Source organism: Rosa chinensis, chromosome 7 (assembly GCF_002994745.2).
Source record: "Rosa chinensis cultivar Old Blush chromosome 7, RchiOBHm-V2, whole genome shotgun sequence".
NCBI lineage: Eukaryota > Viridiplantae > Streptophyta > Magnoliopsida > Rosales > Rosaceae > Rosa > Rosa chinensis.
In genome coordinates, this window is record NC_037094.1 from 13,814,691 (window position 1) to 13,886,779 (window position 72,089).

Here is a 72,089-nt window from a genome sequence, read left to right on the forward strand (position 1 = left end):
CAACATTTCTGTTTTATCCCCATTAATTGTATTTTCACAGTGGGCATAGGTGGCAATTACGCTGATCCAACTATTTAAGAATTAATATTACGCGCTCTTGAATATTTTCCTAGAAATGCGTCTGGTTCGGATCTTTAATCGAAATGTTTTTTTTACCACAATGCCCTCAAAGATTCAACAAAAACCAGTGGCAAAAACGGAATTTCCCTTCACAGTCCCCCCCAAAAGTCCTATATAAACGAGAGTTTTGGGATATCCGAAACCCACAATTGACGCACGTCACTCTCTCCTTGGTCTTTCCTCTTCTTCCTCTCCCGGTCCAAATCTCTCCAGATTTCTCAGAACACAAACACCTCCATTTCCGTCTCTGCTCTCGATCTTCTTCAAGTTTCAGAGCTAATTACCCACAAAAGTATCTGTCTGTCTTTGTGGACAGAAATGAAGGTAAAATGTGGGTGATGGTCTAGCCAGCTGTACAGACCAAAAAGTCTGATACCAGACACAATTTTCTGAGAGGAGTCACAGGTGAAGGGCAAAAGTGTAAGTAAACATCCCTTCTTGGCTTCTTGTCTTTTTTTTTTTACCAAGTAATTTTTGTGCAATTATTGTTTGTTTTACCTTGTGGGTATTCATTTCAAAGAGAGTTTATAAGAAGGAAATGAATCTGAAAACTGGGGGTTGATTTCAGAGACTGGGGGTTAGGCAGATCAGTTTCTGTAAATGGTAGCGTCAATTTGACAACCTATTCATTTCCATTGATTGCACTGGTGGCAGATTGTGTAAATTTGATGAGAGGCATAAGGACATTATGGTCTCTCTCTAGGAATCCATTAACATGCAGCTTAAGCATAGCTTTCGGTGGTTTTCCTGAAGATTTAAGCCAGTTAAAAGCTTAAGACTTAGGTGTCCAGATATGAAGGCATTTCCTTACATTACGAATTGTTTATTTTCTGTTCCTTTTCAATTATGTCTTAAAAAAAAAAAAAATTCTTTTTGTAGTAAACTCGGAACAATATTTCTGTGAAAGAATAATACAACATACAATATTTTTGGTTATGTTTTCATCATATTGTAAGATTTTGATCGTTTTTCTGACACAGTATACAATATTTCTTTGAAAGAACACAATATATACAATATTTTCAGACCAAAAACAAATAAAACGAAACACACAGACACACAATAGTATATAAAATCGACAAAATACCTGACGTCTTGTAAACTTGTAGGTTCTTTAGTTGTGACCTTTCTCGTATGGGTCGGTCAGGCACGTTTCCCCAGGTATGAATTCCCTGTCAGCTAAAATGATGATAATTTTTGGCCAGAAGCACAGAAAGTTTTTTTTGGAGAAGAAAAAGTTCACTGTGGGTTGCTATGAGCCCATGAAAAAATGGGAAAATAATATAGAAGCTTTGGTGATAGGCCCACTTGAAGCTAGCCTTTTAGGACTACTGACGTAAAGTTTGGAATTTAGTCCTTATTCATTTTAAAAGGTTCTTCAAATCATCTCTCTGTAACTCTGTCATCAGTTACGTTGGTTTTACATGAATTATGAATACATACAAGTCTCTCAAGACTTTTTCCCACCATGTGCCTCCTGAATCTTTAACTATCCAAGATTAAGTAATATATACTCTTGTTCAATGTTAATCTATTAGTTAATTAGTTAAGTGCGATCTTGAACTTCGTTAGCTCGTCATAGATTGTGATTTGGATTTGTATATGGTATTTTTCATTGACTGTAGAAAGTCCTATGTTGAACTGTTTTCATCAAGACTTGATATTATATTTCGATAAAAAATAAAAATAAAATCAAGTCTTATTATGCATGTCCTGCTATGTAGCCCAGGAAAGGTTTCTTGTACGAGGAAGAGTCCGGTCTTATGAAAACTCTGACCCGTAAATTTAAAAACTAGGTCTTTTTTTTTTTTTTTGGGTGGCTGAGTGAAGTACAATTATATAGTGTCTAGACCTTATGACAAGTTATTTGTTTGATATTTTCTAACCAAAAAAAAAAAGTTATTTGTTAGATATTTTTAGCTGCACATTCTAGGGCCTTTCATCTTGTAGGACATTTTGTTGGCATATGATTGTGACTTATAGCATTTTGTTTTTGTCAATAAGGTTATGATTTGCACACATGATTCATGGTTACTGTAAGTGACTGTGCCGTGACAAAAAATTACAAACCATAGGCACTTTCTGTCATTCTTTACCTTTTTTCCCCTTCCTTTTTAGTGTGGTATTGAGTATGGAACCCATAGTTTTAACTTTTAACTATGCTGAATTGCTGATTATATGTGTGTCACATTTTGCAGGATTGGATTGAGAATTTTTAGTTCCTTCTCTTGTACCGGTTCAAAATGGCGAACAATACCACAGTAACATGTCCATCTCCTATGAAAGCAACATCCAATGGAGTCTTCCAGGGTGATAATCCTCTGGATTTTGCGCTCCCTCTTGCCATCTTGCAAATATGTCTTGTGGTTGCACTTACGCGCATTCTTGCTTATTTTCTTCGGCCACTAAGACAGCCTCGTGTGATTGCAGAGATTGTTGTAAGTATGTAGTATACATGCATTGTTTTTGTTTGCTTTGCATACTCTGGTGGCCCTAAAATGGTAGTCAGATTATGCTTTCATGCCATAAACAATTTTATGGTCTATTTCTGTAGTGACTTTGTGCGGTGAAATTTCCCTTTTAATTGGTTGAGCATTTATTGGCAAATCAATCAGTTTAGCTGAATATGCAAATGATCCTATCAGAATCAGAGTAATGCATTTCCAAGATTGTGTGGAAGTGTTCGTTTTCTCTTGGACTCCTTGATATTGGAGCTTAATATTATGCATTTCTTGATCTGTTTCTCAATATGCATTATGTCTCTTGTAGTTGCATAGGTTTATCTGCAATCTGGACATGGTTTATTCCTTTCTATTATTTCCTAGAAACTTCCAATTATGAATAAAAATTGGATTGGATAATAATTTTGCAATCAATTAAAAAAGAAAGAAATCCCCAGTAGCAATTTCTATTGTCTGAAAGACTGGTGTTTTTGTAGGCGTTTTAATTAAACAATATATGCCATTTGAACAACAATTGCTCCCTTATATGTGGTAAGTGGAAAATTAGGTCCAATGCATATTTACAGGAAAGAGTTTTACTTTAAATTGCTTTTTCTCCAGGGAGGTATCTTACTTGGCCCTTCAGCTCTTGGTCACAACAAAAAGTATATCAATGCAATTTTCCCAGCAAAAAGTCTTACAGTGCTTGATACTTTAGCAAATCTTGGTCTTCTCTTCTTTCTGTTCCTAGTGGGTTTGGAGTTAGATCCGAAGTCCCTCCGCCGGACTGGAAAGAAAGCTCTCAGCATTGCTCTTGCAGGAATTACTTTACCATTTGTATTAGGAATTGGAACATCATTTGCCCTAAAAGGAACTATTTCTAAAGGTGTAGATGGACCCCCATTTCTTGTCTTCATGGGAGTGGCTCTTTCTATAACTGCCTTCCCTGTTTTGGCTCGTATTTTGGCTGAGCTCAAGCTCTTAACCACTGATATTGGCCGAATGGCCATGTCAGCAGCAGCTGTTAATGATGTGGCTGCATGGATTCTTCTTGCCCTTGCCATTTCCCTCTCTGGTAGTGGCCGCTCTCCCCTGGTTTCACTCTGGGTTCTCTTGTCTGGATGTGCTTTTGTTCTTGTATGTATATTTGCTGTTCGACCTGTCTTTAAATGGATGGTGCAGCGTTGTCCTGAGGGTGAACCAGTAGAAGAATTGTATGTATGCGCTACCTTGGCTTCAGTTTTGGCAGCTGGGTTTGTCACTGAAACTATTGGAATTCATGCTCTATTTGGTGCATTCGTGCTTGGAATTATTGTTCCAAAGGAAGGCCCATTTGCAGGCGCCCTTGTAGAAAAAGTTGAGGATCTTGTATCTGGTCTATTCCTCCCATTATACTTTGTCTCAAGTGGATTGAAGACTGATATAACAACAATTCGCGGCGCTCAGTCATGGGGTCTCTTAGTCTTGGTCATTTCAACAGCCTGTTTCGGAAAGGTCATTGGCACTATAGCTGTTTCCCTCTTCTGCAAAGTACCCTTTCAGGAGGCTCTAGCTCTGGGGTTCCTCATGAATACTAAAGGGTTGGTGGAGCTCATTGTCCTTAACATTGGTAAAGACAGAAAGGTAAATAACTGTATATATTATTGATAGGACTTTGAAGGTTTAATGTAGGATTTATGTGTCATATAAGTTAATGTCCTGCTCTTGGAATATGCAGGTTTTGAATGATCAAACATTTGCTATCATGGTTCTCATGGCTGTCTTCACAACCTTCATTACAACACCTATAGTTATGGCAGTATATAAGCCGGCTAAAAGGTTGAGTAAAGATTACAAGTACAAAACTATTGAGAGGAAAGACCCAAATAGTCAGCTCCGACTCTTGACCTGTTTCCATGGTACAAGGAACCTACCCACGATGATTAATCTCATCGAGGCTTCCCGTGGGACTGAAAAGAGGGAACGGCTTTGTGTCTATGCAATGCACCTTATGGAGCTTAATGAAAGGCCTTCTGCAATATTGATGGTTCACAAGGCAAGAAACAATGGTCTACCCTTTTGGAATAAAGGGCAGCAGTCAGCTAATAACAATCAAGTTGTTGTGGCTTTTGAGACCTTTGAGCAGCTGAGTCGAGTGGCTATCCGTCCAATGACAGCAATCTCTTCTATAACTAGCATGCACGAGGACATCTGCACAAGTGCTGATAGTGAAAGAGCAGCAATGATAATCCTCCCATTCCACAAGCACCAGAGGTTGGATGGTACCTTTGAGACGACTCGAAGTGAGTACAGATTGATCAACCAACAGGTTCTTCAGAATGCACCATGTTCAGTGGGGATCATAGTGGACCGTGGTCTAGGTGGAAGCAGCCATGTATCTGCCAGCAATGTTGATTCAGTCTTCACTGTTCTGTTCTTTGGGGGTAGTGATGATCGTGAGGCTCTTGCTTATGGGATTCGAATGGCTGAGCATCCGGGTATCAACTTAAATATCATTCACTTCTTACCGAGCCCTGAGCTTCAAGGGGAGATAGTTAGAGTTGATGTAAACGATGGCTCAAACCCTTCAGCAGGACCAGAGGAGGACAAGTTCATTGCTGAATTGAAGCAGAAGATTTCGAATTACAGCTCGATCAAATATGAGGAGAGAGTAGTGGGAAACGCTGCAGAAACTACTGAATCTATCCGTGAGTTTAGCCAATGTAACTTGATTTTGGTTGGTCGAAGGCCTCAGGGTCAAATCGCTGCTGCATTGAATGTCAAGAGTGACTGCCCTGAATTGGGGCCTGTTGGGTGCTTGTTGACTTCTCCGGACTTCAGTACCACCGCATCAGTCTTAGTAGTACAGCAACATCATGGCCTTACATTATCAAACTCATCAGTTAGTTTGTCGAAGGTAGTCGTGTTGCCTGAGGAAGATTCAGAAACCAGCTGATGGGCAGCTCCCTTCAGCTGTTTGGATTCATTGTACAGCCAGATGATGGTTAAAATTTACTTGGAATGTCCATCTTTAAATTCATTAAACATTGTTGTATCCAAAAAGTCACATGAGTTGTAAAACGTTACCAATACATTTTACATCTTATAATGTCGTAAATATTTAATAAAATCGTATCTCCACAACAATTACAAATCTGCGTATCCTTTTAATATTTTCACTTTTCTCCTTAATGTTAATGAGTCGTTGGTATTCCCTTCTTCTTTTTTCGTCTTTTCTTTTCTTGTAATTGATAGGAGCATGATTATGCGATATTAATAACGTTAATCTCTATACTTTCTTTGTTAGTTTAGTGTATTTTCTCATTATTTACATTGTTTACTTGTTTTATAGGTATTTTGAGCAAAGAAGGAGAAAAGAAGTAAAAGATGGATTGAAAGCCAAAATCGACAAATCTGCCTGTGCAGATCAATCAACTTCGACGGATCACTGAGACCAGCTCACAATGATCCAGAGGGTGATCTTTATATTGATGGAAAGCCTTGGATGTCTAGTTTCCGAATCTTTTTACGGCTCGTTAATATCATTTTTCTACAAGAAGTTATGGTCGATTTAGTACAGCAAGGTCGGGCAGTCCGGAAATCTGACACTTTGACGGAAATCCATGATTTGAGGCGCGAATTCCTTTTAGAAGCCCACCGACGAGTATTAACTGAATATCTCTATTTATTAGAGATATATGACATATTTTTATGGGTGAAAATTATTAGAAATCTTAGAGGAGAAGCTACTTGAATCCAAAAAGGAAAAGAAGTGAAAATCTCTTAACCTGAGCAATAAAGAAGGGAGACGTTCAGTTGAGTAGGAGGTTCTGCCGCACAAGGGAGAAGGGAGAACGACATCTTCTGCCATCAACTAGCCGCCATCTCTTCCTTTTCCTTTCTTCTAGTTTTTGTTTTGTTCATGACTATGTCTAGCTAAATACTTTTGTAGCTAGGGGCAATTTCAAAGCCCCAAACATGTTCAATTCATATTGATGACAATTCAGTTTTTGGTTTTCTATATTATCAATTGAGTGTTTGTGTTTCACCGTGTCTACAAGATGAATTTTTACTTGTTTGTTTAGGTGCGCAACTAAATGAAGAGGTTAGGGTTCTAATGCTAGGAGTAACACTAGATTCGTATATGTCGTGTGTTGATTCTAATTGAGTAGCAAAATGTCTTCTTGAATAACATGTGACTCAAACCCTAGGTTTAGCAAGACTACTAACGTACTTGTGACCCTAGATTTATCCAAACCTTTTTAGTGCTTAATGATTTTGATATGTTAAACTTAGCGAGCTTGTGTCTAGGTTGCATAATTGGAAATAGATTAAGTGGTGAGCTTGTATTCACTTAACGAGGAACTAAGAAGGGGTAATGGGTTAATTCGAGCTTGTGAGTTAACTTCGGGTAAATTCAATTGAGATTTAGGATTCCATAACTGAGCTTTGATATGATTGAGTGTGTTTGGTGGTGGAGAATGAGTCCTTAGCTTTGTTTCTATCAATAGTTTAAAGTTATAAAATCTGTTTCTGCTTTGTTATATTTCTGTGTTCAGTTTTTCGTGAATTATTTAATATAGAAAATCAACTCCGATTGTTTTGAAATTTTGTATACGTGTTATTCAATGTGTATTTAGTGTCATGTAAAATTTTCAGAAAATTCCATCGAGTCTAGGTTAGTTAAATAATTTATTTTTGTTAACTGTTCAGTAGCATAGTTTAGAGTAGTTTGTGACATTTGATTAGCAGTTTAGGAACAATCTTCAGCGGGTAATGACCCTTGCTTGATCACTATATTACCAACGATGATATTTGAGTGCAAGGTTTAAGTTGTGCATCTTTTAGACGTATCAGTAATCTAGTGACGCCTAGGGTCTTCAGTGAGGGCAATGATTGTTTGGGCTCTAAGTCACCCATATCTCTCTGTTATGTGTCAACTCTTTAAAAAAATATTGGAATGCCAATAGTTGGCTTAATCTGCAACCTCACGATAAAAGCTTGTTTCTTTACGAAGTTACAAATTCGATTTATATTAAGTACCATATATAAGAGGTCAGGAGTTCGAGCCTCATCAAGGGTGGGAATGGGGTGGGGTTTTTAAAAAAATTAAAAAAAAAAAAAAAAAAAAGTACCCAATTATTTTGTGCTAATAATATCAAGCATGTTGAGGGAAGGAGTACCCATCATTAAGTGATCACATGCAAGTTGTCTGAAGCAAATTTTATTAGTGGTGGTTTGTATGCCACTGTTGTTTAAATAATAGAAACTGTGGTTAGGATTAGATTTCCATGGCTAAAAAATGAACTAGTCTACTTATTAGTTTGATCTTCCACTCCAAATAAAAGTCAACTGCGGTTATGAAAAAACTTAGCTGAATAACTGGCCGGCCTAATGCTGTAGATCGGTCAACTTTGTTGCTAATGAGTCATGACCTATCTCCTTCGTCTCTTTTTATTTTTTCCGTTTTGATCAAAAGAAAGGAAAGAGTCGAACTTAAAACATTTTTCTCAATACTACTATTAGATTACAAGATAATTGATATCCTGCGTTTATTTTGTTAGCGAATGAGCTGTAAACCAGAGAATTAAAATGACTTGTTTGTTGAAGAATGGCACCCAGATTGGAAGGCTTCCTATTTTGATGCTGTACATTATTAGCATCCTACATTTTCATTGCATTAATTTTGAGATTTGGCTAAATTCCAAGGATCATAAATTAGGACCAATATTTGATAGGATCATTTCATCACTATCAAACAACTGTTCGTTGATTTCGTGTGTGGTGGGCTAACAGCCCACGTGTCAGATTTAATATGCAAAGTCAAAGATAGAAAATCTTGTAGCACACCATAGAGTCACAGGATGCTCAGTGGTAGGCCTGGCAACTGGGCGGTCACAGGCGGGTTGGCGGTCTTAGCGGGTTAAACCCGTTATAACCCGTTATCTTAATGGGTTATAACGGATTGAGCCCGATGGGTTCACGGGTTACCCACTAGAACCCATTAAGACAGCTAAAGTTTTTTTTTAATTTTTTAATTTTAATTTAAAAAAAATTTCTAATCAATTACCCACTAAAACCGTTAACAATAAATTGACCATTAAAACCCGTTAAGACCCCTAACATAAAAATTGATTTTTTTTTTTTTTTTTTTTTTTGCATTTTTAAATTCTTTTCACATCCATTATCTATTAAAACTCTTCTAAAAAATAATAATAAATGTTTTTATTTTTTATTTTTTAAACCCTTTTCCAACCCATTACCCATTAAAACTCTTTTTCATTGTTGCTTTGAAAATCAACAAATTCAAAGAAAATCATTAAATCGAACTATCAAAAGTTAATACATATTAAGGTCACAATCCTCATAATAGGTTAAATCTAATTTTATTAAAAGTTATTCTTCCTTTTGTGATTTCACCTTTTCAAAGTGCTTTTGTTCCTGGACGTTTGATCACGGATAATATTCTATTTGCTAATGAAATTGCCCATTTTGTACACAATAAGAGGGAGGGGGCTGATGGCTTTATGGCTCTAAAGCTGGATTTAAGTAAGGCATATGATCGAATGGAATGGAGTTTCCTAAGGATGGTAATGGTTCGTTTTGGCTTTGCTCAGAATTGGATCAACATGGTGATGCAGTGTGTGTCTTCGGTGAGATATTCATTTTTGATCAGGGGGAAACCTCGGGAATATGTTACACCGAGTAGGGGACTTCGTCAAGGTGATCCGTTATCTCCCTACCTTTTTCTGATTGGGGCTGAAGGCTTTTCTGCTCTCTTGCAACAGAAACAAGCTTTGGGCCTATTATCCGAAATAGAGGTGTGTGATAATGCTCCTCCTATTAATCATTTATTATTCGCTGATGATAGCATGATTTATGCTCATGCTTCTTTAGAGAATTGCTATGAGCTTCAGGATGTCATAGAGACATATGGACGGGCATCAGGGCAACTTGTTAATTTTGACAAAAGCTCTGTGGCTTTTAGCAAGAACGTCTCAATTGAGATGAGGGAGGAGTTGGCTAGTCATATGGGGATGCAAATAGTTGATGTCCATGATAAATACCTGGGGCTACCCACTTACGTGGGGCGCAAGAAATCTGCTACTTTCCAGTATATTAAGGATAAATTGGCGAAGAAACTATCTGACTGGCAGGGGAAGCTGTTAAGCGGGGCTGGCAAAGATATTCTTATTCGTGTTGTGGCTTCGGCTCTACCTACTTATGCTATGAGTGTATTCCAATTAACAAAAAAATTTTGTGAGATTTGGAACAAATGTGTACTAGGTTTTGGTGGGGGAGCACGCTAGATAAACGGAAGATACATTGGAAGACTTGGGGTGCTTTGTGTAATCCGAAGGAAGAAGGAGGATTAGGCTTCCGCAGTTTGTCTATTTTTAATATGGCTATGTTAGCAAAGCAGGCATGGCGCATACTTACCAATCCTTCATCTCTTGTTGCTCGATTGTATAAGGCAAAGTATTATCCTGAAAGTTCATTCTGGGAGGCGACTACTCATGCCTCTTTTTCGTACTCATGGCGGAGTATTTTTTCTACTCGGGACTTGCTCAGAGAGTATTGTTGGTGGCAGGTTGGTGATGGTAGAGATATTGGTGTATTCTCGGATAATTGGGTGTTGGGACTAACTACTGGGAAACCTACTTTTTCAGTTTTTGCCCAATCTGAGGTTAGTAGAGTCAGTGACTTAATAGGGGACACAGGGGAGTGGAATGTGACTCTCCTACAACGGCTATTTCCGGTATCGAAAGTGGAGTTGATCACATCTATGCCACTGAGTAGGAGGGTGGTAGCAGATAGGCTGGTGTGGAAGTTGACGACGGATGGTAAGTATTCAGTTAAGTCAGCGTATCATTTTTTTCTTTCCTTTTCCACTAATTATAGTCCTCTAGCTCTTCCTGTGGGGAGTGTGCTTTGGAAGAAACTGTGGAAAGCAAATGTGCCAAGCAAAGCTAAAATTTATTTTTGGAGAATTTGTTTGGATATATTGCCTTCCCTGGCTAATCTGGAATCGCGGAGAGTGCAATTGGACTTGACTGTGTGTGTGCTGTGTGAGGAGTGCAATGAGTCTACTTTACATTTGTGCAGGGATTGTAAGTTCACTCAGTCGGTTCTTCAATCCAATGCTGTTTTGAAACAAGTGTGCTATGGACCCCAGATTATAAGTAGTAGTCTGTTTTTATGGTTGACCTCATGTGCACAGGAGTTGTCTCTGTTTAACTTTGGAACTCTTATCTTCTTGCTCTATGGTGTGTGGAAGGAGCGGAATGATAGGGTTTGGAGCCAGAAGAGGGGGACAGTTAGTGATGTGATCATTGGGTCTATGTCGAGGTTACAAGAGTTTCAATTCCATAACTCGAAAGAAGTAGGTGTTGGGGAACGACGAAGTCGAGTGGTGCGCTGGTCTGCTCCACCAGTGGGATGTTTGAAAATAAATGTTGATGGATCTTTCAATCATGTGACTCGTAGTGGTGGTATTGGGTTTGTCGTTCGTGATGGTTTTGGGGTTATGCTGGCAGGTGGTGCTTGTCCATTCACTGGTATGCTATCACCGGAACACGGGGAGCTTTTGGCGTGCAAAACAGCAATTGAGTTTGCCTTGGAGCACGGCTATCTTCCGGAAATTTTGGAGACTGATGCCTTGAATGTCCAGCGACAATTGAGTGCGTCTACTACTAGCAATACATCTGTCCTCGGAAGATTATATGATGATTTGGTTCTGTTGCTGGAATCCCCTTCGTTTGTGAAGGTGGTTCACATTGGTAGAATGGGTAATATGGTTGCTCATCAGCTAGCAACTCATGCTTGTTCTGTATCTTAAGATTGTTTTTACTTTTCTACTCCTTCTTTTCTCTCAGCTGCAGTAGCAGCTGATGTTGGTAGTCTGTAATCTTTTTCAGTTTAATAAAGGGCTGACATCTTCCATTAAAAAAAAAAGATATTACAAATTCAAACACCAAGAAGTCTTCTTTCGCTTCCTAACTGAAACACCTCTAGCCTGATCATTTCTTCTTCTACTCGTTCCATGTCTGCTTTCTGCCATAGCTTCTCCTCTTTCTTACATTAGTGTATTAATTGTCTGAACACAATCACAAAAAAAAATCAGAAAGCAAGGAGGAGAAAGTAGGAAGCAGATTGATATACATATGACTATTAATAATAATGCCACTTTTTGTTCACAACCGACTTTTTATCTATAACAACGAGAAGTTCAAAAGCAATGTATCAATTACTAGCAGCTAGACAGAATAATGAATAAGTGAATTAGTAAAGACAGTCGTTGTGATCCTCTCAATTCTAACTTATCACAATCTTCGCCTCAGAAAGTAGATTAGGACTAAACCCATTTCATATAATTAGCATTTGTTACAATAATGCAGAATGCCTGATAACCAACAAACTAATCACATTCATATACATTCCACACTGACAATTTAACATTCCAACTTCCTCTAATTCCATTAAACAGATAGCAGTGAGGCACCATTAACCAAAACAGAGAGAATAAAGCTCTTTCAAACATTTCATCAGCAACTAACAAAGCATTAAACAAAAATTTACAAGAAAAATCTGGGCATACATATAGCAAGCGGAAACACGAAGCATACATATAACCCACAAAAGCATTATACAAGAAACCAAGATGAATAACCCAAAGTCCCAAATACACCGATTCCTAATCCTCCTCCCTACTATCCACATCCATCAAGAATTCGAAGTCTTGCGGTAGGAGAAGAATGGTACCTGAGAGATATGAGAGAGGCTGAGATCGGAAAGATGAAAAGGCCGGAGCAGTAGGCCGGCGAAGGTGCCGGAGAGTTAGAGCGATGAGTTTAGTTCTTTGTAATCAGGACTGAGCGATGCAAGAGAACTAGAGGAGTGTGGTTGTGAGTTATGTTGTGTGAGCGAGGTTTTTTTCCTTTCTAACAGGGCTTGATGGGTTCCGTTGGGCAGCACGTTTCCACCAGTTAATTAACGGGTTGTTAACGAGTTGGCAGCCCATTAACACATTAAGTTATCGGGCGGAAATAGATGGGTTTTTAGCAGACGGTTAACAAGTGATTAACAGGTCATGGGCTGAATTGCCAGGCCTACTCAGTGGTCCAAAATTGGCAAATACATGCACACACGCTCAACGTTTGTTTTAGAATGTTGCATTCATCATTTTCATTCCCTACATTTTCTCCATTTCACACTTCACACTTGCCATTCATTTGTTTACAATAATAATCATTTTCGTTTTATACTTTTTTTAAGAAATTATGTCACAAACCACCACAGGTGGTCGGTTTGGTAAGAGCCTCCAGGTGTGGAATCCCCACACCCGGGTTCGAATCCCGCCGACGCTTGTTGGAGTTAAATCCCAATATATTCTTGGTGGACAGGGGGGATGAAGCGTTCTGATAAGATCCCCCAAATCTCTGGGCCTAGGAAGATTTTGAGGACACCGTGTGATTGCCAAACCAAATAATAAAAAAATTATGTCATAGACTGAAAAATTATTATGTTATCGTGTTTGTGGTATGGAACAAACTTATTGATATATTTTGATTTAATTTATGTTTTTGCCTCTTGTATGCAAATAAGTATTATTTACTTTGCCTATAAACTATGTATTGGCATAGTTATAGGCTCGCTTTAGATAAGTGAGCGATAAGTTCGAATATAGTTGGTCTATCATATGTATCATTGTGGTTAACCACGTAGTCTTGTCCTGTCTATTGTGAGGCAGTGGGTGGGTATGTATAGCAAGTTCACCGGGTCACCTACTATTCACTACTTTTTAGTGTATTTTCATTATCTAGGTCATGAAATACACTATGCCCGTGACCCAGGGCAGGAAATACACTGTACATGGTGACCCAGGGCACAAAATACACTGTGCTTGTGACCCAAAAGGTGAAATTAACACTAAAAAGCAGTGAATAGTGGGTGACCTGGTGACCCAACGGGTGAACTTGCTCTTTAATGGTTTTCCTGACATAAGTTTTATCAATGAAATTACCATTCATTCATTCAAAAAAAAAAAAAACTAACATAGTAGTCAAACTCATAAATATGCGGTACTCTGAACCTTATCAAATTAATCATTTTGTATGGACTCTAAACCTTATCATATATGCTTTTGGTAATGTCTATAACCCTAAATTCCCTATCATACTACCTATCTTCATCTGATATATAATAATTGTTCAAGGAAAACCTAATTTGTGTTTAGCCCAAACTCTAGGTTACTTGACCTAGTGGTAATAAGATTTAATTAGAAGGATCTAGAATCCTATTCAATGTAGAATTACTTTCCTTGTATGATTGAGATTCTATGCATTGTAATCCTCTATATAAAGAGGCCCATATTATCAATGAGAACACACAGCAAATTCCTCTCAAATTCAGTTTCTCTAAAACACGTTATCAGCACGAAGCACTAACCCTGAAGCCCTAAATTCGTAGCTTTCAAATCCCAGAAACCACCGCCGTCCACCTTGAAGATCTCAACCCCAGCAGTCCAGAACCGGCGGCCCCACCCCCAGAACCGGCCGGCAAACCACCGAACCGGCCACCGGAAGAAGCAAAAGTTCCCGTTTTTGAAGTTTTTTTTTTCAATTTCTTCTTCTTTTCTCGGGGACTTCCAACATCCCTTCTTCTACCCCCCTTTCTTCTTCATAGGGGAGACCAATAGCCGAACTGTGGGGGTTCATGCTCACTCCAAGCTTGGAGCTTGTAGAGTCCTCCAAACTTAGAGTTTGTTGAGAAGAAAACGATCGACCACATACATCGTCGTTTCGATCTAATCCAAAACCCCTCTTGGAATCGGATTTTCTTGGAAGCGACTACGCTCAGAAAAATCCCTAATCTCTTGGAAGCGACTACGCTCAGAAATTTAATAGTTTTTCGTGGTAGCCTTCTTCGCTCCGAAACTAACTCTATTTTCTTGTTGTTTTTCAGGATGAGTAACCTGAACAAGTTGAGCTTCGCTCCACTAGAGACAAAAGGCGCAGGATACCATAAGTGGGTCCGTGATGTGCGCCAGCATCTTAAGGCTGATGGGATCCTAAGTACGATCCAAGAGCCAAGTCAGGACGTACGTACTCCTCAACAAGCTGCTGCTTTTGAAGCAAATAGAGCCACGAGAGAGGCGAATGAAGCTAAAGCCATCATTCTCATGACAAGGCACATGAATGACGCGCTCCAAAATGAGTACCTCAATGAGGAAGACCCAAGAAAACTATGGGTGGAACTCGAGCAACGTTTTGGCAACGTCCGTGATTCCCTGCTTCCAGACTTAGAAGTGAGATGGCATAGCCTCCGCTTCTGTGATTTCAAGTCTGTACTTGACTACATTCAGAAGCACTTCGTATCAAGTCTATGATGGAATTCTGTGGACAGAACATCACTGATACGATGTTGATCGAGAAGACTCTCTCCACCTTCCCCGTCTCTGCATTGATATAGCCAAAAACTATCGGATTTATGTCAATGCTAGACGCATCACAAGATTTCATGAGCTAATTGGTGCCATGAACGTAGCTGAAAAGCACGACAACATACTTGTGAAGAACTATAACTCTAGACCTGTGGGAACCAAGTCAATTCCGGAGTCTAATTATAGTCGCGCCCCCAAGGGAGGACGCAAGAAGCGAAACCCTAAGAGTAGGGATAATTCTGGACGTTCTGGTCCATATTCTCGCCCTAAAGAGGAAGGAAATCGCCAAGATAGGCGTACACGGAACCGTGGAGGTAAACGTGTGAAGAGAGAGAGAGGCCAAGCCTTCGGTTATGGTGGTAACGCCACCAAAGGCAATAACCGTCTACAAAACGCCCCCAGAGCGCCTCGATTAAGGGAATCTGACCATAATGATGCTTGTCTCAGATGTGGATTAAGTGGACATTGGGCAAAGAAGTGTACTGCATCCCAGAATGTTGTAAACGCATACAAGATGTATTGTGAAGCAAGGGAGGCAAATTACATGGAACAAGAAGATCAAGATGGGAATCTCAATTTAAGGGTGGAAGACTACAAGGATCAAGACCCAGAAACTGGTGATTTTGATTAAGTCTTTTTATTTTCCAAGAGATGTAGGCAATTGCCATATTACTTTTGTAGTAGATGCCAATGATATTTGTCTTCCTTCAAAGTAGGCGTACTCGATGTAAAAGTGATGTCTAGAAAGGTTTTGAGATAAGTGGTACTTAAGCGAGCTTTGCTCTACCGACATCTCTCTACTTACCTGGTCACATTTACATTGGACTTACCGAAAGGAGTTAGACGACTACCATTGTTTTGCATTAACTAGTTTATTCGATTAGATTTTCTTTGGTTAAGAGAAACGATGATGTAATTCCATTTGGCTTATTAATAAAAGTTGAGTTCTTTTCTTTATGACTCCTTTTTAATTACGAGCTCTTTCTTTTAGGAATGGATGAACTTCAATGTCTTGCGGATAGTGCGACTACGCACACCATTCTACGACATAGGCAATTATTCTTAGAGATGTTACCTACATATTCATCTGTGACTACGATGGCTAGGCCATCAAGTTTAGTTCAAGGACATGGAATGGCCCAATTCCTTTTGCCTAATGGCACCTTGATTCAAGTCACTGAAGCTCTCTACGCTCCTAAGGCGAATAGAACCTTATTGAGCTTTAAAGATATTAGAGCCAACGGATTGCATGCGGAAACGCATAGTGAGAACGGAATAGAATTCATTTGCATTACCTCTAATGATTGTGGAAGAAAGCGCATCTTAGAGAAGCTTATGTGTCAATCTAGTGGACTTTACGTCACTACCATTCGACCCATTGAATCCAATAATATCATAAGAGAAGATCTCTTGGATTCAGACACATATTGGCTTTGGCATGACCGACTAGGACATCCTGGTCGTGATATGATGCTCCGTATACTAAAGACTTCACACGGACATCCATTCTTCAGAGTGAGAAGAAGCAAGAATCGAAAATTGATTCCAGGACTTAGCAAGACTGCAACAATTGTAGCATCTGGAGCTGCAACCGTCTTGGGGCTCCACAAGGCCGCCCACGTCCCATGTGATAACGCCATTAATGGCGCCAACCATGAGCATGACGCCATGGTTGTTCCTCCTAGTGGCCATGACGCCACACACACCACTTTCCATGGCTCCAACTCCATAATGGGAGATGTAGTCACACATTTTGCTTCTAATAGTGGTACGGACACTCAGGCCCAACCAAAATCCTCATTGGTTGCTTTTAAGGCCCCTCGCTCTTTCTGCAAAGCATGTTCCTTCGGGAAATTAAGACCGAGGAAATTAGGACCGAGACCGTCCTACGCAAAGGATCCCAAAATACTTATTCCGTTCTTACAAAGAATCCAAGGGGATATCTGTGGACCAATTCAACCATCATGAGGACCTTTTAAATACTTTATGGTATTGGTTGATGCGTCGACACGCTGGTCACATGTCGCGTTATTGTCCACTCGGAATGCTACTTATGCTAAACTCCTTGCCCAGATTATCCGTCTACGGGCTCACTACCCTGACCACCCTATTAAGTCGATTCGACTTGATAATGCTGGGGAGTTTACATCGAAAACATTCGATGACTATTGCATGTCACTGGGGATTGATGTAGAGCATCCAGTTCCCCATGTTCATACTCAAAATGGTCTCGCAGAAGCCGCTATCAAACGACTATAGATGATAGCACGGACATTGGTTATGCGCACCAATCTCCCTGTTTCTGCTTGGGGATATGCAATATTGCATGCAGCGACGCTAATTCGTCTACAACCTACTGCCACTCAATCTTACTCTGCGTTACAACTAGTGACTGGGTACGAGCCTGATATCTCACACTTACGCATTTTTTGGTGTGCCATTTATGTGCCTATTACGCTGCCACATCGTACTAAGATGGGTCCACAATGACGAATGGGCATTTATGTTGGATATGAATCTCCAACGATCGTCCGCTACCTTGAACCCTTGACAGGCGATCTCTTTACCGCTAGACTTGCGGATTGTCACTTTGATGAGACAGTCTTCCTATCGTTAGGGGGAGATAAGAACACAGATGTTCAACAGGAACGACAGGAATTGTCGTGGTCTGTCCCCACTATGTCTCATCTCGATCCCCGTACCGCACATTCCGAACTTGGAGTGCGAAGAATAATCGAGCTCCAGAACGTAGCAGACACTCTGCCTGATGAGTTTTCTGATGTTGCCAAAGTGACGAGATCACACATACATGCTGCAAATGTGCCTGCAATGATCGATGTCCCAAATACTGGACATCACGCCACTCCTGTGACATCAGGGGATGGCGCCATTGCCCAACATGACAATGATGTGGTATCTATGGCCGCAGGTCCCGCAAGGAAGCGCGGTAGACCAATTGGTTCGAATGACACTCGTCCTAGAAAGAAGGCGAATGAGGCACAGATAAATCCTTTGATCATCGATACTCAAAATCCGTCCCATGAGAATATTCCGGATTATGGTTATGTCTATGAGACTTCATTGGGGGACGCCTCAATGTCAGAACCTATCCCTGAGAACGTAGAGATCTCTGTTAATTACACTAGTGTACATGGGACGTGGGAAAGAAACTCCATCATCATTGATGATGTATTTGCGTATTCAGTGACGCGTGAGATTATTGAGACCGATGACATTGAACCACGCTCCGTTGATGAATGCCAACGTAGAGCCGATTGGCCAAAGTGCAAAAATGCGATCCAGGCAGAACTTGATTCTCTAGCGAAAAGAAAGGTATTCGGACCAGTTGTGCAAATACCGCCCAACACCAAACCAGTTGGTCACAAATGGGTATTCGTTAGAAAGCGTAATGAGAAAAACGAGATTGTAAGGTACAAAGCTCGCCTTGTGGCGCAAGGATTCTCACAACGCCCTGGAATCGACTACGAGGAGACTTATTCTCCCGTAATGGACGTCATTACGTTCCGCTATCTTGTCAGTTTGGTAGTTTCCGAAAAACTGAATATGCAGCTTATGGATGTGGTTACTGCGTATCTATATGGGGATCTAGATACAGATATATATATATATATATATATATATATGAAGATTCCAGACGGAATTCAATTACCCAAATCAAGTGGCTCTAAACCACGGAGCGCGTTTGCGATTAGATTGAAATGCTCACTATATGGATTGAAACAATCCGGACGGATATAGTATAACCGTCTAAATGACTACTTGATTGGAAAGGGATATGTCAACAATGAACTATGCCCATGTGTGTTCATAAAAAGGACAAGTTCCGGATTTGCAATAGTAGCGGTTTATGTTGATGACATGAACATAATTGGCAACCTTAAAGAGTTAAGGGAAACCGCTGAACACTTGAAATCCGAGTTTGAGATGAAAAATCTTGGGAAAACACAGTTTTGCCTCGGTTTAGAACTCGAGCACCGTAGAGATGGTATCCTGATTCATCAATAAGATTATACCCAAAAGATGCTTAGGCGTTTCAACACTGATAAGATTAAGCCTTCAGCACCCCAATGGTCGTCCGTAGTCTTGATCCAAAGAAGGATCAATTTCATCCAAAAGATGACGATGAAGATGTGCTAGAGGCGGAAGTGCCCTACCTAAGTGCAATAGGCGCATTATTGTACTTGGCACAATGCACAAGACCGGATATCTCATTCGCTGTGAACTTGCTAGCTAGATATAGCTCTGCGCCTACACGACGCCATTGGACTGGTGTTAAAGATATCTTTCGATACCTAAGTGGTATGATCGATATGGGCTTGTTCTATCCCTATAGAGAGATGATGGATTCGGACCCATCAAGTGCTAGGGACGCTACACATGGTGGATTGCGTTCCCTATCCCCAACCCAAAACGATATAAGTGTTTTGGAAGGTTTTGCTGATGCTGGGTACCTCTCTGACCCACACAAAGGTCGCTCCCAAACTGGCTATGTTTTCACCATGGGAAATACCGCGATATCTTGGAGGTCTACAAAGCAAACCTTAGTCGCTACCTCTTCGAATCATGCAGAGATTATTGCTCTTCACGAAGCAGTCCGTGAATGTATATGGCTTCGATCCATAGTTACGCATGTTCGAAGCAATTGTGGTTTGAAGTCTACCATAGATGAGCCAACGAGCATTTATGAGGATAATGCTGCTTGCATTGAACAAATGAAGCAAGGCTACATCAAAGGCGACAATACCAAGCATATATCGTCTAAATTCTTCTACAATCAGCAACAACAGAAGCTCCTCAAGATTTAAGTGAACCAGGTCCGATCTGAGGACAATGTGGCAGACTTGTTTACTAAGTCATTGCCCAAATCCACGTTCGAGAAACATGTGGCAAGAATTGGCTTGCGGAAATTATCTAAACTCCCATGATCGTTGTCATCAGGGGGAGGCGCAGACATCAGGGGGAGATGTCTACATGTTCGTCTCGAATCGTGAAGGGTGTGTTGTGCTCTTTTTCCCCTTCGACCGAGGTTATTTTTGTCTCACTGGGTTTTTGTTACTCGGCAAGGTTTTTAATGAGGCAACGAGAGAAGCACCGCGTTTGGGCAACACAAGGGGGAGTGTTCAAGGAAAACCTAATTTGTGTTTAGCCCAAACTCTAGGTTATTTGACCCAGTGGTAATAGGATTTAATTAGAAGGATCTAGAATCCTATTCAGTGTAGAATTACTTTCCTTGTATGATTGAGATTCTATGTATTGTAATCCTCTATATAAAGAGGCCCCTATTATCAATGAGAACACACAGTAAATTCCTCCCAAATTCAGTTTCTCTAAAACAATAATAACATTTTCGGGTAAAATTCTTATTTGATAATAATTTAGATATCATGTGTAAATTTTATCCTGATATTCTTTCATAATGACCCGTGTAATTTTTAATATTTATTATACATGCTGTCATACTTTGATTTCAATTTTTTTCCCCTTTTTGTTTTTGGGGCTATATGGACGCAAAGGATAAAAAAATGCACTCACTCAAGTGACAAAACAGGGAACACCAATCCAAGAACATGTATTGAATAAGAGACAAAAGCGACAAATCAAAATTTTCTGACTTATAACTTATGCCTTCATCATTACCATATAACTTATGCCTTCATCATTACCATAGCGGATTCTAGAACTGCAACCAAAACTGTAGAAAGCACCAAACCGGTGTCATCATATCGATATCGATCTCCATTCCAAGGTGGGTGCTATATATCATGTCTGTCAATATAAAACAGGTAATGTAGTGTGTAAAGTCATACAAAGGTTTAGACTTTAGAGATATATACCTTTGTGACAAAAAGTCGTTGCCTGTTTTTGCTTTGCTTCCTAAATTTGCTATCCCCCACATGAGACAGCTCAACTCTGAACCTGTGAGTCTCTGTATATTTAAGCACAAACAATAGCTATAGACCATCCAAACGAAAAGTAGAACAGAGTCACCAAAATCTTGTTAACCCCACCTGTCCTCGTCTCTGTTTCTCAACCGTCATTTGTTTCTCCGGTCAGTCTGGTGTCACAGTTTGAGCCATTCCTAATTGCTCTGGTTCAGCCAAAGGCCACGGTGATTCATATTTGATCCATGCAAATCTCCTGACCCAATAACCAGGTTAAGTCAATCTCCATCTTATTTTTGTTAAATAATCGTTGGTGCATGTTTGGATTTACAAGATTGATGGTGGTTTTGTGTAAAGATGAATTCTTTGTGAAGAAATCTCACATGGGTGTAAAGTCATTAATTCAAAGACTTGTTTTTTTAATTCAGCAATGTCTACTTTATGATAGAGAAGCAGTAGAATGTTTATTGGTGATGTTCTATGGTTCTTGAAATTCCAGTTTGGTTGACTTTGATTAGAATTAGGATTCTCAATCTCAATTCTCTTGCGGAAAATGGAGTTTCTTGATTGGATTTGAGGTTGGACTTGTTTCTCTGGTTTCAGTTTTCAATTTGAGTTTGACTAAATTTAGGATTCTTTACTTCACCAAGCAATGAGCTATGGCTAAGCTGGCAATTGGTTTACTAAAGGGCCGAAGAAAAAAACGAAAAAAAAAACAAAAAGACTTTTACTTTTTAAATCTGAGCTACTAGATCAACAGTGACCTTAGCGAATCACTGTAGGTTATTTTGAGATTAATTAGGTACTCTGTTTGTTCTCATTCTAAGCACAATGGAATTTTGCATAGATGGTTCACTTGTTTTGGCGCATAGTATAGTGCCCTACTTTTATTTCATTATTTGTATATTTTATTATGTTTATTGGAAGGATTAGTGAGTGTTCTTTCGTGGTCCTGTTCTGTATAAATTGGTCCTTCTGGAATTGGAAGTCTGATAAGAGCTTGTTTTGGAACTAAAGTTGAATCTGCAGTTCTTGAAGGTGGACTTCTTTTTTTTCTGGTGTTATGGCTTCAAATGGTTCAGCAGGACATACATGTCCGCCTCCGATGAAGGCGACATCAAATGGTGTATTCCAGGGTGATGATCCCCTTCATTTTGCACTGCCTCTTGCTATTTTGCAGATATGTATAGTAGTTGCTGTCACTCGCGGTTTTGCCTATCTTCTGAGGCCACTAAGACAGCCGCGAGTCGTTGCTGAGATTATTGTAAGTTAATTTCTCTTTCACAATAAGCGTAAATTTAATCAAAGTGCAGCTAGTTTTAGCCATTGTATTTCTGTACTTACACTCACTGTTACCAATTCTAAAGTGGAGAACTTTTATGAACCTTCATTGTTGAATTGTTTTTCATTTGAAGCTGGTAGCTTTGCACTTTCTTTGCTGTGTAATCTGGTGTTGTTTGATATTGGAATTGAAATAATTTAGTTTTCCCTGTGTATATGAGTTTTTCAAGCCCTTCTGTTATCAAAATTTACTTCACAGACAGGAGTCTATTGCTTGATATTTTCATCAAATTTACTTTTTTGTGCATTTTTTAACTGAACGGAAAAAGAAAAAGGAACACCATGCTAATTGTAGTTCATCTGAGTTTGAATACATTTCTGGTTTGGCAGGGAGGAGTACTACTTGGTCCATCAGCTCTAGGACGAAACAAAACTTATCTCCAGGCAATATTTCCACCAAAGAGTATCACGGTGTTAGACACCTTAGCAAACCTTGGTCTCCTGTTCTTTCTATTCTTGGCTGGCCTAGAAATAGATCCTAAAGCCATTCGCCAGACTGGAAAAAAAGCCCTTGCCATTGCCACAGTAGGAATCAGTCTCCCATTTGCATTAGGAATCGGTTCATCTTTTGTCCTCCGAGCAACCATATCCAAAGGGGTAGATTTTACTGCCTTTCTTGTGTTCATGGGTGTGGCCCTTTCTATAACTGCTTTCCCTGTTTTAGCACGTATTCTGGCCGAGCTGAAACTTTTGACCACTGAAATTGGAAGATTGGCTATGTCGGCTGCAGCAGTTAATGATGTGGCAGCCTGGGTTCTGCTTGCTCTTGCCATTGCCCTATCTGGCAATAACCAATCTCCCCTTGTTTCATTGTGGGTCTTATTGTCTGGATTTGTCTTTGTCATTTGTGCTGTTATAGTTGTACCCCCAATCTTCAAATGGATGGCTCAACGGTGTCATGAAGGTGAACCCATTGATGAGATCTACGTGTGCGCTACACTTACTGCTGTTCTGGCAGCTGGGTTTATAACTGATACAATTGGAATTCACGCCATGTTTGGTGCTTTTGTGATTGGAGTTATTGTTCCGAAGGAGGGGCCATTTGCAGGTAGTCTTGTGGAAAAAGTAGAAGATCTTGTGTCTGGTCTCTTTCTTCCATTGTACTTTGTCTCAAGTGGACTGAAGACCAATGTAGCCACAATTCAGGGAGTTCAGTCTTGGGGTCTATTAGTTTTGGTCATATTTACTGCCTGTTTTGGGAAGATTTTCGGGACCGTTATGGTGTCTCTTTTATGCAAGGTGCCTGTCCGGGAGGCTTTAGCTCTTGGGTTCCTAATGAACACTAAGGGGTTGGTGGAACTCATTGTCCTCAACATTGGCAAAGATAGAAAGGTAAATAAGATGTCAGTGATACAATTCTTGTCTTGATCTTTTAACCAGGGCTGCTATTTTTATCAGACAGGTGCTTATGCATATGGTTTTTCCCATTTTCCAGGTTTTGAATGACCAGACTTTTGCCATTATGGTTCTAATGGCTCTGTTTACTACTTTCATCACCACACCTCTTGTCACTGCTGTGTATAAGCCAGCAAAAAGAGCCAGAATGGCTGATTACAAGTATAAAACAATTGAAAGGAAGAATACAAACTCCCAGTTAAGGATCTTGTCCTGTTTTCATAGTGCCAGAAACATTCCATCTATTATAAATCTGCTTGAGGCCTCACGAGGCACAAAGAAGCGGGAAGGCCTTTGTGTTTATGCAATGCACCTGAAGGAGCTCTCTGAGAGGTCATCGGCTATACTAATGGTACACAAGGCAAGAAGGAATGGGTTACCCTTCTGGAATAAGGGACAGCGATCAAATTCTGACAATGTTGTTGTGGCATTCGAGGCATACCAACAATTAAGCCGGGTGTCCATCAGGCCAATGACTGAAATCTCTTCAGTTTCTAACATGCACGAGGACATTTGTGCCACTGCTGAGAGCAAAAGAGCTGCAATCATAATTCTTCCATTCCATAAGCACCAGAGGCTAGATGGTACATTAGAGACTACCCGAAATGACTTCCGCGGGGTTAACAAGAGAGTTCTTGAGCATGCACCATGCTCAGTTGGAATTCTAGTCGACCGCGGGCTGGGTGGAGCTACGCATATTGCTGCAAGTAATGTTTCTTATTTCATTACAGTTCTTTACTTTGGGGGCCGTGATGACCGTGAAGCCCTTGCCTATGGGACTCGCATGGCCGAGCACCCTGGTATCCGTTTAGTGGTCATTCGCTTCTTAGTGGAACCTGAGATTGTTGGGGAGATATCCACAATTAATATTGATCACAATTCTGGCAGCAAAGTGGGGTCAGTAGATGAGGAGTTCCTCGCTGAATTCAAGCATACAATTGCCAAGGATAACTCAATCACATACGAAGAGAAGGTAGTCAGAAATGAGGCACAAACCGTTGGTGTAATTCGTGAGATAGGCCGATGCAATCTGTTTCTGGTCGGGCGAAGTCCTGGTGGTGAAGTAGCCTTGGCCCTAAATAGGAGGAGTGAGTGCCCGGAATTGGGGCCTGTGGGAAGCTTGTTGATTTCACCAGATTTCTCTACACAAGCATCAGTGTTGGTAGTGCAACAGTACAACGGTCAGGTACCGTTGAATTTGGCCTCGGAGATGGAGGAAGTGTCACCTGATGACGATACAGAATTGACCTAGTTTGGTTTGGATATGACTTGCTTAAGAATCTATTATTTTGGCTGTAGCAACTTAGTCATGTAGTCACTTACAATTTCATCTGTTTTGAAAGAATAAAGTTCATATACCTCGATTGGATCTTTTCGTTGTTGATGAACAATAATGCAAAGGCATTCCCAACCTCAGTAGCTAAAGCAAGACCTGTGTAAACATTGAATTGATTCAAGATAAAAAATGATTCAGCCAGACTTCAAAGCATTATAAAATGATTCAAATCAGAGAATACGAGTTAAGGCATATAAACCAAAATTCATATTGATGGTGAATGAAAGAGAAACTGACAGTGACTTACAAATTGAAATGTAATATCGATAGTGAATGGAATAGAGACTGACAGTGAATTACAATTTCACATGTATTATTAGTCTGCGAGATTTATTTGCTACTGAAGTACTGATGAAATGTAGTAAAATTGCGTCGGGCTTCGTAGTAGATATTAGTGAAGTACTGATGGGATGCATCATGATATATGATTTTCCAAATTTCGGATCAATAAAACGAAAATAAAGTGAAGTGACTTCTACTATAGTAACTACATCAAACAAATGGATGGGGTGCTGCGGACTGGGCGGTTGTTGTTAGTAGTCCATTCACTTCCCAAAATAGACAAAAAGTGACACTTCAGGTTTTATAGGAATCAAAATGTAAACGGCAGGACAGAGAGATTACTCATTTGATCCATTTATGATTCTTGGACGGCCAAAAAGCTTAAAAACAAGCACTCTCAGGTCCTTTGCAAAACAAATCAGTCTGTTTTTGGACCATGTCTATTCATATATTTTGGCACTTACAGGGCACTATGGTGAATATAATTTCTACTTGGAGAAAGAACAACGTAAACTACAAGACCGAGTGTTCAAATTTTTGTACTATAACTCGTCAAAAAAGAAAAAAAATTTGTACCATAAACTAAACTCATAACACATTTTAGGTATGCCTCAATGCATGCAGTTAGAAACATTTTGGTCACGAAAAATCGCAAACAATCATTGAAACCCAAAAATCTTAGTAGAGCTATATTAATGTATATCAAACTAACATCTTAACTTATACTCGTACAACTATAGAGAAACATATATATAGTTGCGATCTCACTCTACACCTTGCAAAAGAATTAGGACAAGCTCACTTGGTCAGTAACTGATCAAAAAATTTATGCTCAACCACTATTGGATGTAAATTCAAGAGTTAAAAAAATAAAGTTTTGTTTTCCATCATTAGATTTATATCCAAGGGTGATTGAGATTACTGATCGGGTGAACACCACTGCGAACTAGGAAGTGAAGAACAATCGAATTTAACTGCTTCACCAAAGCTCTACATGATAAAAGTTTAGATAATCAATGAATTTCAAAAGCTTAAATATTTTCTAATAAACGAACAATCACGTACGAGTGCTTTTTCTTGAAAAAATCCAAACTATAGGAGCTAGCATAAAGACAGACGGAATGCTTCGAAGGGCGCTAGTATAAACAGCACCAACTAGATAGATCTATCCACTTAACACAAACATTGTTCCCATCAGCCAAGAGCGACCATGTCAACTATAGTAGCAAAAAGTTCCATTCTTTTGGTCCTCAACTTCATGTTGGTGTTCCCATCTGTTCTGGCAACCAAATATCCATTCGAAGAGTCGAAACCATGCAAGAGGCTTGTGCTCTATTACCACGACACCCTATTTAACGGCACGGATGCGACCAATGCGACATCTGCTACTGTAGCCAATATGACAGGGCTTGACAGGGAGCACAAGTTTGGTATGCTGGTTGTCTTCAACGATCCTCTGACCAAAGACCACCATCTTCTGTCTCCTGCCGTCGGAAGAGCTCAAGGCTTCTATTTCTATGACATGAAGGACGACTACACTGCTTGGTTTGCCTACACTTTGGTGTTTAACTCGAGCGAGCACAAGGGTACACTCAATATCATGGGGGCGGATTTGATGTATGAAAAGACTAGGGATCTTTCGGTTGTCGGAGGGACGGGAGATTTCTTCATGGCTAGAGGGATTTGCACATTTCAAACTGATACTTTTCAGGGTGACTACTATTTTCGCCTCAAGATGGATATCAAGTTGTATGAATGTTATTAGACTTTAGTGATGATGATGTTCCATGATACTGGTCGAAAACTCTTCCGAGTGTATTTCATAAAAACCACTAATCACTATGAGTAATGTGATTACTTATTGTGATCGAGAAGAAAGTTGTATACACCCCTGGTATGTAGAATCTCTCTTAATACGATTTCAAGGAGTTTCATTGATGGAAATTCGTATTTACTTTCTCAATGGAGGCCGGCATGCATTTACTGAGACAGTGAGCTATAACATTGTTTTTTTTTTTTCCGATTTAGATCACACGGTATCTTTAAAGGTTTCCTAAGTCCAAAGACTAATCCGTGCGCAGGTGGTCATATCAAAACGCTTTCTCCCCCCTGGCCACCAAGAATAGTTTGAGATTTAAACTCCAATCAGCGTCGACGGAATTCGAAACCGGGTATAGGGTTTCACACCTAGAGGCTCTTACCAACTCGACCACCTGTAGTGGTTACAGTGAGGTATAACATGATTGATGCCCTATTAAGAGCGTCACAAATATAATTAATTAGGTCGAACTACCAAACAGCTAGAAAAGGAGAATCATTACAACCAACTATTCTGTAATGCCAAGCAAAGCATAGTTATATAATTTATATTTGTTCTACAGGTATATTTGTGCTAGTTAATTACTTGGAATTTGCTAGTGATCGACTTGATGAGTCCTTCTCTTGTTTTTTCAGCTGTCGGTTCTACTATATTGTTAGCTTGTCACCTTAGCAAAATAAACAAAGTAATCGATATGAAGTTATACCAGATACTCTTGAGCTGCTCACAGCAGCGGCTATATCAGCATCTTACCTAATCAATCAGCATAAGAAATAAGAATCAAGATGTATGGGGTAGATCGGAGCAGATAGGACATAACTCTATTTTGGAAACTTACTTGAGGAAGTACAATTGTACAACGCAAGAGTTAAACCTTCGATCTATTAACAAATAACACGTACTGCCGCCTTTAATTGGGGCTACCGTCCTATTTGGATGCCAAATCAAAGAGATATGCTCAAAGTATACATCTGAAAGGTCTCGGCCGGTCACAAACCATAAGACTCGATCAGTACTATAACAACTGCATATCATATCAGAAATTTCAGTTTGTTGTAGTGCCAAGCAAAGCATAGTTATATAATTTATATTTGTTCTACAGGTATATTTGTGCTAGTTAATTACTTGGAATTTGCTAGTGATCGACTTGATGAGTCCTTCTCTTGTTTTTTCAGCTGTCGGTTCTACTATATTGTTAGCTTGTCACCTTAGCAAAATAAACAAAGTAATCGATATGAAGTTATACCAGATACTCGATCTTGAGCTGCTCACAGCAGCGGCTATATCAGCATCTTACCTAATCAATCAGCATAAGAAATAAGAATCAAGATGTATGGGGGTAGATCGGAGCAGATAGGACATAACTCTATTTTGGAAACTTACTTGAGGAAGTACAATTGTACAACGCAAGAGTTAAACCTTCGATCTATTAACAAATAACACGTACTGCCGCCTTTAATTGGGGCTACCGTCCTATTTGGATGCCAAATCAAAGAGATATGCTCAAAGTATACATCTGAAAGGTCTCGGCCGGTCACAAACCATAAGACTCGATCAGTACTATAACAACTGCATATCATATCAGAAATTTCAGTTTGTTGTAGTTATTCAGGTTGTCGACCTTCTCTAGCAGAAAAAGCATTTCATGCACTACCAGCAAAAAGAGCAACACACACAGATTTTAAACACACCGACTCACACTGATAAAAAGTCTGTGGTTTTAACTTGTAGATACAGACATCCGTGAGAATTGAATGAATGGGTCCCACATAAGAAAATGCTTACACATTTACTCACTGAAATCAGTGTGTTTAGATTTTCTCACAGATATATGTATGTACTAAATATTTTGTCTATACTGATATATGTGTAAAGCATTTATACACATATATCCGTAAAGAATAGCAAAATTATAATTCATAGAGATATCTGTTACAACGACTTCCACACTGTCATCCGTGTGAATGTGAAATAGCCACTGATATTTGTATGAAGCTTTCACAGTTATCTGTAGCAATTGCTACTTTCCCACGTATATCTGTGTGAATATTTGATTGACATATATAGACGTGACATGTTTGCATCTCACACAGATATTAGTCTGTTTTATTGTTGTTAATACACATGGATATCAGTGTGTATTGAGGAATGTGAAAAATGAACTTATATTAATTTATTTAGAAATCAACAACAATTTCAGTACACATCAAAAATTAATTTATTTAGAAATCATTATTTTTTATGTTAAATGAATTATAGGAACAGTTTTCTATGGCTAAAACTACTTCATAGAGATATGTGTGTGAACTGAGAATTACACATAAATCTGTGTAAAAATTAGAAAAGGAGATCCGTGTGAACAAAGAACATACATACAGAATTTCGTGTAAATACTTGAAATTGATTTCACAATAATCTTTGAGGTATCCATACATATGGATACCGGTGAGAGTGTAAATCAATCTCACACGGATATTGGTTTGAGTTTTTTTTTTTTTTTTTAATCGAAGGAGGTCAGTTAGATTTATAATTCAGCAAGCAGTACCAGAAACGAGACACACCAGAAAGGCCGACAGAAAGAGCCGTCTTTTAGGACATACAAAGAATCTATTCTACGAAAAATAGAACCTCGCACTCCCGAGTACACCTACCTTTTAAGGACAAATAAACACCTTTATTTGAACAAAATCTAGAAATTCAAAAGCAAAGTAAATAAATGTAGCAACCGAGCAACTAGATTTTGCGACCTTTGAAAATTTGAGGATGAAGCACTAGCATCCCCAACAATTCCCATCACCTGCATGCAGCTCCTCCATTTGTTCAGGATCCCTACCTGTTTCCTTTTCCCCCGGAGCTTGACCATCACGATCACTATCATAAAGTTTACACTTCTTAAAACTCCTACCCTGTAGTTCTTTCTCAAGTACTTTAGCACACTTAGGCCTATTGTTTCTTCCCTTAGGTCTTCCCAATTTCTTTTTCCTTGGCGAAACAATCAGCTGTCCATTCTTGTGTTGCAAGACAAGTTGCATCCCATCATCAACTTGAACCAAAGGTTCAGAGTTAGACACATACCTCTTACCTATCCGTCCCAACACCTCCATAGCCTTACGCTTAGCCCCAAGCACCAAATTGGGGCCAAGAGATTATTCCACCACCATTGTATCATTCCCACCATCTAGGTTTGAAGGTTGAGCAATGGCCAGCCGGAGTTCACTCCCCAACTTCACCGACCCAGTAGGTCTACTAGCCTAAATCGTCCAATTCTCCAAGAAAGCATATAAGTTAAAACTTGCAAACAAAGAGGCAGTATGCATGGAACCTCCAAGCATCGAAGATTGATTCTATGGATCAACTTCCACTGTCAGAGGCCCACCGACAGGACCAGACGGACTGGATTCATCCAACATCACCATGCCCATCTCATCCTGTTGTCCTTCTGTTATGAAGCAGAGAATTGACTTCCTGGTTAACTTGGATAAGTTAGTCTAATTCCTTTAATTATGTAATTATGCTGTACGCACCGTTTTACTTTCATTGTAGAGGAATCTATGAGCTGTTAGGCTATATCGGAATTACCAGTGTCCTAGGGACACGTGTCCTACATGTTATCGTCTAGCTATATAGGTTGATGAGTCTGTACGATCTAATCAATCAATTGAGAATACATTTCCCTTTTCTTACATTTCGTCTTCTGCAATTTATCTGTACCTCTCTCTGATCTGGAAGATAGGGCCAGTACCCTATCAATCTGGTATCAGAGCCAGGTTTCGATCCTGGGACCTGTGGGTTATGGGCCCACCACGCTTCCGCTGCGGAGCCTGAGCTAACAGTGTACTCATATCCTCTAAGATCTGGTGGCGTAATGATGCGACTGATTCCTGTATATCTGTCACCGTTCCTTGAACTGCTGCTACAGATTCCTGCATAGCAATAATTTTGGCAGCTGTCTCATCCTTGTGAACTTGCAGGTCAAATTCCATACTAGAAAGTTCACCGGAGATGTGTGGTTGAGCTCCGGCGCCTCCAGCTCCCTTGAGCTTCACCATCGCCCCAGAGGAAGGGCTCTGATACCAGATTGATAGGGTACTGGCCCTATCTTCCAGATCAGAGAGAGGTACAGATAAATTGCAGAAGACGAAATGTAAGAAAAGGGAAATGTATTTACAATTGATTGATTAGATCGTACAGACTCATCAACCTATATAGCTAGACGATAACATGTAGGACACGTGTCCCTAGGACACTGGTAATTCCGATATAGCCTAACAGCTCATAGATTCCTCTACAATGAAAGTAAAACGGTGCGTACAGCATAATTACATAATTAAAGGAATTAGACTAACTTATCCAAGTTAACCAGGAAGTCAATTCTCTGCTTCATAACACCTTCCCCCACAGAGCAAGAACCACGTGTCCCGTCCTTCAGAGATAGCCCAGCCATGGTTGTAGCTTGTAACTGTGCCTGAATCTCATCTTTCTCTGTTGTCAGCAAAGCATCACAGCCTGTCTCCCCATGTTCAAAATATCCACAACTGCGACAGAAGCCTCTGACCTTCTCGTAAGTGAAAGAGAACTCCAGATCCACTACCGGTGAAAATTCGAAGAGCTTCCAAACCCTAACCCGCCGCTGAACATCAAAAACTAACCAAATCCTCAGTTCTTCCTCCTTTCAATGCAGAGCGATTTGTCGAAACGGATTACCCGTCCTAGAGTCGAGCCAACCAGATTCAATGCTGCCTTATTTAGGAGCCCCACCAGAAGTCCTCCGACAGCGATCTATGTTTCCACGAGATTCAAGGGAACCTTAGACACCGGACCAATTCCATCGTACCTACCAAGCACCAACATGGTGTTTCTGTAGAACTAGGGTCCTCCATGCAAGATCTTGTTTCGATCAGCCTCATGCTCAAATTGAAATACAAAACGCTCTCCCATATCTTGAATCGTCAGCCCAGATTTGATGCGCCAAATCGTAGAGATGGTGCCTTTGAAACCCAGGAATTTGTTCTTAGGTCCAAGAAGTCTGCCCACCATATACCACCGATCGGCTTGCAGCGCCGCAAGCCTCGCCAGACCCAAAGAAACCCGCGTCGAGTCGGCCAAATGAAGGCCAGCTGCCAGAGTGCTCTCCTCTATATGAGCCACAGCGCCGGGAAGCTTTGAAAAATTTTGGATATCTGTTTGAGTTTTGCAAAACAAATCCCAAGAAAAATTGACTAAAGAAAAATCCTTTATCAATTCCTTCATCCGGTGCTCCCAATCCATCCCATCTTTGATGCCGTCATCTGGAAAAGCTAAAGAAAAATTACTACACGAAGACATTTCTCCTTCTCCAATTTCTCTCCTCCCTTATTGATCAAAGAAACGAATTTGTCTCTCCCTAGCCTCATATTTTTAAAAACCCCTTTCTTAACTCTTCTTCTCCTCTCTCTCTCTCTCTCTCTCTTTGCTACTACTGGCTCAGGCTCTTTCCTTCGATATCTTTTCTCTACTGCGATTCCTCGATAAATTTGGTTGATCTAGCACAATGGTGACGAAAGAGTTGCGGAGGTACTGTCTTACACCATTTTGATTTTGTTTTGTCATTTGATTTCATATATATACTTACTTTTCTATTTATATTTTATAGTTTTGCTTGTTTGACATCATTTTCAACCTAGAAGGCTCCGATCTACCAAAGGCCCCAACTTCCTAATGTTGCAATCTCTCAATTTGTGATCTTTTTGTGGGTTTTTGCTAATTTTCATTTTGGGTTGTTTCAATGAGATTTCTCTCTAATCTTGACTATAGATTTCTCTTTAAATAAATTCTGCATTATGAGTTTTGTTGCACAAAGCTGAGATTGATGAAGGTTGCCGGAAGCCCAAGAAAAGGGAGAGAGACGAGATTGAGATCTAGATCGGCACTATGTGTCGTCGTTGATTTAGTTTCTATAGCTTCTATAGCATTGTCGGAAAATGAGGATATTATCATATGAGATGTGACTCATAAAATTATTAACACTAAATGTGATTATATTAATTAATCTTTAATACTGTATCATGCAAATTTTAAATTAAAAAAAAAAAACAAAAATACTAAAATTATACTCTTAAATACAAATTGTGAAATGATTTTTTTTAATGTTTTAAATCTCATATGTTCACACTGATGTTAAATATCAAATATTTTTAATGGTATATTGGTGTAGAGCTGGGTCCCACTAAAAGACTCGCATTGATTTTTCTATCAGTAGAGAGAGACCAAAGACCACTCCCCCACCCCCAAATAGAATAGACGTAACATCTGTGAATGTAGGGTAGCCATTGGGCTTCCCACACAAATTTCAGTAGCTATTAGAGCAAATGCACCCATGAACCAAGGGCAATTGCTGATTTGCTAACCAAATTGGTACTACCAATCCACTATTCATCTCAAATTGTCAATTGCCTTCAGCTTATACAATGCACCAATGATAGGTAATTTGCCTGCCAATCCACTATTCACACTTCAAATTTGAATAATTCATTAAACTTATAATTTAATTAACTAAACAATTAACAATTAGAATAATCATACAATGTTAATTTAATAAAAAATCAATGCATATGTTAATTAAGTAGTCATGTAACTGGTCACGTAACTGACCATGTAACTGACCATGTCACTGACCAAGTAACTGTAACTGGTCATGTAACTGGTCACGTAACTGACCATGTAACTGACCATGTCACTGACCAAGAAACTGTAACTGGTCACGTAACTGACCATGTAACTGACCATGTCACTGACCAAGTAACTGTAACTGGTCATGTAACTGGTCACGTAACTGACCATGTAACTGACCATGTCACTGACCAAGAAACTGTAACTGGTCACGTAACTGACCATGTAACTGGTCACGTAACTGACCATGTAACTGACCATGTCACTGACCAAGTAACTGTAACTGGTCACGTAACTGACCATGTCACGTAACTGACCATGTCACTGACCAATCCATTATTCACACTTCAAATTTGAATAATTTATTAATTCTCAATAATGTTAAACTTATAATTTGATTAATTGAATAATTAATAATGAGATTAATCATACAATATTACTATAAAAAATTAATGAATAAATCTTTTTTAACAAATTAAATTTTATATCAAGAACATATATCGTTCACAATAAAAAAAATATACATATAGTTATCATCAGGAAAAAAAATTCTATGACCATTACGAAATAGAATGAGTACTTACAGAATTTTTTGAAATACATTTGAGATTTTTTTTTAAAACTTTTGAATTAATTTTTAGGTGAAAAAAAGAAAGATTACCATTGATATTTAATTACAGCCATCGGATTGAGATCCAACGACTGTGAATAAATAACCATTTCCCAAATTTGTGTCTACAAGCTATGACATTTGTGCAAGATGTGGAGCCCGCCCCAATCAGTCGGGCAAAATCAGTCGGGCAAACGGTTGGGCAAGAATTGGTCATCCAATTGCCTGGGCAGCTGGTCCCCACGTGGGCCCCAGCAATTAGTCAGACAATTTTTCATCGGTGCATTGTCCATTTGCTAACAATTGCCCAATTAGTCACCCAATCAATACATGGGTGCATCTGCTCTTAGGATTTATACTTATTGATTTCAATCAACCAACATAAATGAATGGTTAGATTGCATTAATTACACTTTTTGTTTATTAAAAATAAAGTTGATAATAAATATCAAGGGTTGAGATTATTTTATAAGAGTTGGGTCACTTACACCGTCGGTGCATAGAATAATTTCCATTCAATTAGTGTGTATAGCTCTTTTTGATAATAGTGTAATTGTACACTTTTACTTATTTAATTAATAATTAAGGAAGAATTTCGATCAAAAATCCTTAAAGAAAAACGCCATGTGGAGATCTACACTAATTAGGAAAACAAAAGAAATGGTTGACTCATGGTTTAGGACTTAAGGTCATGGACTCATGATTAGTGCATACAAACCACGTTTTTAGGCCACTCCGTGAACCAAATCTCCAATACAGGTGTGAGAACTGTATGATAATTAAATTCCATGCCCCTTCTATCATTGATATGATCTATCGATCACAGATTCACAGTTACTGGACATTCTTTTTGGTCTGAAAGATATAGTACACATTTCAATACGACAACTGTACCTCGTAGGTATGGATTGCCACTTGATACTAAGCTAGCTACATCCAAAGAGCTATAGACAGCAAATTAACTCTATTGGGGCATCTTCTTCATATAAATCCTAAGAGCATGGAGACAGACTACCAAACCTTAAAACATCAATATAAATACCAGACGTGGGGTGCCAATTAAGCAACACAATTGTCGATCAGATCAGCCAATACCAAACCATATATATGGCAACTTTTGTAGAAAAAATTTGTTTCATCATTTTGATCCTCATCGCATTCCAATCTGTTTCGGCAATGAAACATTCAATCATAGAGTCGAAACCATGCAAGAGGCTCGTGCTCTATTACCACGACATCCTTTTCAATGGCACTGATGTGGCAAATGCTACATCTGCTAGGGCAGCAAATGGGACGGGCCTCGGCAACTACCAGTTTGGTATGCTGGTTGTCTTCAATGATCCTCTGACCAAAGACCACCATCTTCTGTCTCCTGCCGTCGGAAGAGCTCAAGGCTTCTTTTTCTATGACATGAAGGACGACTACACTGCCTGGTTTGCCTACACTTTGGTGTTCAACTCGAGCGAGCACAAGGGTACACTCAATATCATGGGGGCGGATTTGATGTATGCCGAGACTAGGGATATTTCGGTGGTTGGAGGAACGGGAGATTTCTTCATGGCTAGAGGGATTTGCACATTCAAGACTGATACTTTTCAGGGTGCCAACTATTTTCGTCTCCAAATGGACATCAAGTTGTATGAATGTTAGTAACTAGTCTACTATATGATAGCATGCTACATATATAGCTCGCTTATGGCTGATATACAACAAGCACTCCTTCTCATAACAAACAGTATTCTTGATTATATGAACGTGCTCAACTATTGTACGAAGGATTGTCGTTAGTTGTATGCAAGGGTTTCTTGAAAAAGATGTCCCCAGTGTTTTAGTAATATTTTGATAGAAATTTCTAATATGTTTTCTCTATGAGGCCATGTATTTCTACTGTAACCTCATAAATAAATAGAGAAAGGATGATTGAGGCCTTGAGGGATATATGTTCAAGTGTGGTATGATTTCTTCTCATGATCTTTACCTAATGTTTTAGGTCGTGACACTTGTAGTTTGTATGTGTACGTCGGATTCACTAATGAGTTTCCAAAGAAATTGTTTTGTTACCCGAAAAATTGTCGGTAATGTGCGTCTTTTTTCATTTTTTCCGGGAGCTTTTGCCGGTGAAGTTTCGTTAGAAGGAGAATCTATCCAATGAAAAGTTTTTGTCCTCAAAGTGCCCTTTTTTTTTTTTTGTAGTAGGTTTTTCCTAACGATCTTTTGTCGGTAAAAGTGTGTCCTTAATTTTTTTTGTTACATTTTGAGAACAAACCCTTAAACTTTTAGCAAAATTTATCTTCTCAATCTAGCTATTTCTCATTTGGGATCCCAGAGAAATTATTTTTGTTGAGATACTTTCTTTATAAGTGGTTTTTGCTAGTAAAGAGTTGACTAGCTTAGCTTACATATTTTGAGAAATAGCCAGAATTTTTGTTGAGATACTTTCTTTATAAGTGGTTTTTTTACACCAAATCAAAGTATTTTTTGGAGTACCACAATTGAGTGCATTAATTGATGAAGGGAGATTCAAACTATTTTATTGGTGTGGAATGATTTTAGTCATGTAGACTCTAGAAATAATTGAGTTTCAATGTAGTAATATACTAGTGGATAGTGATTATACGCATTTATATGCGTATAATTATATCTAAAACACTATAAATAAGCAAATCCTCATTTCAATTAATATGTAATTAATTCATTTTAATTTATTGTGTAGGAAATAAGCGGAATTGGGAAAATGATGTAAAATTGGAGCTAGTTGGAGTTTCCGAGAAAGAGTCGAAATAGTCAATGCGGGTCAACCGTAGTCATCACTATCAGAGGAGCGGATTCCAATTACCTCCGATAATATATGCGGAAATGCATTGAGAAGAGAGAAGAAGAATGAGAAAAGAAAAAAAAATAATAAAATAAAAGAAGCAAAAAAATGTTAATTAAACAAAAATGGTGGGCACTTGAGGAAGCAAAGAGAATCAACAGCATGATGATTAATTAAACCATAAATTAATCAATGGTTTGATTAATCATGATTGAGCCTAGTCCATTCTACCTCACAGACCACCACGTGCCATTTAATTCTTCTCCTTGTTTTTGAACAGCCACGATTCCGTTTCTTTTCCCTCTGGCAATCATCCATCCATCCATTTACTCACACTACTCTCTGTCCTTTACGAAGGCCCAGACAGCCACCACATATATATATATATATATATATATATATATATATATATATATCCTCATATCTCATCTTTGGAAAAAAAAAAACCAAGAGACCTACAGCGCCGCAACAGAAAACCAAAAAAACAGAGGCAGCTCCTTTGGGCTGCTCTCTTTTCTCATTCTCTTCTCCTCTCCTCTCCTCCTTCTCCTCCATTTTTCATAATAGTTTTAGTTTTTTTTTTGGTATTCATAGAATTTCTCACACAAGCTTCAAGGATTCATCAAGAGTTACAAGATTCAAGCTTTAGGTATTTGTGGGAGTTGTAATTCAAGGGAAGTCATATTAGCTTCCTAGCTAATTGTGGCTACCTTTGTGTTCTCCTACACTTCTATAATCTTTTCTCTTTGAATTTTGTATCTTTGATGTTCATAGTTATGGGTTGTGAGTAATTTCTTTGTTGGGAGTTAGGGTTGTGAAGCCCTAACTCATCTTGTATAAATATTGATGCTTTAATTTTAATAAATGCAATTTCCATTGTGTATGCTTTAAATCCGAATGTATTGGTCCTTAGAAGCATGTTTCTAGGCTTTGTCAACCTTTGGAATTATGTTGTGGGTAATTGTGATGAATAGATTGATAAATTGACAACTTATTGGTCTTGTTGCATCTAGGATTTAAGTGTGGTGACCATTAGCTAGCTTAATTGTAGCTAAGCTTGCTTGGGTCTCTATTATCTTGCTCTCTAGGCCTCTAATTTTGGATATTGCGGCCTTAACTGGCGTAATGCCCAAATTAGAGAGTTGATTGTGGCCTTAACCGGCATAATCGATACACCGAAAGGATAATTGGTTTAGTAGCCTTAACCGGTACTAAATACGGGACTCAACACATATAGGAAATGCATGCATTTGTGAAATTGGCTTCGATATTTGCAAAGGGGTTAGTGTGAATCACCCGACACTCCCATGTTCCCATTAATTTGAAAACCCAAATTTAATTTTCTAGTTCGTTAATTAGTTGTTTAGTTTACTTTTCGGTTGCGTTTAATTTAGTTAATTCACAATTCAAAACCCGCTATAAATTTCGACTCATTTGTGCATATCCACCACTAGGCTCTTAGTTTTGATTAGGCTTTGGTGAAAACCAAAGCCGACCATTACTAAGGCTTGGTGCCTTAGATTAGCCTTTTTATTCACTTTATTTTTATTTTGTTTGCTTAGTGACTTTAGTTCCGACCACCCAAGGATTGTGGGTTAGCCACTAATCCCCGTGGTACGATAATCTTTGGGCTCAATATTTCCCTTACTTGACAACGATACGTACGCTTGCGTAAATGTGTATTCAAGTCAGATAGTTCTTACTTTTTCCCTTACTTGTTTGGCCACTGTTTTAACCATTTAGGGTACAAATGCATACAGATTTACTGTGAGTGTTATTTTGGCCTTGAGACTAATGAAATCTCTATTTCGATGTTCAACAAAATCTAGCTATTTCTCAAAATATGCTTCTAAAGTCCGAACATGGAAAGTAAATATAAGGATTAGAGACATAATCCAAAATAAATATATAATGCATGATCAAGCTAGTCTAGCTCATGTAATTTTTCTTAAAAAATAATAATAAATAAATAAAACCCTACTAGGGGTTGGGAGCAACGCCACTCTCGGGGTCAACATCTCCTGTATCTTCTCCTTGTTCAGGGATATATTGTTAGTGACAGGACCCGCCCCGGATTTCACCCTGAAATCCGAAGAGGCCCTGCGGGGCCCACTTTAGAAGAAATTCTACCAAAAATTTGACAGAACTTCCCCTAAAAATGGACAACCCAAAACCTGTAGAAAAACATCCACACTTCTAAATCATCCATCCTTATTCTCCTGGAGCCACCCTGCTCCCTATAACACAACATCTCACATCTCTCATTTCATAAACAATTCTGAATTTAAGAATATTAATCTCATAGGTTATCAGAGCAATCTAATGTACAGGCGTACAAGAGAAAAGAAAACAAGATGAACGACCAGTACTTTTATAATGCGGAAGCTATGACAGCTATGCCTCAACCCCAAGTACGCTCGACCTCAAGCTAAACTGGCCTGCAAACTGGGCATTTAAAACCGAAGGGCCCAGGGGAAAACATTCAAAATCCGTTAGAGTGAGTGGACAAAAAAATAAGTAATTTCAAATGAATAAGTAAAACTTAATGCTTTCCCAAGTTATTCTCTAAAACCTCGCATGCAGTAACAATCTTGAAAACACTCTTAATCATCCTCTTTACTGAAATCTCAATCACGTAACAAGAACATCTTGAAACCTCTTAAAATCTCATCTTCAATCCTTATAAAAACATCCTTTTCATGAGGCTCGTTTGATGACTAGAAAGGACTGCTGTCTAGTCATCTCATGCCATCTAGGAGGGATTGCCACCCAGATGACGCATCGGAAGGGACTGCCAACCGGGATAGGAGGCGGTGGATAGATGGGACTGCCAACTAGCCACATGTAGTAGACGGGACTGCCGACTAACCACAGGTAGTAGACGGGACTGCCGACTAGCTACCTCATGTCATCTGGAAGGGACTGCCAACCAGGTGACGCATCGGATGGGACTGCCAACCGAGCTGTAGTCTGGAAGGGACTGCCAACCAGACTATTACCTAGAAGGGACTGCCAACTAGGTAAGATACGCATGCGCCAAAACTGGCCTCCTTAATAAACTGAATAGTCTCCTCAAGAACTGAACATAACCTCTTTCAACCACTTGCTTTCGGAAAGAAACTCGATATTACCTCAATAAATCAATAATAATTCACCGAAAGCATAACTCAGTAATAACTCACTAACTCAATCCTCGATATCTCAATAAATCCTCGAAAGCATAATCACACACTCTATAATTCAATAATTGCTTTCGGAAAGAAAGCTCCATCTAACCCAAGTCTGATTGATAAGTGCGGAATTCAAAACCCAATAAATCTCGATAAATCAATCATGCTCAAATATTTGCTAAATCCCTCGCACTCGTATATCTTCATAAAAACTGATATTCGTAAACAATAATTCTCATAATATTTTTCCGAATCAGTCACTTCCCGAAAATCATTTCCCAACTCAATAACTCATGAATGACTATCTCAAAAATCTACTAAAAGCCCTCGGGAAGGAATTTCAATACTAATCTCGTAATCCATAAAGAAATCTCGATAAACTAAATCTCAAATATTCAAAACATAATTAAATCTTAATTGGAAGAAAATAATAATAATAATACTGCATGCGGAATTAATTTAAAAACAAATGTCCACTCACAGTACTATTTAAGCGACCATGTATACGAGTTCCTTCGTCGAGCAATAGCTCGGTACATCGCCCTGTACACAATTATATTTCGTGAATAGTTATTCAACAAATTAATACGATTCCTAAAATCAATTCCTCATAATTACATCTCCACTTCTCCTCGGAAGCAACCCAAATTATACCACTAATACCATTTCGTTAATTTAAAGGTTCCAAAGCAGAACCAAGAGATATCCGACGGCCGGATTCTCGTAATTCGATAATCGAAACCCTAAACTTCAAAAATTCATAATTAAATCCAAGCTTCTCCAAAATTCACCAAATTTCATATACAAGCTCTATGATAATTATAGAATTTAACTAGCTAAAAATTGAAATTTATAAACTACCCTAGCCGCCGCTACCGCCGCCCACAGTGGCGGCGCCGCCGCCACCATCTCCGATGGCCACCAAAATTTGGCAGTAGCACCTTCTCAACACACTGATTCAACTTCTCAACTACAACATTCCCAAATAACAATTAAAAACGGCCGAAATCGATCAATGAACAAAAACCCAGAAATCCTCAAGAACCCTAGAATTTCAATTCGTCGATTCGGCATCTACACACTAAATCGTGATACAAGGCCATAGGGGAAATGATCAGTGATGAAAACCGAACCTTCGATGGCGAAATGGGGACCGGAGGTGGCCGGAATCGCCGGAAATCGATGAAACCTCCGTTCGGCTACAGTGACCGTCCTCTTCTTCTCATTGCTGCACCTTCCACAGTTCATATTAGGCTACCAAACGAACCCAGAAATCAAGAGAATGAAGAGAGCTTTCCAACGACACCTTACACGTCAAAATCCGTCGCCGGATGGAGGAGATATGGCCGGAAGAAGGTGACGAGGTCGGAGAGGAAGAGAGAATCGGGGAGAGAGAAAGGAGAGGGCTCGGTAAGTTTCCGAAAATGGAAACTTACCACATTAACTCGTCCTATTTATAGAAACTTATCATAAACAGTAACTTTACCATTTCGCTTATAACTTTTGCATACGAACTCCGATTTTTACGTACCACATATGCACACGCTCGGTTTAACGTCCTCTACAACTTTCATGAAGGAAATTTTCTCAAATTTTGACCCGAACAAAAAGTCAACTTTTAGGGGCCCCTAAAAGCATTGAAACGACAGTAAATGTGAAAGTAAAAGTTGTTTACCGTCCAAATGATTAGTAAACCGGTGAATTCGGGTTCGAGACGTCACAGTTAGACTTCAGCCTACTGTTCATTTGTGGAGGCATTCTGACCTGGGTTTACAGCGAGGCTGTGGAACTGTGCGTGGGAGTTCCTCAGGTTTCAAAAAACTAGGTTGGTTTCAGTGGTGCGGGTTCGGAATTTCTCTCTTGTGAGGGTGTGTTGCACCTCACTTTGGAGGAGCAGTGGCTTGGCCTAGGGATGGAAAAAATCCCCAGCGGGGCGGAGCTCCATTGGATACCCGCCCCTAATGGGGGGAGAATTCAGGGACAAATGGGGAATGGGGCGGGGATGATATTATGATCTCTATCCCCACACCCGCCCCAATGATATATATTTAATTTATATATATATATATTATAATATAAATCACAAATATATACATTTATTACTTTACTTTAATGACTACATTTTTACTTTAATGGTGTTTGACTTTTGCACTCACTGAATTATGATTTATGAATTTAATCATGTTTTAATTTTACTTGTTGTAGATTTTGATTTTAAAAAAGGCAATATGAGAAAAAATTTATTCTATTTTCTAAATTCTTATAGGGGATTTGAGGCGGGTTTGGAGGCTTCATCCCTAGTGGGGATGGGGACGGGGACGGGGAATCCCCAATATATTTTTATTGGGGATGGGAGTGGAGAATTACCCTGGGTATGGGGATGATATTGTGATCTCTATACCCAACCCGCCCCATTGTCATCCCTAGCTTGGCCATTTGGGTTGTAGGTAGGAAGATCTAGATCCGGGTGTGATCATCATTGAGGTCGGACGCTAGCCCCTGGCTTTAGGTGGGACGACGCCAGTGCTAGGTCGGTGGGATGGGAATGATATTGTGATCCCTATACCCAACCCGCCTCATTGCCATCCCTAGCTTGGCCATTTGGGTTGTAGGTAGGAAGATCTAGATCCGGGTGTGATCATCATTGAGGTCGGACGCTAGTCCCTGACTTTAGGTGGGACGACGCCGGTGCTAGGTCGGTGGTGGATTGCCGGAGGAGGGAAGTTTAACATTGGGTTCGAGGTGAGGCTTTCTCCTATGATCTTGATCTTGGACCATTTCTGGTCTTGAGGATTGGTGGATTTGAAGCGGGAGGTGGTGGCATCATCGCTGATGGTGACATCAACATTGGTGGCGGCGGCTGCGACTGCGACGTGGGTGGCAGTTGCATCGACGCTGGTGGCGGCGACAGTGCAGTGGCTGCGGTGGCCAATCTAACAGTTTTAGATTGGTCTGGGCCTGTAGTTGAGCCTGGGCTTCAAGTTTTGCTAGGGTTTGAGTTTTAAATTCTGCTAGGTTTGGGATCTAGGCTTGGGCTTTCTGTTAGGGTCTAACCTTGGGTTTGCATTTTTCTATTTTATTTTAGTTTCTTTTAGTTGGTATTGGGTGATCGGCCTTGGGTATTGGGCGGCCTTAGTCTCAATAGTAATTTATAGAGTATTACCGTAAAGGATTACTCATTTAATTTTGGTAGGATTTTCCTTTCACACTGGAGGACAACAGGAACTTTCTTGTATTATTTCTTTTCTTTTGAGAAACCTTCCTATATTAATTAATTAATTTTCTTTTTCAAGTAAATAAATCCGTAAAGCAGCATATATTTCTTGATTCATGCAAGGATTCATTAATTGGCTACGAAGTTATTGAGACCTAGAAATAGGGACGTTGAGCATCAAAACAAAACAGTGTGTTACAAACTTACAACCTTGTGGACAAAAATTTATCAGAGGTAAACCGAGTTTTAGATAATTGTAAAAATTATATGTATGTTTTTCAATCAGTTAGAATTTGATATATCTATCGTGAAAGCAGATGGTGCAGCTGATAGACTTACTCACCTTGCTAGTTTATTTATTATTGATAATTTTTTGCTAGATTAGACTCCTGTTATTATTCAGCATGTTCTCTACGATGATTATTGTAACTGTGATTCTGTAGTTCAGGGTTATGGTTTAATGTCTCCCCTGAGGCAAAATTTTATTTCAACAAATAGAACCGAACATGGGACTGAGCTTCCCCTAAGCTGAGTTCTAAACCCCTTTAAAATAAATAAATAAATAAACCTACAATCATGAGAAAACTTGCATTGTAGGAAGGCTTCGCCTAGGGATATCTCGCTTGTCTTGCTTGCACATTTTGCAGTTGACCCTCATGCCACTTGTACCAAGGCCCAATGGACGTTGTGGAAGGCTCCTATAGCCCACATGCTCATGTTGGTCGCGACTTTTATTGCTTAATTAGATAGAGCATCTTGTCCTCATGCTCTTTCTACGAGTAGGATTTATCCGACGTAATTAGATAATTTAAAATTTGCAGTGTAATCAAAATATTCCACCAAAAAGAGATTGGGTAGGTATTAAAGGCTAGTCTTTGACCGAATTAACCAAGTACACGGGTCATGGAGAAGTAGTTTACGTGATACTTTCACATCCGGTTCATCAATTATATGCAAACAACTGGCATGGACCTCTATGTATGTGATTGAGAAGTCGCATATATCATGTCATGTCATGTGACACATCAAATCTATCAAAAACTAAAAACTTGTTGTGACATATTCTTTGAAAAAAAATGTCCGGCAACTTGAATAATAATTTTATCTTACTAACTAAAGAAGAAAAAATTAATTAGTCCGTATTATCTTCATTCATTGGAAATGAAAATAATTGGACTAACAACTTTTTCTATCAGGATAAGATAGGGACTATAAGTCAATTTCCCCCATAAACTGACTATAATATTGTGTATAAGTATAAGACTGTCAATTTGCCCCAGAGACTGACTACAATATTGTATATAAGACCAAGTCAATTTGCCCCTTGGAATATTGGTGCAACGCCCTCCATATATTAATTTGAAGAGAATTAATTGTAAATTATGTTAGATTTCTCAAGAAATTCAATATATTCTTCTTCTTTTTTTCCTATGATTAACAAAATATTATCAAACAAATTAATCTAGAGCCAGACTTTTTTATTTATTTATTTTTTTAATTTGAAATCCAGCTTAACTGGGAGGCTCAGCGCCTCAGTCTCACGCCCGGTTCTATTTATTATATTAAAAGTAATATTACTTGAAATGATTACGATGGGTTCAATATTTGAGTCAAGAGCGTGTGTACATATCTGCATGTCTCAACCCACATATTAACTATAATACGAGTATACAACTTATATATATATATATATATATATATATATATGTGTGTGTGTGTGTGTGTGTGTGTAGTCCAAAATCTTCTAATATGTTTAAGGATATCTCTATTTGTGTTTGATCAAAACTCTAGGTTACTTGACCTAGTAGTAATAGAGTTTAATTAGAAGAATCTAGAGATTATCTTTCCTTGTATGATTCTAACTCTATGCATTGTAATCCTCTATATAAAGAGGCCCCTATTATCAATGAGAATACACAGCGATTATCTCTAAATTTCTGATTCCCTAAAACACGTTATCAGCACGAAGTTCTAACCCTGAAACAAATAGCCAAACCCTGATTCAAGAAGCTAAAAACCTTGAATTCGAATACAAATAGTTGAATCCTTTTTTGCCTCCACCTCACATCTTGAAGAACTCGATCCCAGGAGTCCAGAACCGGCGGCCCCACCCCAAGAACCTGCTGGAAACTTACCGAACCGGCCACCGGAAGCTCCATACAACTCAAAGCAAATATTCCACCGGTTCACCATCTTCCGGACCTCCAAATTTCACCAAATTTTGGTAGCAGAAGCCCATTGATCTGACATTTCAGGATCCGGAAGAAAAATTACAAAAACCGGCCTAAAAAGGCGTGAACCGGCCACCTGAGCTGCTGCATCTTGAACCGGCAGAAAAGAGAAGAAAAGAAAAGAAAAAAAAAAGAGAAAGCAAAAGAAGCCCAGAAGCCCAAGCCCACTGACGCAGACCCTACTGCCACGTCAGCCCCAGGCCCACTGCCACGTCAGCACAGGGACCCACTGCCACGTCAGCATAGGTCAACGGTCAACTCCTTGTAAACGCCGGTCAACATTTTTCCAGCGACTTTTTCCGGTCATCTACAGTACTTCCGGCGGCTACAGTTACTTTCCGGCGACTTCCCGGTCATCTACAGTACTTTTCCGGCCATTTTTAAGTTCCCGTTTTTGAAGTTTTTTTTTTAATTTCTTCTTCTTTTCTCAGGACTTCAACATCCCTTCTTCTACCCCCCTTTCTCTACATAGGGGAGACCAAAAGCCGAACTGTAGGGGTTCGTGCTCACTCCAAGCTTGGAGCTTGTAGAGTCCTCCAAACTTAGAGTTTATTGAGAAAAAAACGATCGACCACATACATCGTTGTTTCGATCTAATCCAAAACCCCTCTTGGAATCGGATTTTCTTAGAAGCGACTACACTCAGAAATTTAGTTTTTCGTGGTAGCCTTTTTTTTCGCTCCGAAACTAACCATAATCTTGTGTTGTTTTTCAGGATGAGTTACCTGAACAAGTTGAACTTTGTTCCACTAGAGACAACTGGCGCAGGATACCATAGGTAGGTCCAAGATGTGCGCTAACATCTTAAGGCTGATGGACTTCTGGAAGCCATCCAAGGGCCTAGTCAGAACGTGCTCTCCATTGAGCAAGCTACTGCTTTTGAAGCAAAACGAGCTAAAGCCATAATTCTCATGACAAGGCACATGAATGACGCGCTCCAAAATGAATACCTCAATGAGGAAGACCCAAGAAACTTATGGGTAGAACTTGAGCAGCGATTTGGCAACGTTCATGACTCCCTGCTTCCTGATTTAGAAGTGCGATGGCATAGCCTCCGATTTTGTGATTTCAAGTATGTGCTTGATTATAACTTGGAAGCTCTTCGTATCAAGTCTCTGATGGAGCTTTGTGGCCAAGCCATAACTGATACAATGTTGATCGAGAAGACTCTCTCTACCTTCCTCGTCTCTGCACTGATGATTTCAAAGAATTATCGGATTGATGTAAATGCAGGACGTATCATAAGGTTTCATGAGCTCATTGGCGCCATGAACGTAGCTGAAAAGCACGACAATATTCTTGTGAAGAACTATAATACTAGACCTGTGGAAACTAAGCCTATTCCGGAGTCTAACTATAGTCGCGCCCCCAATGGAGCATGCAAGGAGCGAAACCCTAAGAGTAGGGACATTTCTGGACATTCTGGTCCATATGTTTGCCTTAAAGAGGAAGGAAATCGCCGAGAGAGGCGTGCACGGAAATGTGGAGGTGAACATGTGAAGAGAGAGAGAGAGGCGGAGCCTCCGACCATAGTGGTAATGCCACCAAGAGCATAGGTCGTCCAAATCGCGCCATTGGGGCGCCTCGATCAAGGGAGCCTGACCATAATGATGTTTGTTTTCGATGTGGATCAACTGAACATTGGGCCAAAACATGTACAGCACCCCAGAATGTTGCAAACGCATACAAGACGTATCGTGAAGCAAGGGAAGCAAATTACATGGAACAAGAAGATCAAGATGGCGATCTAGATCTAAGGGTAGAAGACTATAAGGATCAAGACCCAGAAACTGGCGATTTTGATTAAGTCTTTTTATTTTCCAAGAGATGTAGGCGATTGCCATATTACCTTTTATTGGATTAGATTTTATTTGATCAAAGAAACAATGATGTACTCTGTTGGCTTGTGAATAAAATCTCGAGTTCTTTTCATTAAGGACATGGAATAGCCCAAGTTCCACTTGCCAAATGGCACCTTGATTACAGTTGTCACAGAAACTCTCTACGCTCTTAGGGCAAATCGTACCCTATGAATAACCAATGAATTCCATGCGAACATGCATGTAGAGAACGGAAATGAGTTCCTTTGCATTACCTCTAATAATTGCGAACATAGACGCATTTTAGAGAAGTTTATGTGTCTCTCTAGTGGATTCTATGTCACTATTCGAGCTATTAATCCAATAAAGTTATGAGAGAAGATCTCTTGGATTTAGACACATATTGGCTTTGTCATAACAGGATAGATGATCCTAGTCATGATATGATGATCCGTCTACAAAAGACTTCACATGGACATCATTTCTTTCGAGTGAAATGAAGCATGAATCAAAAGTTGATTCCTAGACTAAGTGTGACCGACGCCGTTTGCCTAGGGCACCGCCTCCGTCCACCATCAGCCTAGAGCTGGCGTAGTCCATATCCATCACGCCATGGATAGCGTCCATCATGGTGATGGCGCCCCAGGTGATGTTGCAATCACCAACTTGCTTCAAATAGCATTTTAGACGCTCAGGCCTAACCGAAATACTCAATGGTTGCTTCTAAGGCCTCTCGCTCATTTTACAAAGCCCGTTCCTTAGGGAAACTAGGACTGAGACCGTCCTATGCAAAGGATATGACAATACTCATTCTGTACTTACAAAGAATCCGTAGGGATTTTGTGGATTAATTCAACCAACTTGCGGACGCTTAAATATTTTATGATGTTGGTTGACACGCAAACACGCCGGTCACGTGTTGTGCCATTGTCCACCTATAAATGCTGCTTATGCTACACTCCTAGCACATATCATATGACAACGGGCTCACTCCCCGAATCATCATATTCAGTCAATTGGATTTGACTATGCTAGAGAGTTTACATCGAAAGACTTTCGATGGATATTGCAATGGGCTTGATGTTGGACATCACATTCCCATGTACACACCCAATTGGTCTCACATAAATGACTACGATGGTAGTCCGAACATTGGTAATGCGCACCAATCTTCTTACATCTGCTTGGGGTGATGCAATATCGCATGCAGCTATGCTAATTCGTCTACGACCTACCGCCACTCAATGTACCTATGCGTTACAGCTTGTGACTGGGTACACGTATTTTGTACTTACGTACATTTGAGTAAGACATTTATGTGCCGATTGTGCCTCCACAGCGCTCTATGATGGGTCCTTACAGACGAATGGGCAACTAAATTAGATTTGAGACTCCACCAACATCCGCCCCTTAATGCCCTTGCAAGGCGATCTCATTACCGCTAGATTTGAGGGTTGTCACTTTGATGAGACAGTCTTCCCATCGTTCGGGGGAAATAAGAACACATATGTTCAACAGGAACGACAGGATTTGTCGTGGTCTGTCCCCACTATGTCTCATCTTGATCCCTATTAAAGTGACGAGATCACACAAATATGCTGCAAACATGCCTGCAAGGAAGGACGTCCCTATGAGAGGACGTAGCGCCACCCTACACGGAGATAGGCATGGCGCCAATGCCAAAGAGAGTGGCACTCTGGCGTTACAGGCCATGGCCCCAGCTAGGATGCGTGGGAGGCCCGTGGGTTCGAATGATACTTTGGCACATTCCAATCCTTTGATCATCAAGACTCAAAATCCGTCTCATGAGTATCTTCCGGATTATGGTTATCGTTGGGGGACGCTTCAACGTCATAACCTATTCCTGAGAATATAGAGCTCTATGAAACTTACACTAGTGTACATGAGACGTGGGATAGAAACTCTATCATAATTGATGATGTAGCTGCGTATTTCATTGCGCATGAGTTTGTTGAGTCCAATGATATCGAACCACGCTCCGTTGATGAATGAATGCCAACGTAGAGAGTTTTTGGCCTAAATGGAAAGATGCGATCCAGGTTCAGATGGATTCTCTAACGAAGAGGAAGGTTTTCGAGCTAGAGATGCCAACACCTCCTAACATAAACCCTGTTGACTAATGGGTCTTCGTTAGAAAGCGTGATGAGAAAAAGAGATGGCAATCTCGCCTTATGGCGTAAGGCTTCTCACAAAACGCCCTGGAATCAACTACGATGAGACATATTCTCTCGTAATGGATGTCATTGCACTCCACTACTCTGTCAGTTTGGTAGTTTCCGAATAACTGAACATGCAGCTTACAAATGTGGTCACTACGTATCTCTATAGGGATCTAGATACGGAATATACATGAAGATTCATTGTGAACTTCATTTACCCAAGTCAAGTGGCTCTAGACCATGGAGCGCATTTACAAAGAGGTTGAAACGCTCACTAAAGTGACTACTTGATTAGGAATGAATATGCCCACGCGTTTCTATGACAAGTTTTGGATTCTATCGCAGTTCATGTTGGACATGATGTTCATTAGAAGCCCTTACAGAGTTAAGGGAAACCGCTGAACACTTGAAATCCGAGTTTGAGATGAAGGATTTTGGGAGAACAGGATTATGTCTCGGTTTGGAACTTGAGCATCGTGTCGATAGATGCTTAGGCATTTTGACAAGGCCAAGCCTTCAAGCACCCCTATGATCGTCCGTAGTCTTGATCCTGAAAAGGATCCTCTTCGTCGAAAGGATGATGACGAAGATGTGCTAGAGGCAGAAGTGCCTTACTTAGTACAATAGGCGCATTATTGTACTTATCCCAATGCATAAGACCGGACATCTCATATGTTGTGAACTTGTTAGCTAGATATAGCTTTGCGCCAACGCGACGCCATTGGATTGGTGTAAAAGATATCTTTCGATACTTGAGATGTATGAGTGATATGGGCTTTTTCTATCCATACGAAGAGATGATGGATTCAGACCCATCACACACCAGGTACGCCGCCAACACTGGCCTGCGTCCACTATCCCTATCCCAAAACGACATGTGTTTTGGAAGGTTTTGCTGATGTTGGGTATCTCTCTGACCCACACAATGGTCATTCCCAATCCGGTTAAGTGTTCACCATGGGAAAAGACCATGACATCTTGGAGGTCTACAGAATAGACCATGGTCGCTATATCTTTGAACAATGCAGAGATCATTACTCTTCATAAAGTGGTTCGTGAATGAATATGGATTGGATTCATAATTACGCATGTTCGAACAATTGTGGTTTGAAGTCTACCACAGATGAGCCTACGAGCATTTAGGATAACGCTACTTGTTTTGAACAAATGAGGCAAGGCTACATCAAAAGCGACAACATCAAGCATAATCAGCAACAACAGACTCTCCTCGAGATCAAAGTGAACTAGATTCAATCTAAGGATAGTGAGGCAGACTTGTTTACTAAGTCATTGCCCAAATCCACATTCGAGAAACATGTAGCAAGAATTGGCTTGCGGAAATTATCTGAACTCCCATGATCGTAGTCATCAGGGAGAGGCGCAGACATCAGGGGGAGATGTCTACATATTAACCTCGAAACGTGAAGGGTGTGTTGTGCTCTTTTTCCCCTTCGACCGAGGTTATTTTTGTCCCACTGGGTTTTTGTTACTCGGCAAGGTTTTTAACGAGGCAACGAGAGAAGCACCGCGTTTGGACAACACAAGGGGGAGTGTTTAAGGATATCTCTATTTGTGTTTGGCCCAAACTCTAGGTTATTTGACCTAGTGGTAATAGGGTTTAATTAGAAGAATCTAGAGATTATCTTTCCTTATATGATTCTAACTCTATGCATTGTAATCTTCTATATAAAGAGGCCCCTATTATCAATGAGATTACACAGCGATTATCTCTCAATTTCTGATTCCCTAAAACATAATACTAATTTTTGTTAAAAAAATGGTTACCACTTATTAATGGTCTACCCTTAGAATTTTTTAATAATCCCTCAACCCTCTCTTGGCCGGCGGAGCAAGCAAGTTAACAACCTAATAATTCAATCTTTTGAGTTTTGAATTTTGAAAGTTAACCTGCAGCCCGTCCTAGCTCTTTGTTCTATACTTTTGATTCTGATGCCGACTCAAGCATAGACTAAGAGTTCACCTACCATTTCTAATTTTCTATATTGAATCTAGTCACATTTCATTTGGCCCAGCTGCCCCAGCAGCACTAAAATCTATATCAACACCTACCTCCACCAATCTCCCACCAGAATAGAACGCCAAGAAAAAGTGCAGAAAATTCTCAGGGACCCCAATCAGTGTACTACTAGTAATTAACAACTTCATAGTTCATACATATAAACAAATTACTGCTTTATCGATATTGTTTCTAGCGATAATGTGCCAGCTAATTAAGCATTTTTGGTGTCTGATCCAGGATAGAATCGCTAGATGAGGGATCGTGGAGAAAAAAGAATATTATAAATCATTGACTTATATATATTCTCCTTTCTTCACATGGTGAACCAACTTGAGGTGATGAACTTAATTATGACCGATAATTAAAGACCTGTAATCGAATACAAGAATATTGGAGCGTCTTAACTATCTTTTTAATTCAGAAGGTTTTGTACAAATCTCTACAGTTTATGTTTGAAAAATATCATGTACGTATGTACTTATATAATCATAGCAGAAGTTGGCGACATTGAAATATACTCTAATGACTTAACATGTCAGTCTCACAAGCGACAGAAAAATTACTCCTCCTTTGATTTTTAGAAACCATAAAAGTACTCTAATTAGCTTGACTATAAGTTGTGACTTATCTTCGTCCATGTCTTGATGCAACATCTTAATCTTATTATCTTCTTGTTTGGCCACATGTACCATTGACCAAATGCTTTTACTTTACATCATTTTCCAATTTGTCCTGATCAATTCATGATTCATGATTCATGATTCATGAAGAGCTTCTCCCCTACACGACTGTCTTAAGTTGCACTTGACAATCCTGGATTTGAAGGCTAGCTAGCTCTTTCTAAATTAAGCTTTTGTTAGTTATCATCATTATTTTTAGCGGCCTAGTCTCATCATTTCACCAACTTGTGTAATTTAAGCTCATTCTTTTCATGCTCCTCATGGTACTACAGGCAAGTTGAGCAAATGTTTAAGCTAATTAACTCTTAGTGGGCTAGCTTTTGATTAGAAAAAGATTACCACAGCAATAAAGCAAATAAGCATAAAAAGTAATGATCAAATGAATCAAATGAAATCAACACAGAAGAAGGAGAAAACACCGATGAAATCAAATGAATTTCTTTTGTACGGTTCTAGAAAAAGGTTAACTTTTGATGATATATTCCCATTGAACTGCTTAATTAGTGCTTGGTTTATGCCAGAAATGTTGATCAAATAAGACGAAATATTCCTTTAGAGATAGTGTTGTGTCTCATTCCATGTAAATGCTATCTAAGATCCTACAAGCTAAGATGTTATATTATCAAATATTGAATATGAATTGTTGATAAGTGGGTCTTATTATTATTATTATTATTATTATTATTATTTTGGCAATCAAGTTTAGTCCTATTTAGATGTGTAAATCATACTATAGAATGAAAAATTGTTGTTTAATTGAAGAATATCTTATTTAGTTCATGATCGAGATTCGAGAACTATATTCTCTTTAAGTTTTATATAACAAATAGACATTCATAGTTATCATACAATTCTTATATATATATGATCGATCGTGGACGGATTATGTATACATAAGCAATTACAATAGCCTTAAACTTCAACCTTCAGAAACTAATTTGAACGATCGACGTAGCCCTTGGTGATATTATTGCATGTTAAGAAAGTAGAAACAGGAAAGAAGGTTGTGGAGAAAAAGAAGGTAATGGTCTATATATGCTACTACACTTGGGAGTCAAATTGGCTCTCTTTGGCCTATGAAGTCAAGTTAAGGCGGTCATATGGTAACATTGGTAGGTGGAAGCCTAGCTACATCAAGACGAAAAGTCCAATTAAAAAAGGCATGGAGTCCTTATTCTCCATATACATGGTAAGAGACTCCATGTGAATTTGATGTTTAGCTTTTGTTTAATTAACCCAGCAACTACTGAAGAATCCATTTTCAACTTTTCCAGTTCTTATATAAAGCCATGAATTGGACTGAGCTCCAAACTCAAAACTTTGTCTATCTAGCTACTAGCAAAAGCTAGCTCATCCTTTTCCTTTCTCCCTTTGGGATTAGCAGCCTCTGCTTTCCATAACAGACACAATGGGAGTTAGAAATTCTATTGTTCTTGTTTCCTTCATGTTGCTCCTTGCTTTATCTTCAGCCTTCCCTAAACATAAAAAACAGTACAAACCATGCAAAAACCTAGTGCTCTACTTCCATGACATTATTTACAATGGCAAGAACGCTGCCAATGCCACATCTGCAATTGTAGCAGCACCTCAAGGAGCCAACCTAACCATCTTGGCTCCCCAATTCCACTTCGGGAACATTGCTGTTTTCGATGACCCCATCACCCTTGACAACAATCTGCACTCAAAGCCTGTGGGCAGGGCACAAGGCATGTACATCTATGATACAAAGAATACTTACACCGCGTGGCTTGGGTTTACGTTTTCTTTGAACACCACAGCCTACCAGGGTACCATAAACTTCATCGGAGCTGATCCCCTTATGATAAAAACTAGAGATATATCCGTCGTGGGTGGCACCGGAGACTTTTTTATGCACCGGGGAGTAGCAACAATCATGACGGATGCGTATGAAGGTGAAGTATACTTCAGGCTCCGGGTTGACATCAACTTTTACGAGTGTTGGTAAATTTAAGCATGTTTACATCAGTTCCGAGTTTTGGTGTTCAAATATGTCCGATCTGTTACAATCTGGTGTGCTTAAATTTGAGAGTTTTGAATTGGCTCAGCCAAGGATGAACTTAGTCCATCAATAAGCAACATGATCTTAATTTTACAGTCAAAATTGTACTTTCATATCCATCAATAAACATATGCTCTTAATTTTCCTAATATATGGCTCTGTATGGATAAGGAAGTTTTATTTTGCTGCTTGCTTTGACCAATGTGAATGGTATACTCTCTCTTCTTCTTCCTCTTCTTTTCTTTTAATTTTTTTTTTCCAATTTAAAAATATGGTGCTCATTCTAGATTGAAGGAGTAACTGGAAATAAAAAAAACATAGGTTTGCACGGAGGAAATTCAAACAAAATGATCTTTATAACTCGTAAACTATACTATACTTAAGAGAACCCACTTTGTCAGTTAAAGTGGGTGTGCAAAGACAATAGAAGCTATATTAATTTCAAATAATTTTAAATAATTGAGTGACGGTATGGTAAATAGTTAAATAAAAATAAAAATAATTTTTCAAACAATTAACTATCGATGTATGCAGTAAAGTAGTAACCACCCATCATTCATATAACCTCTACACACGGGAAGATTGTTTTTTTTTTTTTTTTTTTTTTTTTTTTTTGAAGAGTGTGTGGGGACTGGGAAGGTAGTTAAAAATAGTGGGAGTTTCCAACCCCACGTTTACACTTTCCACTACATTTAATTTTATTTTTGTTTATATTTTTTGTTTCGTTAATTGACTTTATTATCTCTATTGATTATTTTTTATTTAAAGTATTTTAATATATAAATGGTAAATTGGTAAAAAAAAATCATTTACTTTTAGTATAGATATATACAAAGGCAGCGACGGTGTGAAATTAACCTTCTAAGACAGTAATATTCATATAATTTTATGACCAAGAAGACGCATGCCAAGTGTATGAGGCAACCAATTCTTTATGACCAAGAAGACGCATGCCAAGTGTATGAGGCAACCAATTCTCTAGGTGTTGCGATCGTTAGGCAAAAGATACCATCAAATTTGAGCCGTGGTCCAAAATATTTTCGAGTCTGCATAAAAGTTTGGAATGTTAGCGATTAACTCTTTTTTCTTTTTTTCTTTTCTTTTGAGAAGAAATGATAATTTCATTATCAAGCTGGTAGCATTACATAGAAACCTGCTATAAAAATCATCCTATAATTTAAACTCCCCACACATAATACTACACTTATATGTGTCTAAATTAAGTCTACGTTTGGTTCGCCGAAAGTAAACACCAGGAAAAGAAACTTGTTCATTTCTTGCATTTGGGATACAAATCCTGAAAAAAAATGAATCGAGGGAAAGTGATTCATTCCAAATCTTTTCTACTATTACCAAACATTCATATGGAAAGTTCTTGAGAAATTTACCTTTTCATGGGAAAACAAAAAAATTATTCTCCTTCCTGTAAACCAAATGAGACCTAACGGTTAACCATTGGGATCCGAATCCTCTCATTGGCTTCCACTAATTGTCCTCGACTTTTAACGTCATCCGTCGATTTCATATCCAATGGTTAATAAAGCTCCACATCAGCATTTCTCATTTAAATAACCAAATATAATCTATTAAAACAAAAATGAAAAACCAACCGACGCCTTTGTTCTCTATTTTCCGTTACAAGACTGTCAGCCCATCGTTCTCTGCAACTCGGTCTCTCTCATTTTTTTCCTTCATCATATTGAGTTGTTCTAGAAATTCCATTTTCTCAGCATCTAGAAGCATGGCAACTACGGACTTTCAAGAGATGCAAATACAAATTTGACCACTGCAGCCTTTTTGTTTCCCTTCCCTTGTCATTTTCATCTTGTTTCTCAGTACGGTATGCCGTACGAAAGAATGGATGCAAAATCAATGTGAAAAACTGGACCTAGCCTTTGATACAGCTTTCTTTCTCTTTATGTTGTGAAGGTGAACAATTCAACATGCAAAGCTAGAATGAATAATTTCACGCACTGAATTTTGAATCCATTACAGCTCACCTTTCTCATTGATTGGAGCGTTTTCTGGGTAACCAATACCCAAAACTGAGTTGGGTTCGTGAGAAAAGAGGTTGAAAACTATGAAGAACGAAGAACAAGCTCGGTTTCTGTTTGGGATTTCGCTCTCTGATTGACCCAAATGGCAGCAATTCCTGCTCTGCTCTTATGGGTTCTTCTTCATCTTTCTTGTTAATAGCCTTTGATACAGCAAATACAAAAATTTCAATGAATCAAACAATTCTTCTTTGATTGACAAAAGTCCTTTAACTACTAACCATTGAAAAAATTGCCATCAAACCCGTATTCTAACTTCAGACGTCAGACCCATATTTTTGTTGGTCTCAATATCAATACAAATGACAAATTCTACCTGTGAATCGTGCAATTCAGTAATAGACAACTGAAAAGATTTCAACTTTTGTCAACAAGAAACCAAGCACGGCCAAAAAATAATAAAAAACCAAGCTCAGAAATTACACCTTCATAAACTAAATGAAAAATTGAAAACCCATCTGAACGACAGATATAGAGGAGATATGAAATTTCTCTTAAATCCATACCTGCTATGTTCTTGTTGATGGGGAGATTGAAATTTCTGGAAGAAGAAAGCAGACAAATATTGACAAGGGAGAAAGGGTAAGAACAGAGCAATGGTGAAGGAAGATGAGTCGATGACGGAAAAGAACAGAAAACAAACGCCGTTAGCATTAAAAAAAAAAAAACAAACGTCCTAACGGCGTTTATCCAAATTGACTTAATTAGATCAGCTACATCAGAGAATCCAGATCCATGTCAATATCATGATTAGCTACAACAACCCATAATTTATTCCAAATAAGTCATTAAGGTAATCACCTCAAATGCCCCGCATGATTATCTAGGCAGTCCTTGAGATCTAAATGCAGTTGTTAACCAAGAAAGAATTATGGTCATAGGAGGAGAATATGTGAAGAAGTTTAGTGGAGATCACGGAGATACACAAAGCTGACTTGTTGTATTGGTTGCCCTTCTGAAAAGCAAAGTGGCAACGCATTTGGACGTGAAATTGATGATATATGAAAACATATCATAGTTTAGGATGAAAACCACAATATATACGAGACAACAAGAAGAGATGATCAGTATCTGATTGCTCAAATTGAGCACTCCCCGGATAAACGTAGATAAGGGGTTTGCAGAGCCTAAGCCCAACGGGGTTACGGACACCGTAAGTCAAATCGGTCTAACTCTAATGTCTAATCACAAATCGTCATTTTTCATAGACTACAGATGAAGAACAATTCTGAGAGTACATATATAACCTTATAGTCCGCATTTGTTTGCGTGGATTAATAACTGGATAGGACTAAAAAAAATCCAAGCTAGTGTTTGGAGGTTCAGTTTACTCTAAGATTGGAAATTAAATCTTGTCAAGGGAGGATATAACTCTCCTGTTGGAGAGGTGGGATATGCACAATCATACAAGATTATAACAATGGGCATCCTTGGATCTTGACCAAATTACCACCATCCTTCTTCAATCAAAATATGAACACCAGCCTTGTATCCTCCTCAGTGCGATCTGATCGGAACCCAAACATCCCACGCTCAATCTCCTCGTCTTCGGCAGCGGCGGCTGCAGGAGCTCGACATCCCTCCTCAGTCTCTCTCTTCCACTGCGCTGGTTCACTAGCTGCGCTGAATTCGACTTTGATTTTCCTACAATCAACTGAGCTATCCAAAACGAACGAAGACCGGAGAGCCGCGACGTTGTGGCTTTGACCTCAAAGAGAAAGCTCCACCGGGTTGTTGGGCTTGAAGAGTGAAGCTTTGGTGGTGGCTTGGAGGAGAGTGAGGCCCTGGACTCGGATGTGGGTCAGGGTCAGGTTGGGGTAGAGAAGAGGAGGTGAGTTTGCATTTGAGTATTGGTGGTGGTAGAGGAGGAGTTGACGACGGATCTGGTTCTAATACTTATCCATTCCAGCTCTAATCCTCTTATGCCAAACACATGAAAACATTAAAACAAATCTAATCTTATCCTAATCCAATCCAATTATCATCCGAATCCATTCCAATCCTGGATGCCAAATGTGGCCATAGACAAGGGGAACGCTATACACACACGCAGCTGAGTGTGCCAAGTGTCACTTTTTCATTTGTTAGAGAAATATAAACTAGCAACAGATCTCTCTCTCTCTCTCTCTCTCTCTTCCTAGTTCATACCCAGACCAAAATCCTCAGCGAATTTTCTATTTGTATTTCATCTTTCCTTGCTTTCTCTCTTCTAATTTCGTGCCTACTCTTTACGCAAGAAGAATCCAATCGCATTTCATCTTTCCTAAATCCCAAATTTCAGGATTTGCAAGGCTCTCATTGAATTATCAAATTCCCATAGAGGTGGTGATGGCGAAGCTCACAGAGTTGGTGCTGGTGGTCATCTCCCTTCTACGACCATGGAAGTTGGGTCGTTGAGAGGCGTCTGGGGCGCCGAAGCGGGATGGTGGGTCTAGGAGATATTGTTGGGTTGCCAGGCGGGTTTGGATGGCTGCGAGATGGTGAAAGAGGAGGTTTTGTTCTTTTGATCGTTGAGCTATCTGAGGTGGTTAGATCTGAGACCCAGATTGGAATTCATGGTGGAATTTTTTGGATAAAAAAATGGAAGTAGGAGGGGAGTGGTGGTGGAGGAGAGTTGGCTGTGAGACACAGGGTAAAATTGACCCAAAAACATGCACATGAGGAGAGAGAAGTGCCTTCCTTTATCAAATGAAAAAGTAACACATGGCTGAGTGTGGCTAACACACACTCAGCTGCGTGTGAATATAGCATTCCCCGACAGACAATGACCATAAAGACAGCGTATCCTTCCACACAGTATACCAAACATACCATATCACGTGCAAGGATTACTTGCCAGTACATTGACCACAATAGCATACCAATGATGAAACAATTAAGTCCCTCAATAATAACGCCATGACCATGACACTGAAATAGAACAAACACTCGTTCAAAAAATTAGGGGTGGCTGAAAATGCCGGACATGCCGAAACTGGCCGAATGGCCGCTGTCGGCGCCTACTGAAGTGGTAGCCGGAGGTGCGGTACAACTGAACAGAACCGTATGGACATTTTCGGCTCAGTAGCGGTTCAAGCAAACCAAATCGTCGGTTCAAACCGAACCGGCTGAGAGAATGAGAGTTATTCAAAAAATGGATTATATCTCTCCATTTGCAAAGCTCGAACCCTCAACCTTTCAAGCCTAGATTGTAAGTTACGCCTCTTTCCACTAGGCTACAAAGTTACCTATCCTGTTACCCTCAGAATTTTATTTTTATACTAGTTTAAGTACTGAAAAGAATACTTTTTGAGATGCCTCCTCGAGAACCACAACTCCTTTAGTTTTTCTTCATCTCTTTCCTTGTTGACTTGATAGGAGCATTTTAATGCGACGTTTTAACTGCATTTCTTGCGCTATTTCCTTAATAAAACCCTGTTTAGGAAAGTTTCCATTCTTTGATTGGGAAAATTCCTATTTGTAGAAAGTTTCTATTTTTGTAGTTTCTATTTATCATTTTTAGAAAGTTTCCCATTTTCAGTTTAGGAAAGTTGCCATTTTTCATTTTAGGAAAGTTTCTATTTTTCTTACTAGTTTCTATTTTCAGGACCTCCGAGCTAGAAAGTGGAAATGAACTCATAAATGGGAAGAGGAGCTTGCGAACTCCAAAGGGAGCAAAGATGAAGAACAATGAGCCACAGAAATGAGCAGAAATGAAGAAAAGAAGTTTTCCTGGTCCAACCAGGAAACCCTGCGGAAAGGAGGAAAGCCCACCTATGAAGTTTCCAACGTTGCTATGAAAAAGAAATGGAAAAATAAAGTGTTGTGACGTTGGAAGATGACATGGCATAAAAGTGACGCATGGAGGCCCAAAAACTCTCAAGACTTTGTGGATTTTCGGCTAATTGGATAAAAGCCCACAAGAGCCCATGGAACTAGGGTTTGTGACGCAAACCCTAGCCCTAAAGATGTTTTGCCGTAAATTTGCAAGAGAGAAACAAGGAAGAGGCGTCCAAAAATCAGAAATTAAAAGGAGATTTTCTAGGGAGATTTTCTAGGGCTATTTTTATGGAAAGAAAATACTTGGAGATAAACCCTAGAAGCTTTGCCGTGAAAAAGGAAGAGATAAACAAGGGAGGACGTGAAAACCCTAGGGTTTTGGACGGCAAAGATTTTCCCTAGAGAGTTTTAAGGAAAGAGAAAAAGGTGGAGATCAAGAAAAGCTCAAATGAAGTCTAGATACGTTCCTACACTCCCTAAAGAATTTTGGCCGAATTGGGAAGCTTAAAATCAGAAATTATCTCTTTATTTCGGCAAGATTATTTAGGGAATTAATTCTGGAATTTTGTGATTGGTTGCACCACCTCATAGGGCTTATGTGGCAAGAAATCATTGGAGGAAATTATGTGGAGGAAGCATGCACATGCCGTGAGTTTCTCTAGGGTTTTGGACGGCATGGAGACCTAGGGGCCGTCCCCTATATATTCTCACACATTCTCAACGTCAAGGAGTTCCCACTTTTGCGTTTACACTTTGAGAAAATAATTCAGAAATCTCTATAGCCTAGCCGTGCTCTTCTCCATCCTCTAGGGCAACCACGAAGTGCAAGCAAAGCCAAGGAAGAAGAAGACAAGCCGTGCACACCATCCACCCTCCACCTTGAAGATTGCTTCGAAATTCAAGAGACCATTCATCTCATCTTCATCACGGTGTAATCCGATTCTCCTTGTACCTTTGCCTTGTATTTTCGTTGGTTTGCCTTAGTTGACACATGTGTATGAACAAGTATTGTTTTCTGAAATTTTATGATTAATTGTTAATTTTCAGATTCATATATTGCGAATTATGGTTGCTTTTGTGTGAGTGTTTGATTAAATTTGCATGATAGAAATCGTTTGTATGATGATCTTGAATGGTTCGAAACATTTAGGGTTTTTATGTGAATGTTGCTACGAATTTGAGAACATGAATCAACTTTTTGGTTTTGTGTTCTTGAATCAATAAGTAGTAAAGGTTTTGTACAAAAACCGAATTTAATCAAAGAAGATTGCAATTAGGTGAACTTTTTCATACTAAGTTGCACATTTGAGTTGATAGCCTTTCTAGGTGCTTATTGCGTTAAGCATGTATGATTGACTAGCTTTCTAGGGCTTGAATGCATGTTTGATAGGATTAGTCTATGTGCTTTCACTTAGATTAATTTGCATTGAAAGTAAAATATGGGAAATTGTTTGCTTTGGACGTTTCACATGATCAACTCCTCTTGCATGACTGTGATGAACAATGATGAACTTGAATTGATTTTAATCATGAGTTTCGACTTTGATCCTTGTTCTCACATCCCATTTGTGTTTTTATGTTTTTGCATTTTAATTGTTTTGTTAACTTAGGATTTATTTTCGGCAAAAGAAAACCAAAAACCAAAAATCCCCCCCTTTTCGTAAATATGTAGATATTTTGTTATATTTTTGTAAATATTATACTTTGTGTAATTTTAATTGTTTAATTGTTTGATAATGACAGGTGTACCCTCAATCCCCGGAATAGAACGATCCCTATTTATTCTATACTACTAATGACATTTCAGGGTTAAATTGGTCGCTTCCCAAAAGCGAAACCAATTTTTGGCGCCGTTGCCGGGGATTGAAAAATCATTTGTCATATTGTGAATATTGGGTTTTGTTTATATTGTGACCGAAAAAAAAAAAAAATTACTTGTTAATTATTTTGTAATTGTCGAAAATTATTAGATTAATTACTTAGGTTGTTATTTATATTGTTGAATTTGAAGTTTAATTGTGAGTTGTAAATTAAAGAAGGAATAGGTGAAGTCGTGTTTATTAATATTGGCCTAAACCCCTTATTGGTACCTAGTCCAGGTCCCTTAAGGTTGAGGGCGGCCTTTATTAACATTCATTGAACTGTCTTCACACTTAGGACCTTTTTCATCCAAGTAAGTATAGCCTATGTGGGATGGTGTCTAGGAAGGGGACAACGCTCATGACAGGTTCTTGAATCCAGAAGTGCATGCAAATGGGCCTAAACCACAATGTGGGAGTAGCTCATGCCAAAATGGATTCTACCTCTCGTGGTCGCCCTCCCCTACCTGGCCATTTCAGTAAGGTTGCCCAAAGGATGTAGGAGGGACTTTGTGTCTAGACGACTATACTTGGGCCGCACGTCCTCTTGATTTACCGCTTGGAATTGAATTTGAAATCAATGATATATATAACAAATGAAAATATTGTGATTCACTAAGGTATATTGGATTAAACATAGTCTTGAGAAGGGTAGCTGTTTCAGTCCCATTGCACATCGAGATTCCCTGTTCCCGTACCTAAGTGTTGAAAATAATTGTAAAGAAAAGGAAGTAATAGAAATTTGTGTAATTCATTTCGTAAAAAGTAAAAATAAAAAAAAAAAAAAAAAAAAAAAAAAAGAGAAAAAGAAAAGAAAAAAAAATTGTGACGTTTGTTTGTAGTATTGTTTGAAAGTTTTTGTATAAAATGTGTCTAAACAAAGGAAATGTAAAGAATTAATTATAAATATTGTTAAATTCTTGATTGTTATAAGTGTGTAAAATCGTATGAGTAGATAAGGGCCCTTTTGTTAATATTGGCCTTAACCGTTCATTAGTACCTTTCTAAGGTCTTATGAGGTTGTGGGTGGCTTTTATTAGCATTTGGAGAACTGTCTAACACATGAGTTCTTTTCAAGCTGAGTAAGGGGCATATAGGTGGTGTCTTAGGTTGAGACCCTGGGTGATGGGTTCAAATTGGATCTCAGAGATACTGTAGACCGTGCGTAAACCACAATGTGGGAGTAGCCGATAGGGGCCTAAACCTCAATGAGGGAGTAGCCTCCGTAGTGTCACCAAAATGAGTCCTCCCTCTCACCTACCTCTTAATCTGGCCATCTAGCCTTCTGAAACAAAGGAAAGTGACTTATGTCTAGGCGACTATCCCTAGATCGTAGCTCACCAATAGTAGTGGTTTCTATTGGGCTCGACTTACAACTTGTAATCAATTGAGATATTAACTTTATTTTGTGAAGATAATAAGACTTGTGAACATAACCTCTACTTGTAAATTGTGTGTTTTGTACATTTTATACTTGTATAAATTTCTTATGTGGTTTATTTGTGAAAAGATTGTGGATACTTTTTAATTTATACTTATCTTTATACTTGTATAAATCATAAATAGTAAAGTCATGAATAGTAACTTGTGAATAGTGACTCGTGAATGGTAAAGTTGATGTATAAATCACTAATTTGTAATTAGTTTACTTTATACTTTGCTAACTTCTTTAAATTCTGATGACGTTCAGGATTCCTATGAATGACCGAGCCTTTTAGACCATCTACACTAAAGGAAATTGAAGAAAGGCTCGCTCGTTTGAAGAGTCCCTCACTCCTTGAGTTCACAAGCCCTTCTCCTTCAACATACAAAGGGTACACATTTAACGAGCAAGGAAAGAGGACCTACTGTTCTGAGGAGTCTACATCACCTACACCATCTCCATCTCCTCCTTCACGTTCACCTTCACCTGTGGTTTCGTCCAACTCTACACCACCACCTTCACCACCACCTGAAGAAGTCAAGGAAGAAAGAATGGCATCTATTAGGGAACTTTCCACCGCAACTGTTGAAGGAGGACCCCCTACAGGCATAGTATACCCTGCCCCTGCAGCTGGAAGACAAGCAGAGTTTGAGCTTAAAAGTGGACTGTTGCACAAGCTCCCTATCTTCCATGGACTTAATATGGAGGATGCCAACAAGCACATTCGAGAATTTCAATCTATCTGTGCAAACATGCAACCACAAGGGGCAGATGAGAATCTTCTGAAGATGAGAGCATTTCCATTCTCTCTAGCTGATAGAGCCAAGGATTGGCTATATGAACTTCCTGCAGGACGTATCACTTCATGGGAGACAATGAGAAAGGCCTTCTTGGAGAAATACTTCCCAGCTTCTAAGGTCATCACACTTAGGAAGAAGCTCAGTGGAATAGAGCAAGCCCATGATGAGTCCTATGCTGCCTACTATGAGAGGTTCAACTCCTTACTTGCGCAATGTCCTCAACATCAGATGAAGGATGAGACCCTACTCACATGTTTCTACGAAGGACTCTTACCTTTGGAAAGGCAAATGTTGGATGCTGCAGCTGGAGGAGCTTTTGTGGATAAGTCACCTGCAGTTGGGAAGGAACTTATAGCAAATCGTGCCTTGAACTCCCAACAATATGAGGGAGTAGGACACTCTACTCGTAGGGTGCATGAGATGAGCAAGAATACTGCAATTGAGGACCAACTGAATAAGCTTACTCTTCTCATGAATCAAGTGGTAAGTTCAAAGGGACCAAGTGCAACAATGGCTTGTGGGGTATGCTCTATGCAAGGGCATGTTACAGATCAGTGCCCTCAACTCAATGAGAATGGAGGATGGGAATCTGCAAATGCTATTGGAGGGTATCAAGGAGGATATCAAGGAGGACCTCAACGTCCTAGGCATGACCCTTACTCCAATACTTATAACCCAGGATGGAGGGACCATCCCAACTTCAAGTGGACCAACAATGACAACGTTCAGAATCCTCTTGGTGGGAATTTCCAACGTCCACAAGGGCCTTCATTCCAAGGATCATCTTTTCAAAGGCCTTACATGCCTCCTCCTCCACAGAATTCTGGATCTTCAATGTCTCACTATGACAAAACGTTGGAAGCCTTGACTAGCTCTACACAAGCTTTGACAAACTCTACTCAAGCTTTGATTCAAGGACAACAGACCCACACCAAGGACATTGCAGAGCTCAAGAAGCAAATGGGTCAAGTTGTGGATTTCATGAGCAATATCCACGAAACTGGCAAGCTCCCTAGTAATACAATACCTAACCCTAATGTGGAGAATGCATCAGTTGTGACTATAAGGAGTGGAAGACCATTTGTGGATCAACCCAAGAAGGTCCAAATGAGCATAGAGATTGAGGAAGCCCAAGAACCCACTAAGTTGGGTATTGAGAAGGACCCTGCAACGTCCAAGGAAGAAACCAAGGCATCCTCACCATCAAAGGCAAAACCGGAAATCAAAGGTAGTAATTCTAACTTATCAAATTCGGTTATTGCTAACCCTTCTTCTTCTTGCATGCCCTTCCCTCGCATGTTTGCCCAATCTAAGAAGGATGAAAGTGACCAAGCTATCTTGGCAACTTTCAAGAAGGTGCAAGTCAACTTACCCTTCCTAGAGGCCATCAAGCAAGTCCCTAAGTATGCCAAGTTCCTCAAAGAGCTTTGCACTACTAGGAGAGTTAACCGAGAGAAGGAGGTGGTAAAGGTAAGTGAGAATGTCTCTGCCCTGATTCAGAGAAAGATTCCTCCAAAGTGTAAGGATCCTGGAAGCTTTACTATTCCGTGCACTATTGGTAACTCTAGATTTAAGAATGTCATGCTAGACCTAGGTACATCTGTTAATGTTATGCCCTATTCTGTTTATGAAACCCTAGGTCTAGGGGAACTTAAATCTGACAATGTTATCATTCAATTAGCTGATAGATCCAATGCATACCTTAAAGGTTTGTTAGAGGATGTGCTTGTACAAGTTAACCATCTTATCTTCCCAGCAGATTTTTATGTTTTAGAAATGGAGGACTCCCCTGTGAGTTCCACTCCATTGCTTTTGGGACGTCCTTTCTTAAGGACAGCTAGGACGAAGATTGATGTGTATGAAGGTTCTCTTACAATAGAGTTCGATGGTGACATTATTGGCTTTAACATCTTTGAAGCCATGAGGTATCCCCTAGAGGTTCATGATTGTTTTTCTACTGATATTTTGGATGAACTTGCGTAGAAAATGTTTGACATTATGCATGAGGATACCTTAGTCACTACCCTTGAGAGTGGGATAGGCTATACAAAGGAAGGAATCACCATTCCAGAGGACAAGTTGAAAGACACTTGTGAGGAGAAAATCATTGAAAACGTCTCCTTCCTTGAGGCATCTCCCTATATAGGTAAGTCTGTTTCTCCCTTGTCCATTCAGTTATCCACTAACAAGACTTTACCTTCAGTGGTCCAGGCCCCAGAACTTGAGCTAAAACCGCTTCCAGACCATTTGAAGTATGTCTACTTAGGGGACAAGGAGACCTTACCAGTGATTGTGTCCTCTGCACTGACGACTCCACAAGAAGAGAAGTTGGTGGAAATGTTGAAGCAACACAAGACCGCCATAGGATGGACATTGGCGGACATCAAGGGAATCAGCCCTACAACTTGCGTCCATAGGATACTTCTGGAGGAGGGGTCTAAACCCACTAGAGAGGCTCAACGCCGTCTCAACCCTCCAATGATGGAAGTTGTGAAGAAGGAGGTTATCAAACTCCTTGATTGTGGGGTAATCTACCCTATTTCAGACTCCAAGTGGGTCTCCCCAGTTCAGGTCGTGCCCAAGAAGTCTGGGATCACTGTGGTAAAGAATGCTGATAACGAACTGGTGCCCCAAAGGACAGTCACAGGCCACAGAGTGTGCATTGACTATAGGAGGCTCAACGCAACCACAAGGAAGGATCACTTTCCTCTGCCATTCATTGATCAGATGCTTGAGCGCCTAGCTGGACATGACTACTACTGCTTTCTGGATGGATACTCTGGTTACAACCAGATTGCAATTGCAAATGAAGATCAAGAGAAGACAACCTTCACTTGCCCCTTTGGAACGTTTGCCTATAGACGTATGCCCTTCGGACTTTGCAACGCTCCAGGCACTTTTCAGAGATGTATGGTAAGTATCTTTTCAGATTATATTGAGAAAATCATAGAGGTATTCATGGATGACTTTTCAGTTTTTGGAAAGAATTTTGATGATTGTCTTAATAATCTGGAGATAATTCTGAAACGTTGCATGGAAACTAACCTTGTACTTAATTGGGAAAAATGCCATTTTATGGTTCAACAAGGGATAGTTCTAGGACATATTGTCTCTGCTAGGGGTATAGAGGTTGATAAGGCCAAGGTGGATATTGTGCGTCACTTACCCTCTCCCACTTCTGTGAGAGAGATTCGTTCTTTCCTTGGCCATGCAGGTTTTTATAGGAGGTTCATCAAGGACTTCTCTAAGATTTCGAGACCCTTATGTCAACTACTCCAGAAGGATGTGCCCTTTCACTTTGACAAAGAGTGTCAAGAAGCTTTTGACAAGCTTAAGGAGTTGTTGACGTCTGCCCCCATCATGTTACCTCCAGATTGGTCCTTGCCCTTTGAGTTGATGTGTGATGCCTCTGACTATGCAGTTGGAGCTGTTTTGGGGCAAAGGAAGGACAAGCTACCCTATGCCATCTACTACGCCTCAAGGATTCTCAATGATGCACAGATAAACTATTCCACCACAGAGAAAGAGCTCCTTGCAGTTGTCTTTGCCCTTGAGAAGTTTCGCTCTTACTTACTTGGTACCAAAGTGACTATCTTTACTGACCATGCAGCTTTGAAATACTTGATGACCAAGAAGGAAGCGAAACCAAGGCTTATCCGATGGATCCTACTCTTGCAAGAGTTTGATGTGGAAATCAAGGACAAGAAGGGTAGTGAAAACGTGGTAGCTGACCATTTGAGTCGCTTGGTGCATGAAGAAGATCATCTCCCTCTGGTGGAGACATTTCCAGATGAGCAGCTCTTTGGCCTTCAGGTAAGTGAACCATGGTATGCCGATATTGTGAACTATATTGTATCTAGAAAGATTCCTGATACCATGTCACGTGCACATAAGGATAGGCTAAAGAAAATTGTTAAGCAATATGTTTGGGATGAACCTTATCTGTGGAAATATTGCCCTGATCAACTGATTAGGAGATGTGTGCCTGAACATGAACAAAATGCCATACTTTCTTTTTGCCATTCTAAAGCATGTGGGGGACACTTTGGGTCTAAGAAGACTGCATTTAAGGTATTAGAGTCTGGGTTCTATTGGCCAACATTGTTTAGGGATGCACATGCCTATTGTATAACTTGTGATAAGTGCCAAAGAACAGGAAACCTAGGTCCTAGAGATCAAATGCCCTTGACTAATATCATAACTGTGGAAATCTTTGATGTCTGGGGTATAGATTTCATGGGACCTTTCCCTTCATCTTTTGGGTTTCTCTATATCTTGCTTGCAGTGGACTATGTTTCCAAATGGGTGGAAGCAAATGCCACTGATGTCGCTAAAAGCAAGCGCATAATTTAACCCTGAAAATATCGTTAGTAGTATAAGCAAATAGGGATCGTTCTATTCCGGGGATTGAGGGTACACTTGTAATTGTGTAACAAATAAAGAAAAGTATTATTTACAAAAATAAAATAAAGAATATAAATATATAAAATTGTATAAACAAATAAAGAATTAAAATAATAAAGTATTATTTACAAAAATAAAATAAAGAATAAATATATACAAGTAAACACAAATAAAGGGGGGATTAGGATTCTTAAAATTAAAATTAAAATAAATAAAATAAAGAAAACGTAAAAACATATATACAAGGGTGGAACGCAAGGAACAAAGATCAAAATCAATTCCATGTAATCAAATTCGATTCAAACCCTATAATTGTTCTTCCAAGTCATGAGAGAGGAGTTGATCATGTGAAACATTCGAAAGCAAATGATTTCCCATATTTTACTTTTCAATGCTAATTAACCTAAGCGAAAGCACCTAGATTAATCCTATCAAACATGCAATCAAGCCCTAGAAAGCTAGTCAATCATGACATGTTCAACCCATTAGACATAGAGAAAGGCTATCAACTCAAGTGTACAACTTAGTTATGGAAAAGTCCACCTAATTGCAATCCTCTTCAATTAAATTCGATTCTTGTCCAGAACCTTTACTACTTTTGATTCAAGTTACACAAAACGAAAAGTCGATTTCATGTTCTTAAACCTAGCACCAATTACATGCAAATCCTATAAGTGTCGACCCAAATAAGATAAACATATAAAAGTTTTCTGTAAAGCAAATTTAATCGAACAAACTCACATAAGCAACTTAGAATCACAATTATAGAATTCGAAAACTTTATTTAAACATAGAAATTGGGCTTAAACTTTGCCCTAAACATTATTGTTAACTAGAAACAAGTTCATACGAAATCAAACAAGGAAACCAAAAAGGTTACAAGGAAAAGGAACGAATTACACCGTGAGTGGAGATGGAGATGGAGAGCTAGATGGTTGGATCTTGAATCTTGGAAGCAAGCCTTCAAGGTGGATGATGGAGGATATGATCTTCACGGCTCCTTCTTCTTCTTCCTCTCCTTGCTTGAAAATGCAGAAACTTAAAACTAAAGAATGGAGAGAAAAATGAAAAGGAAATGGAGAGACAAAGAAGATGAGATGGATGAAGGAATTTCTATAGGAAAATGGAAAGGAAATGGAGAGACAAGGAGATGAAATGGATGAAGGAATATATTTTAGAGTGAGAGGAGAAGGTGTTTATATAGGGAAGAGAAAGAAGAGTGAAATTGGAAAAGATGGAGTAAATTAGTGTGAGTAATGATGGAGAAAACATGATGATTACACCCTAAAACATGGAATGTTTTTGGGTGATGATGATGGTGGATTAGTGTGAGAAATGATGGAGAAAACATGATGATTACACCCTAAAGCATGGAATGTCATCTCTTAATCATGATGGTGGTAGATTAGTGTGAGAAATGATGGAGAAAACATGATGATTACACCCTAAAACATGGAATGTTTTTGGGTGATGATGATGATAGATTTCCTACTCATTTACTTCAATTTTATCTCCACCGAAAGTTTAGATTCTGCCCAAGACTTCTTCATAACAAATATTCCCCCATGAATGTAGATTACTGTGGTAAAATTTCAGAATGTATTGCCATGTGGTTGGGCCGGAAATGCTGCTGGACCTCTTACAGGTCCAGTTTTCCAGTTATGCTTCTGTAGAAAATTGGGCTGATTGTTTGAAGGCCTTCCACTCATAGTTTGCTCTGGCACTCTTCATAAGAAATGATCCTTGGGCTTTCTAGAATGAATCTGGAAAGTTTCAACTCATTTGAAGTTCGGATGGTTAGTCTGCCACTCCTCATTTCTTGTCTAGCTCGCTTTCTCATTGGCTCAATTTATCCAAGACACGCTTTCTCAGGCCAAAATGCTCATTTTAGGGCCAAACAGCTCATTTCATCATCATCTACTCCAATGTACCTAAAAAATAGAAATTGAGTTAAAAATCGATTCGTTAAGGAATTAACTAAGCAAAATGAGAGGAATTAACTATTAAAATACCGCATTAAAATGCTCCTATCAGCCACTAGAACTAATGACTCTAAGGTTGTTGCAGATTTTATCAAGTCTAACATCTTTAGCAGGTTTGGAATGCCTAGAGTTCTCATTAGTGATGGAGGATCCCATTTTTGCAATCGGACGATTGAGGCTCTCTTGAAGAGATATGATGTCACACATAAGGTTTCTACACCTTATCACCCACAAACTAGTGGGCAGGCTGAGGTCTCTAATCGTCAGATTAAGGGGATATTGGAAAAGACTGTGAACCCCAACAGGAAGGACTGGTCCTTGCGTTTAGAGGATGCTCTGTGGGCCTACAGAACTGCATACAAAACTCCCATAGGTATGTCACCATATCGGATTGTCTATGGCAAACCTTGTCATTTACCTGTGGAGTTGGAGCACAAAGCTTGGTGGGCTGTGAAGCAGTTCAACATGGATATGGATGCAGCTGGGCTTCATAGGAAGTTGCAATTGCAAGAGTTAGAGGAGATTAGGAATGATGCCTGTGAAAGTGCTAAAATTTACAAGGATAAGACTAAGGCATTCCATGACAAAATGATTCGAAGGAAGACTTTTGTTGTGGGCCAAAAAGTTCTTCTCTTCCATTCTCGTCTCAAACTCTTCCCAGGTAAGCTTCGTTCTCGTTGGATTGATCCTTTTGTTATCACTCATGTGTTTCCTCATGGAGCTGTGCAGATAAAGAGTGAACAAACAGGTAATGAGTTCAAGGTGAATGGGCATCGCTTGAAGCCTTACTATGAGGCATTTGTGGAACATGAAGTGGAGGCTGTACCCCTCCAAAACGTTCTAAACCCTGAGGATTAAATGGAGGTACAAGTCTAGGCTGAAAGACTATAAACATCAAGCGCTGCTTGGGAGGCAACCCAATTCAGAAGTTGCTGTGGAGGAGTCATCAACGCAGATTTGTTTTATCTCTCCCTTTTACTTCTCAAATTGTTTTGTTTAAGTAGTTATTTTCGTAAATTTTATCCCTATATGCTTAAGTGTTTCATTGCATGCTTATTCTTGATTACATTGAGGACAATGCAATATTTAAGTGTGGGGGAAGGGATTTACACTTTTATTTTGAGTCATATATTGAAAAATACAAAAAAAATAAAAAATGTCAAAAATTTAAAAATTTTCGTTGCTTTTGTTTTGAGTCTGAGGATGCCCTTTCAACTGTCTAGGATGATTCTATATCTCTGAAATCATGACTAAAAGAGGATCACAAAATTGAGATGACTTTAACATGGTATTCTTTGGTTAATTGAGATATATGAAAAATATGAGCCTTGTAGTGGATATG

At 39.3% G+C, this 72,089-nt stretch overlaps 5 protein-coding genes across 7 annotated transcripts; all 5 read left to right on the forward strand.

Annotated features, from left to right (window-relative positions):
• The first annotated feature begins 247 nt into the window (after positions 1-247).
• LOC112176066 (cation/H(+) antiporter 18) lies at positions 248-5,694 on the forward strand. Of its 2 annotated transcripts, XM_024313883.2 has the most exons (5): positions 248-540; positions 1,230-1,281; positions 2,319-2,558; positions 3,183-4,184; positions 4,279-5,694. In XM_024313883.2, the coding sequence occupies exons 3-5, from the start codon at positions 2,364-2,366 to the stop codon at positions 5,494-5,496; spliced, it is 2,415 nt and encodes an 804-aa protein (XP_024169651.1). In that variant the 5' UTR covers positions 248-540; positions 1,230-1,281; positions 2,319-2,363; the 3' UTR covers positions 5,497-5,694. The 2 variants fall into 2 exon arrangements, with proteins under 2 accessions (XP_024169651.1, XP_024169650.1); XM_024313882.2 differs by lacking the exon at positions 1,230-1,281.
• A 15,056-nt stretch (positions 5,695-20,750) lies between these two features.
• Positions 20,751-24,993, forward strand: LOC112176773 (cation/H(+) antiporter 18). Of its 2 annotated transcripts, none has more exons than XM_024314852.2 (4): positions 20,751-21,157; positions 21,915-22,149; positions 22,557-23,558; positions 23,662-24,993. In XM_024314852.2, the coding sequence occupies exons 2-4, from the start codon at positions 21,949-21,951 to the stop codon at positions 24,871-24,873; spliced, it is 2,415 nt and encodes an 804-aa protein (XP_024170620.1). In that variant the 5' UTR covers positions 20,751-21,157; positions 21,915-21,948; the 3' UTR covers positions 24,874-24,993. The 2 variants fall into 2 exon arrangements, with proteins under 2 accessions (XP_024170620.1, XP_024170619.1); XM_024314851.2 differs by having other exon boundaries at positions 20,753-21,157; positions 21,903-22,149.
• Positions 24,994-26,449: 1,456 nt separating this feature from the next.
• LOC112176774 (dirigent protein 5) lies at positions 26,450-27,004 on the forward strand. The gene has a single exon (XM_024314853.2). The coding sequence runs from the start codon at positions 26,450-26,452 to the stop codon at positions 27,002-27,004; it is 555 nt and encodes a 184-aa protein (XP_024170621.1).
• An 8,419-nt stretch (positions 27,005-35,423) lies between these two features.
• On the forward strand, positions 35,424-35,966 carry LOC112175266 (dirigent protein 5). The gene has a single exon (XM_024312931.2). It carries the CDS (start codon positions 35,424-35,426, stop codon positions 35,964-35,966), a length of 543 nt encoding a protein of 180 aa, XP_024168699.1.
• A 17,767-nt stretch (positions 35,967-53,733) lies between these two features.
• LOC112175334 (disease resistance response protein 206) lies at positions 53,734-54,617 on the forward strand. Its single transcript, XM_024313007.2, has one exon. It carries the CDS (start codon positions 53,855-53,857, stop codon positions 54,410-54,412), a length of 558 nt encoding a protein of 185 aa, XP_024168775.1. The 5' UTR covers positions 53,734-53,854; the 3' UTR covers positions 54,413-54,617.
• The last annotated feature ends 17,472 nt before the right edge of the window (positions 54,618-72,089 follow it).

Bases quoted from the DNA above. Each gene is read 5' to 3' on its own strand.
- LOC112176066 (XM_024313883.2), top strand. From the start codon at position 2,364: ATGGCGAACAATACCACAGTAACATGTCCATCTCCTATGAAAGCAACA. The intron at 2,559-3,182 runs GTAAGTATGTAG...CTTTTTCTCCAG, and splicing joins GTGTGATTGCAGAGATTGTT to GGAGGTATCTTACTTGGCCC. The intron at 4,185-4,278 runs GTAAATAACTGT...TGGAATATGCAG, and splicing joins ACATTGGTAAAGACAGAAAG to GTTTTGAATGATCAAACATT.
- LOC112176773 (XM_024314852.2), top strand. From the start codon at position 21,949: ATGGCTTCAAATGGTTCAGCAGGACATACATGTCCGCCTCCGATGAAG. The intron at 22,150-22,556 runs GTAAGTTAATTT...CTGGTTTGGCAG, and splicing joins GAGTCGTTGCTGAGATTATT to GGAGGAGTACTACTTGGTCC. The intron at 23,559-23,661 runs GTAAATAAGATG...CCCATTTTCCAG, and splicing joins ACATTGGCAAAGATAGAAAG to GTTTTGAATGACCAGACTTT.
- LOC112176774 (XM_024314853.2), top strand. From the start codon at position 26,450: ATGTCAACTATAGTAGCAAAAAGTTCCATTCTTTTGGTCCTCAACTTC.
- LOC112175266 (XM_024312931.2), top strand. From the start codon at position 35,424: ATGGCAACTTTTGTAGAAAAAATTTGTTTCATCATTTTGATCCTCATC.
- LOC112175334 (XM_024313007.2), top strand. From the start codon at position 53,855: ATGGGAGTTAGAAATTCTATTGTTCTTGTTTCCTTCATGTTGCTCCTT.